Source organism: Rhinatrema bivittatum, unplaced genomic scaffold, assembly GCF_901001135.1.
Source record: "Rhinatrema bivittatum unplaced genomic scaffold, aRhiBiv1.1, whole genome shotgun sequence".
NCBI classification, from domain to species: Eukaryota; Metazoa; Chordata; class Amphibia; order Gymnophiona; family Rhinatrematidae; genus Rhinatrema; species Rhinatrema bivittatum.
In genome coordinates, this window is record NW_021821010.1 from 45,998 (window position 1) to 118,086 (window position 72,089).

Consider the following 72,089-nt stretch of genomic DNA (forward strand, 5'->3'; position numbering starts at 1 on the left):
GTCTCTCTCCACCTGGAGCCACCCTTCTGGGTGGTGTTCACGACTCCTGACCGGAGCCCATTCGTAACAGGCAGTTACTATCCTTAACAGAAGACATGGGGTAACCTGCACAGAGTGGCAGTTACTATCATTAACAAAAGGCATGGGGGTAACCTGGATTGAGTGGCAGTTCCAAGCATATGCAGCTTTTTGGGCAAACTAGATGGACTGTTTGGTCTTTATCTGCCATCAATTCTGTTACTATATTAAATTGTTTCTTTCCCTGTCGACTATGATGAATTAAATTTCAAAGAAGATAGCTCTTGGTCTCTTTCTTTTGACGGTTACAAAAAAAATGCAAATATCAAATATTTTCTTTGAAGCCAACAGAAATCATTCTCACTTAATTGTGAAGGTTATTTACATTTCCTCTAATGTAACAAGAGGGCTGTTTGGCTGGAAACCAGTGCTGTAGTATTTGATACACTACACTGACACCAAGTGGAAATTACTAGAATGCACAGTATTATAAGAAACTTTCCATGAAATACTATTTTAAATTCAAACTGACAAATAGTAGGCTTTTCCATCAGAGCTTGGGTGGATTGTTGCGGGAGCGCTAGGGAGCAGTCCCGATTCAGGAGAGAGAGTGTGCCCTTGGGCCATGGCACGGCCCCAGAGGGGAACTCCGAAGAAGCGCTGAGGCAGGCGAGACGTATTCAAACGCACCAGGGGAGACCCAGCAATGCAACGCTGGTCTCTGGGGTAGCTCTCCAGCTACTTGATAGCCCTTTTGGACCCCCCGCCTGGGAACAGCAGGTGCGACAGGACGGACAGAGGTCAAGGACGGGCGATGACTCTGGAACAAGGGCGAGACATAGCTCTTGGAGATTTGGACGAAATGAGGCACTAGAAGACTTAGACGAGATGAGGCACTAGGAGACTTGGATGAGACGAGGCACTTGGAGACTAGGATGAGAGGAGGCACTCAGAGTCTTAGACAAGATGAGGCACTTGGAGACTTGGATGAGATGAAGCATTAGGAGACTAGGACAAGACGAGGCACTAGGAGACAGGCACTGCCCCTCAGGGCACCCTACACAGCCCCCTATGGTTGGTCGCAGACCACCCTGTCCCACTGTGTGCCCTTCACAACCTGAAGAGGCTGGTTGTGGACCACACAGAGAGCAGGACAAGCGCAGGACTGAAGCTCAGGAATATGGGCAGAGCTTGAAGAAGGATCCAGCTGGAACAGGGCTCTAATGACCGGGAACAGGTCACCGGATCAGATACGGATTTACTCACAGGATGGTCACCTGGAGGCAGACTCCGGCAGGCGAGACTAGGCTGGGAACCCGGAGCCAGGACTAGAGGATCGAGAACAACTGGACACAGGAACTGAAGTACTGGAACAAATGGAGACGGGGACCAAGGACAGGCACATCTGGAGATGAGGACATCTGGAGACGAGGACATCTGGAGACGGAACCAGAGAACTGGAACGACAAGGCACAGGACGGACAAGGATGCAGGATCTGACGAGAGACCAGGAACCATGGACGAAGACAAGGGAGCTCCCACAAAGAACATGGACCTTGAAGGAGAGACGATGGACATCGGAGCCTCCTGGATGAAGAGCTGGAATGAAGCATCCAGGAGCAGGAAAGCTCCTTGCGAAGGCGACAAGGGACTGGCGAGGAGCCCTTTTATAGAGCTGAAGATGAGACACCGGGAGACGTCATCAGGCAGGGCCGCAGGGCTTTTCCCTCCATGGGCTCTTTAAATACTGAAGAGAGACGCGGCCGCGAGCCTAGGAAGAGTCCAGGACCGGGGACAGTGGCGGCGGCATCCATGCCATGAAGCAAGGCCAAGGGCGGCACTCCTGCCGCGAGATGAGGCTGGGATGTTGATGGCTTCCGGGCCGCAAGAGAGACAGCAAGGTCAGTGACCTCCAGGCCGCGAAGAAGAGAGCGTTGGCGGCGCTTTTGCCACACAGGAGAAGGCAGCCTCAGCTTCCCTGCCATGCTGGGAGAGGCTTAATCGGCGGCCTCCAGGCCGCAGGGGAGCAAAGTCAGCGGCAGTTCTGCCTGCCGCAAAGAGAGGACAGAGGCGGCGGTTGGGCCACGCAAGGCAGCGGCATTAGCGGCCTCCGGGCTGCGAGAGGATGGCAGTGGCCGCTGGTGGGCAGCGGCATTGGAGAGCAGGGCTGATGAAGGTGTGAGGCTGTCCATGGCTGGGGTCCGTGAGCAGCACCATAACATGGATAATGCTTGCCTGGAGCCAATGAAGGATTAGGGAATGAATACTAATGAAACATTTTAATTAAGTACAAAAGATAATGATGCATTCTTTTAAAGAACATAAGAAAATGCCATACTGAGTCAGACCAAGGATCCATCAAGCCCAGCATCCTGTTTCCAACAGTGGCCAATCCAGGCCATAAGAACCTGGCAAGTACCCAAACACTAAGTCTATTCCATGTTACCCTTGCTAATGGCAGTGGCTATTCTCTAAGTGAAAGAACAGAACAGAAACACACAGGGGCAGATGCAGTAATACGCACACTCACAATGGGTGCTAGTTGTGAGCACCCGTTGTTTTAACGTACACGGAGCCATAACCCCTGGACATCCAACTGCAGTATTTAAGAATATAAGAACATAAGAAGTTACCATCTAGGTCAGACTGAGGGTCCATCAGGCCCAGCATCCTGTTTCCAACAGTGGCCAATCCAGGCCATAAGAACCTGGTAATTACCCAAACACTAAGAAGATCCCATGCTACTGATGCTAGTAATAGCAGTGGCTATTCCCTAAGTCAGTTTGATTAATAGCAGTTTATGCACTTCTCCTCCAGGAACCTATCCAAACTTTTTTTAAACCCAACTACACTAACTGCCCTAATCCTCCGGAAACGAATTCCAGAGCTTAGTTGTGCATTGAGTAAAAAATAATGTTCTCTGATTTGTTTTAAATGTGCTACTTGCTAATTCATGGAGTGTCCCCTAGTCCTTCTATTATCTGAAAGAGTAAATAACGATTCACTTCTACTCGTTCAAGACCTCTCATGATTTTAGACACCTCTATCATATCCCCCCTCAGCCGTCTCTTCTCCAAGCTGAACAGCCCTAACCTCTTTAGTCTTTCCTCATAGGGGAGCTGTTCCATCCCCCCTTATCATTTTGGTCGCCTTTCTCTGTACTTTCTCCAGTGCAACTATATCTTTTTTGAGATACAGTTAAAAAGGGTGTGCTAAGGGGGAATTGTGTATCTGTAACACTCAATAGTTTATTGCTTCAGGCACCCAATTACAACGGATGCTCAATATGAGCATCCATTTTGATTCCGCTTCTTTTTTCGTTATTTTGCTGAGGTTGCTGAAGTGTATTATATTAGGCGTCCCTTGCTATGGACATCTAAATTGTGTGGTGTCATAAATAAAAGTGGGTTTCTTCTGATCAAGTCAAAATATACATTTATTTTTCTCCACTGCAAGCTGTAAATTAAAGTAGCACAACGATAATAAGGAGAAGAACACACTTGTCGTAACACAGAGGCCCATGGTTTTTCATTTCTCATGAGCCCTTGACTGTGAGTTGAGTTAAATTCCCCACATTAAAAGGTGTGCATTGGGTGCCCAGCATTTTCCTGCATTGGAGGTAAGACCTTGTGAGGGAGTCCATAAGAAACTACCTCAAACCACCTTAAAGGTCCAGTCACAGATAGCTGGCCCGGTCCTCCTTAATGTTCAACACTGCAAGGGATTTTGGTCTCAGGGAGTTCCCTTTAGCGAGGGGTTAATTTGGCATGGTGGAGAGAGCTTGGGAAGGCCCTGGGAAGCAGAGAGAGAGAGAGAGAGAGCTACCGACAGCAAGGATCTCCCCTAACTAAAGGTTTGTGCATACCTGAAATAAGGTGAGTTATATTGTTTTATTGTAACTTCTGACGTGAAAGCAGGATGCCAATTTGTTTGAGTTAAATCCGCTGTAAATAAAGTGCACCCAAGTCACAGCCAGAGTCTACTTGTGGTTTCCTCTGGCTGTTATCAAGCCATTCACTGCTCGAACTACTACATATGGTGTCATTCATGGTATTTTTTTTCCCTCTAAGCCTGGCACAGAGGAAAACCCAAAGCCTCCAGAGGGAAGGAAGAAATGTCTTGCGTGTGCCCTACCTAAAGAAGTAGGTTTGAGAGAGAAAAAGGCACTGCTAGAGGGGCAAAGAACAAGATTTTAAACTACAGGCAGAGGCCATCAACCAAACCCCCCCCCCCCCCCCCTCTCCATACAGGGTTTTCTTTCTTGGGCTTCTTAGTTACTCCCCATCCTGTGCAACAATCGACAGGGGCTATCCCCACCTGTATAGTCAGGGGTCAAGGAGTAAGGGTCGGCTAGGCCAGCAGGTTTTTTTTCTTTTGTTCATGCTCTCCTATCCCTAGAGATATAGAATTGGAAGGCAGCTCAGTAACAGGTCGATCCAGTAAGGCCGCGGTAGAAACAGTGCGGTAGTGTCAGGCGCACCCTTCCTCCCCGCACGCACAGTTCTCTTCACTAACTCCCCGATACTCTCCTCTAATCGCATGCAAATGCATGCCGCGGCTTTAAAGCGGTAGGGAAGGGTTATGCCCGCGTAACCCATTTTACTGTATAGGCGCTTAATACAGCGCCTATACATTAACCTGGGTGCGCTGGTACCTGTCATTTCAAATGACATTTGAAATGACAGGCACCAGGAAGTGTAAAAATCAAAATTTTTAAATACCTGTCGGAGGGCCGCGTGGGTCCAGGCGGCCGGAGGGATCCGGGGGGCCGGTGGTCAAGTGTTAAATCTAGGCCGCGGGCGGGTGGGCGCCTGTTCTGGGCGGCGGGTGGACGCGCGTTAGTTTCAGACGGCCGCGTGGGTACAGGCGGCCGGCAGCGGCGGGAGCCGGGTGGTCGCGTGTTAAATCTAGGCCGCGGGCGGGTGGGCGCCTGTTCCAGGCAGCGGCGGCGGGGGGACACGCGTTAGTTCGAGACGGCCGGCGGGCGGCCGCGTGTTAAATCTAGGCCGGGTCCGCACAGGCGCGCATTCATTCATCCAGGCGGAGGAGCCGGTGGCGAAAGCAGCCGGCTCCTCCGCCTGGATGAATGAATTCATTCACTGCCGGTGGGGGCTGCCTCTCTGGCAGCCCCCACCGGCAGTGAATGAATGAATGCGCGCCTGTGCGACCCCTGCGATTTGGCGCTCAAGGCAGTCACATGCCGTGACGTCACGCCGTGAGCGCCGAATCGCAGGGGTCGCACAGGCGCGCATTCATTCACTGCCGGTGGGGGCTGCCGGGCAGCCCCACCGGCAGTGAATGAATGCGCGCCTGTGCGGACCCGGCCTAGATTTAACACGCGACCACCCGCCGCCCGCCGGCCGTCTCGAACTAACGCGTGTCCCCCCGCCGCCGCTGCCTGGAACAGGCGCCCACCCGCCCGCGGCCTAGATTTAACACGCGACCACCCGCCGCCCGCCGGCCGTCTCGAACTAACGCGTGTCCCCCCGCCGCCGCTGCCTGGAACAGGCGCCCACCCGCCCGCGGCCTAGATTTAACACGCGACCACCCGGCTCCCGCCGCCGCCGGCCGCCTGGAACCATGCGGCCCTCCGACAGGTATTTAAAAATTTTTATTTTTTCTTCTGACAGGTTTTATGTGTCCCACATCATTACATTTTCTCGATCATCTCTGTATCGCTTTTTTTTTAAATTGTGTTTTATTGTTTTTGAGTATCTTAAGCGGTGTCGATGGATTTGTTACTAGACTCACAGTCCTAACTCCTACTAGGGGGAGGCGGTAAACTAACACGTTACGGCCGCGGCAAACAGTGCGTTACTAATGAGAGAACCTGAGTGCCCGTTACGGTATCGGAGGGGAATAGCTAATTCCTTCATTATACAGCTAATTCGTTCATTTACATGCTGGGTGCGGGAAGGGTTACGCGTCTGTTTTAAGAAGCGCTACGGACGCGCAAAACTGGAGACTGTATCGCTGGTTTGCCTTACGCGTCCGAATTGTGCGCAGCGAGCTCGTTACAGACGAGAAATCTTCAACTGAACTTTACTGGATCGACCTGAAAGTAAGAAAGATGGAGCAAGTGATGCAGATCTTTACCACGAGCCAGGAACAGTTGCAAAATGCCCTGCAAACCCAGATTGACAAGTAGCAGGCTCAAGTGCAAATGGTACAGCAGAACACAGCATTTTTCCAGATAGCAGAGTGTGTGCAAAAATAATGGCTGGAAGATGAAGTAACGTAATGAAAACTTTGATAACAGATGACCAAGCAGAATTCATTCTAGGAAGGCACTAGTCTGTTCTGAAGGAAGGCTCCCACACTGGTTTTTGTCATGGTCTGGGAGCAAAGAAGGTTAATGATTTGACCTCAGCAAGACCTACATTTGAAATAAAGGCATTCACACAGCTGCCACACAAAGGACTACCATTTATTAACAAGTGTTCTTAGTGAAATCAAGGTGTTTTGTCAGAACTCATTACTGGAGGCAATGAGCGCAGCTACTTCCATAGAAAAGGGATTCAGATACAATTTAGTAGTAAGATGTGCACAGTAACGTTTCTGAGGCTTTGATCAACAATCTCAGAGGCCGAAGCAATAATAAATGGATGTCTATTTTTTAACGTACACACATTCACCTCTCTTTGGTGCCTGATGCAATACGTAAATCAAGTGTTCCTAGCACGTCCTTGGCATCGGGTGGCCAGGAGACATGGCTGTGTGTGGGTGGCCAAATCGGATGCTCAATTTACGAGTGCCCATTTTAGCCCATGGCAGTGAATTTACCGGCACAATATACATGGCCTGGCGCGTGTATATTGTGTGTGTTTATTGTCCGCCCGGAATTTTCATGTTTTTCCATCAAGCCTTTTTATTTTTTCAGGATGCTGCTTTCTGTGGTTCCTCCTAATTGTATTACGACGATGCTAGGTAGGAAGAACCACAGAAAAGCAGTATTTTTTTTCGTTTTTAAGTAGAACCCCTTGACGCGCACCAAGACTTTTCGCCTGCTCCGGGGCAGGTGTAAAATTCGATGAGTTAAAAAGGCGCGCCTGGGGCGTACGGCAATTTTTTTGCATCGAGGGGTAATAGCCAATAGCCTCATCTACAAGCCATTTACATGTTATGAGCGCTGTTCGCTACGCCTCTGTTTGGACGCGCGTTTTGGAGGCGCTGATCTCCTTATTGCATTGGGGGTCATGGACGCATTTCCAAAACACACGTCCAACTGCTCGTTAACCTGTGCACTAGGCTGGGCGCATTTTATTGCATCGGAGCCTCAGTGCAGGGAAATACAGGTTAAGAAATAAAATGAAATCTGTATAAGGAGATGCCTTTTTATTAGACTAGCAATACGTTTCTTGATAGAATGTCGGGAGCTAGCACTTTCTTCATCAGGTCAGAAGAGAACAGGCAAAAGACAACATTGACAGAAAATAGAAGTGAATTATAAGAGGCAGACCAATAATAGTAAGAAAGGGGAAATGGTGGCGGGGGACAGGTGTTTAATGGGTGATCAGAAGGTGGCAGGCAGTAGAATTTTATGCCTCGTGTGATAAGAAACCTAGGTCTTTTCTGAATGATTTCTTGTCAGTTTCAAAGTGTCTGATCAATTTAACTTCGAGTCTTTCCCTTCCTGAGCCATAAAAAGGATACTGCCTATTAATTTCTGATCACCCAACAACCTGCCCTCCACACCGCCTCCCATTTCACCTTCATACTATCATTGGCATGCCTTTGATTAGGGACGTGCAAGTTTCATATTTTAAAAATGGAATGCAAGATAAACCAAGGAAATTTTGTTGGTTTCACTTTTGTTTCATTTTGAAAAAAAAAAATCTCAAATGCTGACCTGAGGCTTCCCCCGGGCCAGCCCGAGGCTTTCCTGTGGTCTCCCTCAGCCCAACCAAAATCTTCTCCGGGGTCAGCCCAAGACTTTCTTGGTACTTGCCCCAAAACTGGCTGGTGGCCCGGGACCTCCAAGCCCCCACCTCACCCAAAAGGTACTGGGGGCCAGGAACAACCTTGGCCCCCACTTACCACATCTGAGGGGGCCTGAGGAGCAGGAGTGACCCCCACTCACCTCATGCCCCAGGGTTGTCCACTTTCAAATAGTGCTGAGTGCTGAGAGTGGCGCCAGAATATCTTCAGAATGGTGCCAGGGCCAGCCAACACCATTTTCATGGGTGGTCGATTATTTGTACACTATCGGGACACAGAACACAAAGGGCCGGATTTTAAAAGGGTTACGCGCATAAGGTACGCGCGTAACCCTTTTAAAACGCCCCTGCACGCGCCGGAAGCCTATTTTGCATATGCTTCCGGTGCATGCAAAGCCCCGGGATGCGTGTAAGTCCCGGGGCTTTCCTGGGGGGGGGCTGTGTTGGGGGGCATGTCGCGATCCGCGCGTCATCGGGGGGCGTGTCGGGGGGGTGTGACGCGGCCGGCGCGTCATCCAGGGGCGGCGCCGCAGGTGTGGTTTCAGCCCGGGGGCGTTCCGGGGGCATGGCCGCAGCCTCCGGACCAGCCCCCGGACCGGAAAATGGCACGCGGCAGCCGGCCCGGCACGCGCAAAGTTACGCCTGCCTCGAGCAGGCGTAACTTTCGTGACAGAGGTGGGGGGGGGGGGGGTTTAGATAAGGCCGGGTGGTGAGACTAGGTAGGGGAAGGGAGGGGAAGGCGGAGGGAACGGGCAGCGCGCGCAGGGCTCGGTGTGCGCAAGTTGCACAAATGTGCACCCCCTTGCGCGCGCCGACCCCGGATTTTATAAGATACGCGTGGCTACGTGCGTATCTTATAAAATCCGGCGTACTTTTGTTCGCGCCTGGTGTTTTAAAATGTACCCCAAAGTCTATAAGAAAGTCATGCATTTGATGCTATTCTGTTTGCACTGGAAACTATCCTTCTCTTGCCTCCTCTTTAGATGCCAGGCAGATGAACCTTTGCCAGGCAGAGGGGCAAATTTATACTACTGTATCATCCTGTTTCTGGGCATGGGATGCAGGCAGTTGTTTAGATTTTGCGTGGTAGTTTTGGGGTCTGGAGAGGTTCATCCTACTGAAATGACTTCCTCTGATCCTGAATGGTAGTCATTCAGGATCCAAGCATGCTGGCATGTGATTTAAACTCCCTTCCCAGCAATATCACAATCCAGAATCATGAATGTTCATCTCAGTGCTTTTTTAAATCACATCATGGCGATTCCTCACTGAATAAACCTACCTGTATGATACTAATGTCAAGTTCAACTGGCAACCTGTATGATACTAATGTCAAGTTCAACTGCCATAATAATTTGAAAATGGCACCAGTTTCTGGATGGCCAGCACCATTAGAAAATGATGCCAGCCAGCACTTAGAACGTGACCTTTTGATGTCACAACGGCGCTGTTCTCAGGGCCGACCAGGAACATTTGAAAGCAGATGACACAAGGGCATCCCTCCTACCCCAGGCAAGTGGGCGTCGTCCCCCTGTATTTTTTGGGGGTAGGTGAAAGGGGTGGGGGTGGGGAAGGGCTTGTTTCATTTTATTTATTTATTTAATTTCTGCAAAGAACGGAAACAAAATCAACATTAAATAAAACAATATCCAAAAAATGAAAATAAGAAAAAAAACCCATTAAATGAAATCCTCCCCAAAAATGAAAATAATAATAATAAAAAAAAAAGAAATGAAATTTGGACGCTGCACAAATTACTTTTATGATTCACTGATATCGTCTGTCATGTCTTCTTTTGCTCATTCTATTCCAACTTGAGGAAGGAAGTAATAGCTCCTGAAATAAATCAAGAAATGTATTAAGTTAATAGGTGCCAGCAACATCTCCCTCAGACTTCACAGGTAGGGACCTTAGTTTCCGGTTTTTATTTTGCCTGGGAATGTCAATGTTACAACAAAAACTCTGTAGAAAAATGATTTTTCTACTAATTTTTCTCCTGTGTGTTATAACTAAATCATTTTTCTACAGTTTTTTTTTTGTTGTAACACTGAAATTCCAAGGCAAAATAAAAACTGAAAAAGAAGGTCCCTATTCATAGGACAACCTTGTTTTTTCAGTGATCCTCCCTTATTATTCCGTGCTACTGAACTATGCAGATACTCAGAACTGCTGAACCACAAAATGGCAGCTGCAAAATACCATTTCCGAGTATTTCCATGTGATCAGGGGTCCACATGCCCTGTTTCTTCTGCCTTTTAAACATTACATTGTCTCAGACATTCAGAAGTAGTCAGGGACGATGGAAACGGAATAACTTAGCCGAAGACAAGTTTCCCGGCGCCGTCTCAGCCCGCAGGTACCTGTCGGGTCAGGCGAAGCGAAGGTGCATGCAGCGCAAGATCTGTAGGCTCCGCCTTCCCCTTTCAGGTCCCGCCTCCCCATCTCAGGCTCCGCCCCTCACAGGCTGCGCTCCCACAGGTGGGCGGGGTAATATCTGGAGTGGTCCGCCCATTTTACCTCCAGCGTGCGCTGCCTTTTCAGCTGCCGGCCTTCCTCGGTCCGATCACTTCCTGGATCTCGTTTTGGTGCCTGGTCTCGGTTAGAAAACGAAAAGTAAGTACAACCGATAATACTTAAACAACCAAATCAACCCAAAATAACTCTCCCCCTAGAGCTTCATCCAGGTCCGCGGCGAGCCTAGCGGGGCCGGTTTCCGGATCGGAGCGAAGGAGCCGGAGAGCCCGGCTCCTTCGCTCCGTGCTTCTCCTTTCCACGGATGGGGCTGCGGGCTGCTCCCTCCGTCTCCGATCGCGGGGACAGGGGCTGGTGCACGCTTTGTCCCGTCCTGGCGGGGCGGGACTCGCTATAGAAGAGAGATTCGGTGCTTTTCCGTAAATAAAAAAAAAAAAATATCCTTCGTGGCCACCTTTCCGTGCCCAGGGCAGCGCACATCACTTTACTGTACCTGGACGCCGTCAGCATGGTTGACGTGGGCACAAAAAAATGTGCCCTACAGGGCTCACTCTCACTTTTTTTTTCCCCGACGTGTTGATTCTTAATACAAAAGCAAAATTGCATGAAGATGCGCTTATGGAGCTTATGGCCAGGTGTTTTTGGCCCATTTTATGTCTGGGAAGAAAGCCTAGCACATCCGGCTTAAAGTGATGAAAGTGTGTCTGAAGTTTCCAGAGGTGCAGCAGTCTCTCCATTCTGACCTCATGCTGCCTCGAGTTATTTGCCGCTTTCAGTTAAGTTCAGGCACGAGCTGTCGTGCAGCAATAAGTGCGATGACTCAAGAGGCTTGTCATGCCCCACATGTACTGGCTGCTCACCACAGTTTCCTCCCTTTCCTGAACTTGCAAACCGCTCTGAGACGAAATTTAATTTAGTGCTAAAATGACCTATTACTTAACTGCACATTTTACAGACAAAAGAGAGGCAGAGTCCCATAGCATGCACACTGAGCCTCTTCACACCACTGCAAACTCTTATGCCTTCCTACACTCTCGGGCTGATCCAGTAAATCTGCACGGAAAACAGGCGCTCAGTGTTGAGTGCCTGCTTTCCTATTGCGCGCCCAGGCGCCTCTCCTGGGCGCACGATCGAATATTCAAATGTTAATTGAACGTCCCTTTTCCTAACCTGACTGCCAGCAGTTTATTTTTATTTATTTAGTTTTTAAAAACGTTTTTGTACTTTTTGTATTTTCTGCTTTTCTGTACACTTTTTGGGCTGCTCGGAAATTGCTTGCTCTGGGCAGGCGTTAATTTCTGAGGGTAAAAATGTGCATGCCTGGTGCACATTTTTTTTTAAATGAATCTGGGGAGAATAATATTTTAAAGGTGCAAAGACAAGTCAAATGGTAAGCATTTGCTATATCAGCATTTCCCAAATCTCATAATGCCTCTGTATCGTACCATGGTGAGAACCCTCCTTGAATACTGTGTACAGTTCTGGTCGCCGCATCTCAAAAAAGATATAGTTGCGATGGAGAAGGTACAGAGAAGGGCAACCAAAATGATAAAGGGGATGGAACAGCTCCCCTATGAGGAAATGTTGAAGAGGTTAGGACTTTTCAGCTTGGAGAAGAGACAGTTGAGGGGGGATATGATAGAGGTGTTTAAAATCATGAGAGGTCTAGAACGGATAAATGTGAATCGGTTATTTACTCTTTTGGATAATAGACTAGGGGGCACTCCATGAAGTTAGCATGTGGCACATTTAAAACTAATCGGAGAAAGTTCTTTTTTACTCAACGCACAATTTAAACTCTGGAATTTGTTGCCAGAGGATGTGGTTAGTGCAGTTAGTATAGCTGTGTTTAAAAAAGGATTGGATAAGTTCTTGGAGGAGAAGTCCATTATCGGCTATTAATCAAGTTTACTTAGGGAATAGCCACTGCTATTAATTGCATCAGTAGCATGGGATCTTCTTGGTGTTTGGGTAATTGCCAGGTTCTTGTGGCCTGGTTTGGCCTCTGTTGGAAACAAGATGCTGGGCTTGATGGACCCTTGGTCTGACCCAGCATGGCATGTTCTTATGTCAAGTCCAAGGCACACCTAACATTAACAAAAATGTTGTGTGGCACATCAGCCTCCACCAGGCTAGCAGTGGAGAGGACTCATACAGCCAAAAGAAGAGCTAGGGCAGCTCTGAAAGCCCCCCCCCCCCCCCCCCCCCGGCTCTCTTCCAAATTTACAAACCAAGGGAAAGAGGGGGCAGACACCCATGAACCTATCACGGTGGTCCAGTTCCCGCTATATACAGTACAAATGCAGGAGAAGGGAGAAGCCAGTATGACACTGGGCGACAGGACTGAGACAAGGGCAGATCTTGGCACCCCCTTCAGACTGATATTTAGTGCCCCTTACAGATTGGCGCTCCGAGCAGTTGCCTGGCTGGCCCGCCCTTTAATCCAGCCCTGGTGGGCAGCCAGCCCAGGCTGATGCAGTAAGAGGTGTTCAGGTGAAAGCACGGTTTCACCCACCCTAGTATGCTCATTTTGTGAGTGTAAGCCTTGCAGCCGCTGCAGGAAGGTGTTTTTCACTCGCAAACTGTGCATTCAGAAATGTGAGCCCTGCTTAGTGCTCTCCCACGGCAATCCCATGCAAACGAGGGCATTTTGCATTAGTCCACGATGTAGGTACTGGCGCATGAATAACTTTGCTAAGGGTAGAAAAAGGGCTGATTTAGGGCAGGGCCAACATTTTACATGCATAAATCCCAATTTTAAAACCGGTGAACTGTTACCTGTGCATTTTTACTTCAGAATAAAACTCTTCTATAGCCAATAACTGACTGGATGAGGGGTCTGGGTAAACTGGGGTGAGTGCAGGCTGAAGGTCTTGCTGCCCTAGAGAGAGCCCAGCAGTTTGCCCGGTCTAACTGGTAAAATTGTTAATTTTCCTTCACTCACATGTGTTATAAAATGTGCTCACTTGTGCGTGTAAATGGCAGCAAATCCTAAGGAAAACAGCGCGAGTAACGTTTCCTTGTGTAACTGCTTAAAATTAGGAGCACACGTATGCTCGCTAGACGTGTATTATATAATATGTGCGCACTTGCGCGGACAACATTAAAATCCCAGTGCGTGGGCGCTTGCGCTCACATATGCACGTAGATAGGCACGCGTGCGTTCGCTTTAAAGTTACTATCCCTTGCTAAGAAAAAGCAGAAGCCTTTCTTAACAGTGAGTTGGGAACTGCGCCCCGCAGCAGTGTTGGCTTGAGTTGAGGAAGTGCACTAATGAATTGAAATGAAATCAGCATTGAGAAACTTAACTTTAGTTTTTCCCTGGCTCCTTTCATTTTAAGTTGGACTCCTGTTTACGGCCTGGGTTGCAGGCGGGGTCATCCTGGACGGGAGGCTACAGCCAGTGGTGGGTAAGGGAGAAACGCACAAGGTATCCCGTGGCTGCTTTTCTCCTCTCTTGAGTGAAAGTATGAATTCGGTCTGTGCTGAGTGCACATTTTTAACTTTTGTATCCACGTATTTTAACTCTGATGTATTAGCTTACTGCATTGGGAGTTAAAAAAAAAAAAAAAAAAGAAAGTGAACCCGTGCGTTAAGAAACTGTGCGCTGAATTTTAGCTCCCAGTTTTAAAGCACAGGTTGCTGCCTCCACTGGGCTGCTGCATGTGGCTACCAGAGCTCCTCCACTCTTCCTACTTCCAGCACTCAGAATGAGTCTCATCCGGTGCTCAGTGCACCCTCTCCCAGTGTCACTTAGCCCGGGGATAAGACAGAGGCTGGAAGGACTCAGAGGGGGAAGGTGAGGAGGTGCTGTGTGCATGGTTTGCGCTGCACCAACCGGGGCCCAGATACCCGTGGCCCTGCATGCTGTCCAATAATTACACCTCAGGGCTCCTGCTGTAGCCAGGAAGAGCAGGCAGGCATGATTACGCCTGTTCTCAGAAAAGAGCTGCTGCATGTTTTAAGAGCCACCGCTGGTGTCTCTTGTTGCTGAGAGCTGAGCCCAGGAGCTGGTCTGGATCTGCATATCGAGCAGTGGCAGTGTTTCCGTGGCACAGCCGATCACACGAGTTGGGAAACACGGTTATATTCAGCAGGAGGGTGGGGAGATATTTTTTTTTCCCCCTCAAAACTAAAAGAACAGAGATACAGCATCAGTTGTAAATTATGAATCACAGGAGACTAAAATTCATCGGCATTCGCAGTGCTAAATTGTGGTGCTGTAATTAGAGAGGGAAAAGTTCAAGATCTAAGATTGTCATACCAGTCCTTGAATGGATACAAAAATATTCCCCCAAAGGTTTATGTCCCTTCCCTTCCCCAAACGTTCATTTATCTTCTGATTTACAATGCATGAATTGCATTCATAAGTCCTCTGAGGAGAAGAAAGTAGGAGTCTGTTCCCGTTCTCTGAGAGGTGCCTCCACAGAAAGGGTTTCTAGCTTTTTTTTTTTTTTATGATAACATTGGTGACGCACACAGATACGGCTGAACTGTCTGAATTCTTTTGATTGTATATAGGGCTGATAGCGATTACAGCACTTTGAGTCCAATTTTACCAAGTTTTGTTTTTTTTTTTATCTCTATAGACACACAATGGGGAAAAAATCCTTTCTACATCAGGCCTTTTATAAGAAATCAAAGCATAAAGTCTATAGGAAAGTCACACATTTGTGCAGTGAATGTGCCAGTCTGCTGGCACAGGAAACCATCCCGCTCCTGTCTTCTCTTGAGATACCAGGCAGATGGGGTAAACGTATCCCACTGTATCATCCTGTATCATCCTGTTTCTGGGCATGGGATGCTGGCAGTTGGTTAGATTTTTGCGTGGTCGTTCCGGGGTCTGGAGAGCAGTTCGTACTACTGATGTGGCTTCCTCTGACTGAATGGCAGTCATTCAGGATCCAAGCAGGCTGGCATGTGATTGAAACTCTCCCCCAGCATATATTACAGTCCAGAATCACGAACGTTCGTTCATTTCTGTGCTTTCCAAGGCATCTGTTCTGGATTTTTTTTTTTTTTTTTTATCACATCATGTCGGTTCCTCACTGAATAAACCTACCTGTATGATACTGTTGTCAGGTTCAATATGTTTGACTCTGCTCATTGTGGATTGTAGGTGGAGCATCCAGCGTTCCCCCGCCTGCAGCAATAACTTCAGTTTCCCCGGAATCAAAATAGCAGCTGCCAGTAGGGCTACAGGGTCTTACTCTTGCAGACCACTCCAGGGGGTTTGTTAATCACTGGTAGATAAAATACAATTTAGCAGTGCTTCTCTTTTTCTATAGAGGTGCTTTTGTTTGCAAACATGCTGAGAAATGGCCAGAAGCATCAGTCTAACCAACTCTGCCGCCCATGTACTGTATGCAGCATATCCCAAGAGAAGAAAGCAACATGAAAATCATTTTCTCGGTGATTTGGGGGGGGGGGGGGGGTCTGGCTTCTGGATCTTATTCACTTTGCTGTCCTCTGACACCCACCCCCTGCAGTGGAGCCTATCAAGTAGCCACTTTGTTTATTTAGGAAACACTGTATTACTCACTAGATACAAAAGTGATCTCTAATTGAGATAAAACATATAATGTAAGCAGTTACATGATGCAGTAAAATTCAGTAATGATAAACTAAAAAACAGAAATTAAAAATATAGCTGAAAAACAGACATCAAATGAAAGCTTGCACAAAGAGAATTGCCTTTACTGCTTTCCTAAAATCCAAATAATTCAAAATAGTATGGACATCAGGAAGCAATTGATTTCCATTAAAAAAAAAAAAAAGGGCATACACTGCCTTATCGAAATGTTTCCTCTTCAAGGGGCTTTTCAGCAAAGCAGAATCCAGCTAGCTGTCTGGAAGGGAACGTAACTTGGCTTGATGCTTGCCAAACCCTGAGTCATGACAAATAGTTTCAAATGCAGTGTGTTAAACATTTCATTTAGGGGTGTATCCTGTCCTCTGGGAACCTTATCAAGTCAGCAAGGTTGAGATGGCTGTGCAGAGCAAACACTTTCGCAGATGCTGCTAATTCCTGGAGGAGGGCTGGGTACAGGGACGGTAACTTTCAAACCGGTGTGCGGGCGCTGGCTCGCACCCAGGCACGCAGCTATTTTATAACTTGCACGTACATATGCGCGTACGTTATAAAATAGCCTGGCTGTGTGCACACGTGCGTCGCATTTTAAGTGGGAGTACGCGCATGCGCGGAAATGCCGCTGCTTCCACATAAATCGGGGATTTTAAAAGGGGGCGTGCGCCAATGATATTCCCAGTTTTACCAGTTTGTCCCCCAATTAAGAGAGAGGTCCTTCAAACTCCGTAGTTTAATATCCTTCATCCCTCCCCACCCTTAAAATCCCACAGATCTGCCTATTTTTCTTTATTTTTTAATTAATTCACATCATCCATAGCAGAAGTTAAATTACGCAGCAGGGGGCCCCTTGCGCGCGCTGGATCACGTATTTATTTGCACATCTGTGGTCATGCCCTGCCCAGACCATTCCCACATCCTGCCCCCTTTTGAAAACTTTCTAGATGTGTGTGTGCTGCGGGAGATAGGCGCGTATTTCGTCGGCTTTTAAAATCCGCTCGGCGCACGTGACCCCGTCTTATTCAGGCATCGCCTGATTAATGCATATGTCAGGCCTTTAAAATTCACCTTCTAGACTTCATGTTAAAAAATAAAATATCCTGTACTTGGTTGCTCTTTGCTGAAAATCTCAGTGATGAGCTCAGTGGGTCGCCAACATGTTCTTTTTAACTGCACTGTATTCAGTTCTGAAGCTCACACCTTTTTGTAAGGACGCTGCGGGAATGGAAGCAGTTCGGAGAAGGACTACGAAAATGACACAGGAAGTGCAACAGAGAGCCTGCAAAGAAAGGCTTGATACCAAAATGTACTGACTGGAGAAAAGAAGGGGAATGTGATAGAAACATTCTCATATTTAGCAGGAAGATGCAAAAGAAATTCAGGGAAAAGGAGTTAGGGGTAGGATGTAAAGTTGGCGGTGGAAGGCTTGGGAAAATAGGAGGAAAGGCTTCTATACTGAGGATGTTAGATGTGAGGAGGAAGCAGGAATTACACAATAAGCAGCCAAATGTCCAATCTGTATTAGTTTATTGTGTAGAGACAAATATGTGCAAATGAGCCCGACTCTAGCTGAGTTACGCCCTCCTTCAATAGGGCTGCATCAGGGGTATTTGCAAACAAATTGAAAACATTGAGCAATGTTTTCAATTTGTTTCCGAAAGAGACCAAACTGATTGCACACAATTCAGGATTTGAAGTATTAAGTTCGGTATCGTTCACAGTTTATGTACATAAATTGATGAAGATATAGAATCCATATATGCAAATACCCCTGATGCAGCCCTATTGAAGGACGGCGTAACTCAGCTAGAGTCGGGCTCATTTGCACATATTTGTCTCTACACAATAAACTAATACAGATTGGACATTTGGCTGCTTATTGTGTATTCCTTCTCCCACGGCTTTATTAAGCAGCCTTCTTTGCTGTTTTGTTAGATGTGAGGAGGAGCCTACATCAGAGGGTGGGGAAATCAAGACCCCTCTACAAAACCTGAGCACAGCTGGGTCAGACCCAGGGGCAGTGGTAAGAAGAGTGGGAGGGAGGGGTTGGATGCTGATTTTTTTTTTAAGTATGGAAAGTTATATGCTCCTCTCCCTGGGACCAAAGAAGAGAGATGGCAGCACTAAATTCAGTAAGCAATATCCTGTAGGTGGTCAGGCTTGTACAACTGGCCGTTGGGACATATCCTTCGCATGGTGGGAGATGATAAGGAAGGGTGAAGACCAGAGCTAGCAGTGTAAGCAGCTCAGCTTGTACAGCTGACAGCTGGGTGATTATGCTTAGCTAGAGAAGTGCAGGCAGGAACAACTGCTCGACTAGTCGGGCCAATGGGTCCTCACCTGCTGTGCAGGTTTTGACCATTCAGATCCCCTCCTGTCCTCGCTACGCCGCGTCCCCTGGATTAGGCTCAGAGCCATGACTGAGCTGGGCAGCGTAGATGGAAAAAGTCGGGGCTTTGGTGCTGTGTAATCGAGAGCATAAAGATTTTCTTTGCTGTCTACAAATTAGGATTTTATTATTCATGCGCCTGTAGAAATGTGGATAACACAGACTTTTCCCATATTTTCACTACTTAATAGTTAAGTGAACTCTTGTAGGAAAGAGTTGGGTGCCCTTTCATGAAACTATGTGGATGAATAGGAGACAGGAAATCTGAATTCCCCGCCCCCCCCACAAGCCATTTTCTCAGTTCCCAATTTATAAAATGAAAAACCGCATTTTTTTTTCTTTTTGTAAAGCAGAACCAGCTTAGAAAAAAAAGGACCCTTGCAGTTCTCCTTCCTTGCTTTAGTGATGGTTGTAGTCCAGTTTTCTACACATAGGGGATCTTGCTGCATTAAGAGAGGAAAGCATTGCTTACACAAGGGTTTCGAGCTCAGAAAAGTTTTGATGTGCTCTACAAGTTAAGCAAACAGTCAGTGATGGCAATGAATGGGTTGTCATTCCTTTGCGAGCTCAATGAATCACAGACCCATGTTCTTATTTTATTTTGTTTTCCTGTGAAGCTGCATTAATCACCCACAAAAAGTGAAATAGAATGACATCACTGGCAAAGAATTATATTTCGAAGTATGAGGCAGTGTCGAGGAGTAAGAAAATTTAAAAGTCTTACAATATTAAAAAAGCCAGTATAAAACTCTTAAAACTTGCCCTGTGAGAAAGCTCTAATATAATCTTTTGCTGTGCTGTATTTTGTAGTATGGTTTGTATTGCTTATTTGTGATTTATGAATGTTCTTATGTAATCTGCACTGAACAATTAATTGGAAATCTGCTGAATTTAAAATCTGTAAATAAATAAAGCGGTTTCTGGAAGTAGGAAAGCCTGAACGTGGTGGAGGTGCCCAGTCATGGAGCACACTTATGTGTGCTTTTATTTTCTTAATGTGTTTACTTACACAAAACACAGCCAGCAGTTTTCTGGTAATCAACAGGCCCGATGTCCTGAAGCAGCTTCTCGCTGACGTGGCCATTCACGACGTTCATTCATTTCCTGAGACTTTTTTCAGTTGTTCCATACATTGTTCTTTCAGGTGCTGTAATGTGTTGCTTAAAGTAATATTATGCTGACACTGTAACATTTTATTTGCAGTTATGAAAGATTTTGATTATAAGCTCTTATAAATCTGAATTTTAGGCCTCAAAAAATGAATGTTGACCATGAAGTTAATCTCTTAGTTGAGGAGATTCGTCGGCTTGGCACAAGAGGTAAGTGGCCTATTGCAGGCACTCTGAATTAAGGGGTAACACTAACAGCTCTGTTTGCTGTGCTTTGCATTATTATGCATTATCAATATAGAATGCTTGGCTTCTTATTCTGATTGATGGATGCTGAACATTCTGTGTACTTTTATAGTCCTTTATATCTTGCTAGTGAGGATCTATGAGCTAAAAGAATGTTCATCATGTGAGGTCCAAAAGAGTTTTTAAAGCAGAATTTTCAAGGGGCAATCGCACAGCTGATGATGTGGCAGTTTGCTTTTCCGCAGTTCTGTACAGTGGCTGTGCGGTGGTGCCGTGGTTCAGCTCTGGAGCTCAGCTTCTTCTGTTCGGACAGGCAGGGGTTGAAGATGCTGCAGAGGCAGTGTTCACAGCTCCTAAGGGGTAGGAAGAGGCAGTCCCAACCGTCCTTCATCAGCGGCACATTCTGGTCATGTGCAGGGTGTGTACCAGGTGCATTCTTCTGCTTGAGTTGGGCCGCGGCACTAATGAGATGAGAGGCTTTTCTCAGACCCCCTCGCTCACTGACAACCTGCCGCCACTGTGCTCTTCTGGCAGCTAACCCCCTCATTTATCAAAATGCGTTGAGGTCTTATCGCATGCGAAAAGCCCCGTTAACGCATGCGAAAATGCCTTTAACACATGTGATAGCGCCATATCGTATGGTGCGATGCAAATCCGAAAAAGAGGAGGAGTTAGGGCTGGGCGAAGCCCTATTGCACGGATTTTAGCTACAATGTTTTCAGGAGTGTTAAGCTGTGCCATAGCTTGCGGTACGGCTGATCACCTGTTGCGATCTGTTTCGCAGATGTCGGTTTTGGTAGTTTGAACTTCCCAGAGCATCTACCTAGCTATCAGTGATCTCAGGGGGGGGGGGGAGGGGGAGAGAGAGTGCCTAGCCTTAATGCCATCACCCTAGATATGTATTTATATCTCTATGGGAGGCCTACCTAGTAACTTGAGGTGAGGTTTAGGTATTAGTGTAGGGGGTTAGGGGCCACTTTGACATTCAAAGTGAGACGTACGACTAGAACAGTGCTCTCTTGTGAACATTTGATGACCCTCGGAGTGAGGAAACTTGCCCAAAGATGAGATTTGTGCAGTGTTCTCTCAACCTAGCTTGATGGACTCTCTACCTGGGTAACATCAATTTGCGGTAACTTAGCTCTTCACATAGGTATTAGTGCAAATTGCGATAAATTCCCTAATACCATAAAACACCCCCCCTTTTCCCATCGCATGCGATATTTACCACATTTTGATAAATCCAGGCCTAAGTTTTATTAAAATTTTTAATTGCTTTGTGGTGTTTGGTTGGTTATAGTTCTGCTTAGTTCAATGTAAACCGAGTTGATTTGATTTGTATCAAGAAAGTCGGTATATAAAAGCCTTAAATAAATAAAATAAAAATAAGCGATTTTACATAATAGTTACAAGTAACAAAATAACAGATTACATATATAAAACAATCTAAAATCACAAACAAACATTCTTAATCAGCCTAAAATAAGACAAATTACTTGCCAAATCAAGAAGGCCTGTAGGACTGTTGACTTGACCCTAATTATTCCTCGCAGCTATGTAACATGAAAGGAACCTGATTGCGCCAGAGTCGCTATTGAATATATACGGGCACCTCTTAATTAATTGCTTGCTTCAGCAGGAATGTCTTTAAAGTTATATTAAATTTCTTGGGACATTCTTCAAGTCTTAGAGATGCGGATATAGAATTACATAAATTAGGTGTAGCTACGGAAAAGACAGTCTAGTGTAGATGATAGTCTGGCTGTTTAAATTGAGGGAACCTTGAGCAGGCCTCTTTCTTGAGATCTGAGACTCCTTGTTGGTTGATAAATACGAAGCAATGAATTAGCCCAAGGAAAAGAAGAGCTACTTAATAGTTTGAGTCATAAATAATAATATTTTTGAGTGAGTTCTGTAACGCGAAGCCACTGGAATTGTATTAAAGTAAGGGTAATATGATCATAGCATTTAACTCCACTAATTAGACATGTAGTTGAATTGAGAAGAAGCTGACATAGCTGCAGAGTTGATTCAAGGAGTCCAAGGTATATGGCATCGCAAAAATCGATAGTGGGAAGTTGATGCCTGAACCACCAACTTAAAATCACTTGGTTCACGCAGATTTTTTAGGCCAGGAAGTAACCTCAGTTTGAAAAAAACATTAATTACAGACTTTAACATGTTCATGGAATGATAAATTTGAATCCAACCATACACCAAGGCTTTTAACATGAGGTGCCATAGTAAACTGAATATTATTCAAGACTAGACTAGCGGGAATAATGACACTGTTAGAACGTGTAATAACCAAAAAGTCCATCTACAAAAGCTCCCATTGGTATAGGGAGGAGCTGGGCCCAGTCTAGCTCCCATCTCCTGCTGCTGGCCCAAACTACAGATCCATCTTTAGGCATGTATGGTGTGACACCCTTGGAGCCCCTGTAGATGTGGGGCTTGTGCAGTCACACCTTTCATACCTGCCTAAAGACTGTTGCCACCTGGCTCCAGATACACCTGACAGAGTTGATCTAGTCTTGGATGTACCTCATTGCAAGTAGAAACTTGTAATTTGATTTCATATAATACCGATCGTTACAATATCAAAGTGGGTTGCAATTCAATCAAATACAGTTCATAGAACAATCATAATTAATACATAATAAATAATCCTGCCAAGTAGTAAAAACTGTCGTAACAGACTAAAACCTTACAAGTAAATTTTCAAAGGGCTACAGGCCTAAATTTCGGGGTTTATGCGCCTGGCTGGGCCTTGCGTGCATTGCACACATTTTACAACAGGCCCGGCCATGCACGTAATCCCCGGTATGCGACGAAGTGCCAGGCAGGATGGGGAGTAGGCTAGGACAGACCCATTAGCTGCTGTTCCGGGGAAGCGGACGCTGGCAGCTGGCCAGCGCGCAGAGTCTACTGCTGCTCCTTTGGAGCAGCAAGGTAAAAAAACTCCACAAAATTATTATAGCTAGGAAAGGGTTAGGGGTTGGGGAAGAGAAGGGAAAAGGGTAGAAAGATTAGGTAGGGGTATAGGGAAGTTCCCTCCCAGTCTGCTCCTTAATTGGAGCAGACTGGGAGGGAACCGGGGAAGCCCTACTCGCGTCACCATGCGTTGTCTTTTTAAAATTTCCCCACCCCTGCGCATGGAGGACTCCGCACGTGCGCTCACGGATGTTAAAATCCGCCGCGCACATGGATATCGTATTTTATAACGCGCGCATGTGGATGCATGCACGTTTTTGTTTTTTTTTAATGTTCATAATTCCACTAATTAAAATTTAAAACAACCATGATTTTAATTTCTTTCTGAACTGAAGATATTTTAATTCATCGTGGAGTTCCTGAGGAGAGAATTCCAAATCTTTGGAGCACAGCAGCTAAATGCTGGCCAATGAGTAGATTGAAGCCGTGCCGCAGTAATTGAGGGGATTTCAAACAAACCGGGTCATTCATCAGAATGCGCTATGGCATTAACACTTCTTTCCTGGCGTTAGGCTGTGCGATATGCCCGCAATGGCCATAACGCAATTTGTGATAAATTTTTGGAATTGCATTTTGGCCATTTCTGAGCTTGGGGAGGAGAAAGAGAGGGAGAAGAGTGGAGTAGAGAGAGAGAGAGTGAGCCTCTGGGGAGGGCCTCACTGTGTGCACCTATTTATATTTCTGTAGGAGGGCCATCTAATTAGGTCAAAGTGAGGTGTTAGAGGTGGTTTAGGAGCCAGTTTCACATGTAGAGTGAGACATACAAACAGCCAGTACACCTTGGTGAAGATTTGACATCATTTGAAGTGAGGAAAGTCTCACAAAGATGAAATTTTGTACTATGTTATCTCACCCTAGCTTGATGGTACCCTGTTATAGAGTCTCTCTCTCGAATGAATTTTTTTGCAGACAATTATTAAGATTAGTAAGAGAGTTTGCCCAATCATCTCCCACATGCATTAGTGCTGATTGTCATCTCTGTAATATTTCTAGGCTGCCTATGCTGAAGCTCTAGGCAGCGAACAACATCACATACATTATAGATAAATAACCAGGGGTGGATTGCAGGAAACTAAAATCACCACACCTGTGCAGACAAAAACTGAGCTGGAAACCGCAACAAGCCAGGCACTATATATGAAAAGCAAAAACATTACCATTCCTCCTAAAACATTAAACAATAAAACTAAGAAATATAAAATACAATATTAATCCCATACTAAAATAATGAACACACATTTCAAAACAGCTGACAAACAGAAGATCCAGTAATTAAAAACTTTTTTTCTAAATTTATTTATTTATTTAAATTCTTTTAATATACCGATGCTCAAGACAAGGTCTTATCGTACCGGTTTACAGTGTAACTGGGGGGAAACAGTTAACAATGAAAGCAAAAAAGTTACATTATAACAGGGAAAGTGGAACTAGGCTGTTAGAAAAAGAAGGATAGGTTAAACAATTTCTAACTGGAGAGAGGGGCAAATAAGCAGGAGAGAGTGCCTACAAGGTAGGAATTATATACAAATTTACATTGTGTATACGATTAAGCAATTTTTTAATTATTATTATTATTTTATTTTTATCAGAGTGCAATAAGGCGAAAAGCAGTTCCTTTGAGTTGCGGAACTCAAAATTTAGTGTTTTGAAATATTTTTTTGGTGTTTGGAAGACACATCAAATAACATCCAGTAATAAAAAATAAGGATAAATAAATCTTGTGCTTTCCATAGTTGGGAATGTTTGTTTGATTTCCAGTCATCCTAAGATTGTCATACATTAGCGAGAGAGAGTGGATGCAAAAACTCTCTATCCTCCCTGCCACCCGCGCACACGCTAACAGAAGCAATCGCCTTTTCTCACACACACATATACAGAAGCACCCTCCCTTTCTCACATACACCCTCCCCCTCTCACATACGCACCACACACACCGGACCCCAGCTGAGCAGCTCATCTTCAGCCCCGCCGGCCTGGTCCTCCGACTGCGGCCAGCGGCTCCAATCTTCGGTTTCATCTGTCTGGTCTCTGGCAGTGGCCAGTGGCTCCAGTCTTTGGCCCCACCGGCCTGGTCTCCGGCAGTGGCAGCCAGCGGTTCAGTCTGTTATGGACTGATGTTGGTCATAGTGGCTCCACAGGCAAGGGGCCGGTGCAACAAAGAGCCCCAATACCTAACTAAAAAAACCCAATACAAAGCCAGTTCTGTAGATCAAATAATACAGACAATCATAAACTGCCACTGCAAAAATGCCTGCATAACCAAATGAGGTTTTAGCATGACCGTAAAGCTTCTAGTGCAAGTCGTGAGACGCAACTCTTGAGGAAGAGGCTTCCATAACATTGGAGCTGCCATGGAATGTGCGGTTTCCCTTGTCTCTGCAAACTGGGCATAAGGAGTAGTAGGAGCTTCTAAAGGCAATCTCAAATTTCTCAAGTTTTAGCTGCAAGGGGTGCCAAATAAAGATTAAATAAGCTTGAGGAAAGGATTGATCCCTGAGGTACCTCATAAGATAGCAGATGATCTTTAGAACTTTGCCCCGCCCAATAGATCCAGTTCCCTATTGCATTCCGTAAGAAAAGTAAGACTGCAAGTCCCTGCAAGCAATGGGGGGTTAACCCAGGACGCGATCAACCCTGTTGGGCGAATCTGAAGATGGCCCTGGTGTACACACACCAGATCCCAGGAGCAGTCGCAGTTGGTGGCCTCTGGCCTCTGGCAAGGACTGTCTCTGTATTGGCCAGACTGCATTGGAAGGGATTGAAAACAGAGGAATAAACTTCAGGTAGTTGCAAATAAAGGCTTGTGACACTGTCTCTCCTGAGAGGCTTCTAAGAAAACTAAAAAGTCATGGGATAGGAAGTGATGTCCTTTTGTGGATTACACACTGGTTAAAAGACAGGAAACAGAGGGTAGGATTAAAATGGTCAATTTTCTCAGTGGAAAAGGGTAAACAGTGGAGTGCCTCAGGGATCTGTACTTGGACCGGTGCTTTTCAATATATTTATAAATGATCTGGAAAGGAATACGACGAGTGAGGTTATCAAATTTGCGGATGATACAAAATTATTCAGAGGAGTTAAATCACAAGCGGATTGTGATACATTACAGGAGGACCTTGCAAGACTGGAAGATTGGGCATCCAAATGGCAGATGAAATTTAATGTGGACAAGTGCATGGTGTTGCATATAGGGAAAAATAACTCTTGTTGTAGTTAGGTTCCATATTAGGAGCTACCATCCAGGAAAAAGATCTAGGCGTTTGAAATCATCGGCTCAGTGTGCTGCAGCAGTCAAAAAAGCAAACAGAATGTCAGGAATTATTAGGAAGGGAATGGTTAATAAAATGGAAAATGTCATAATGCCTCTGTATCGCTCCATGGTGAGACTGCACCTTGAATTCTGTGTACAATTCTGGTTGCCGCATCTCAAAAAAGATATAGTTGTGATGGAGAAGGTACAGAGAAGGGCAACCAAAATGATAAAGGGGATGGACCAGCTCCCCTATGAGGAAAGGCTGAATTAATGTTCTTAATGACATTAATTCTTACCCAAGTTTTAATATAAAACAAGAGGTTAGAGATCTGGGATGCATCCTAGACACTGAATTAAATATGAAATCCTTTATTAAGACTACCGTAAAGGATGGCTTTTACAAATTACAAATTTTGAAAAAACTAAAGCCATATTTACATGCGAATGATTTTCACACAGTGCTACAGGCACTGTTATTGCCTAAATTGGATTACTGTAACACTGTTGTTGGGTCTCCCATCAGTAACGATTCGACCTTTACAGTTGTTACAGAACGCGGCAGCACGGTTACTTACCAACAAAAGAAAGTACGACCATATTACACCAGTTCTGATGGAATTACATTGGTTACCAGTCCAATCTCGCATCTTATATAAAAGCTTGACATTAATTCAAAAATCTATATATGGTAATAATTGTGAATGGCTGAATGCATCATTGCATATACATACCCCACAAAGAAATTTAAGGTCGTCAGGAAAGGCCGTACTATCAGTCCCATCGCCTAAATTAGCACATCTTACGTCAGTCAGAGAAAGAGCCCTTTCTCTGGCGGGACCAGGCCATTGGAACGCCCTCCCACTAGATATAAGGCAGGAATCAAATGTTGGCACTTTTAAAAAAGCTCTGAAGACCTGGTTGTTTGAACAGGCTTATACACAAGCAGGTTAAACGTACAATCTTATCTTTCCTTTTAACTTCTTCTGAATTTTAATTAGTTGTAGATATTAGAATTTTTTTTTTTCTGTAAAATGTTTATTAATCTTGAAATTTGAAATGGATATTTAATTTTATGGATTTGAATTGTATTTTAATAATGTTTTATTTTATTTACTTACAACTTGTATTTTATAAGGTTTATTTTAATAACGTGTTACATTGTATAGAACAGTGGTTCTCAACCTTTTTTCGGCCGGGACACACCTGACAGATGGTTCTCACATGCATGACACACTGAACATGTGACCATCACGGGACAAAATGTAAATATACATTCTGCATCCTCAGGAACCACGTCGACCCCCAAAAATGGGTACAGAGCAGAACTAGGGCATTACCCGTACAGCTCACCATACAAAAAAAAGATATTCTGGATCTGATGACATCTCAGTAAAAGCAAAGCAAACTCTCTTTACTGGCAAGCACAATACCCCTCCTTATGAAAAGACAGTAATTAACCAGGCCCTAAACACTAATACACCTCCTATTGGGAAAACAGAGCAAGCCAAGCTGCTATAGATACCCACTTAGAAATAATTGTAAAACTATACTAATAAATGTTACAAAACAGCTGATGAACAGAATAATATCCAACAATTAAAAACTCATAAAAATTATTAAAAATTGTCTAAATATCAAAATATTTCAAAACAGCAGACACATCACATAACACCCAATAATTAAAATGGCAATCAATCAAGAAAAATAAACTTAAAAAGCTGCCTTTACTTACCCTCTCCAGCAACTCTCCTACTCCTTTCCCTTGCAGACCAATAGCACTCACCAGAAGCAGCAGTGGCTGCTAAAGCTATGTCCTCACAGTCCTCTTCCTTAGGGCCCACAACCAGTCTCTGTTTCATACAGACCAGTAACTTCCCTAACTAGTATCTCTTCCTCACACACACACCAGTCACCTCCCTGACCAGTCTCTGTCTCTCACACACACACACCAGTCACCTCCCTGACCAGTCTCTCTCAATCACACACATGCTGTCACTTACATACAAGCTCACACATACTCTGTCACTTACAACCACACACACTGCCACTTATACACCCATTGTACCACACACACAAGCTCTCACTCATGCACCCAAGCACCCATTCTACCACATACACACTGCCACTCATGCACCCATTGTACCGCACACACACAAGCTCTCACTCATGCACCCAGGCACCCATTCTACCACACACACACACTACCACTCATGCAACCAGGCATGCATTCTAACACACACACACACAAAGCTGCCACTCACCACCCAGGCATGCATTCCAACACACACACACACAAAGCTGCCACTCACGCACCCAGGCATGCATTCCAACACACACACACACAAAGCTGCCACTCACCACCCAGGCACCCATTCTACCACAGGCACACAAGCTCTCACTCATGCAATCAGGCATGCATTCTAACACACAAAGCTGCCACTCACGCACCCAGGCATGCATTCTAACACACACACACACAAAGCTCCCACTCATGCACCCATTCTACCACAGGCACACAAGCTCTCACTCATGCACCCAGGCACCCATTCTACCACAGGCACACAAGCTCTCACTCATGCACCCAGGCACCCATTCTACCACAGGCACACAAGCTCTCACTCATGCACCCAGGCACCCATTCTAACACACACACACACACACAAGCTCTTACTCATGCACCCAGGCACCCATTCTACCACACACACACAAGCTCTCACTCATGCACCCATTCTACAACAGGCACACAAGCTGTCACTCATGCACCCAGGCACCCATTCTACCACACACACGCACACAAGCTCTCACTCATGCACCCAGGCACCCATTCTACCACAAGCTCACATGGAGCCTCTTCTCATTGGCCTCCACTTCTCAGCCACCTCTGGCCTGACCTCCCGCGGTACGCAACGTCTCTCCAGCCACCTCCCGCAGTGTGCAGGGTCTCTCTGCTCTTCAGCCGCCGGCAGCAGCGCACAGCGTCTCTTCGTTCTTCGGCCCCGCCGCCGGCAACGTGCAGGTCTCTGCGCTGTTCAGCCACCGGCAGCGGCGCGCAGCATCTCTTTGTTCTTCGGCCCCGCCGCTGGTGACGCACAGGTCTCTCTGCTCTTCAGCTGCCGGCGGCGCGCAGGTCTTTTCGTTCTTCGGCCCCGCTGGCGTTGGAGCGCAGCGTCTCTTCGTTCTTCGGCCCCGCTGACGTCGGCGCGCAGCGTCTCTTCGTTCTTCGGCCCCGCTGGCATTGGCGCGCAGCGTCTCTTCGTTCTTCGGCCCCGCTGACGTCGGCGCGCAGGTCTTTTCGTTCTTCGGCCCCGCTGACGTTGGCGCGCAGGTCTCTTCGTTCTTCGGCCCCGCTGGCGTTGGCGCGCAGCGTCTCTTCGTTCTTCGGCCCCGCTGACGTCGGCGCGCAGGTCTTTTCGTTCTTCGGCCCCGCTGGCGTTGGCGTGCAGCGTCTCTTCATTCTTCGGCCCCGCTCCTAGGGAGAAGGGAAGCACAAGCGGGGCAGTGGAACACCGGGAGCCGCGACACACCTGCCAGAGCTTGGCGACACACCGGTTGAGAACCACTGGTATAGAAGGTGACAATTATGGCATCAACCGTTTTTATGGGATAGTTTTAAGTCTGTATGATTTTTGGTTTTTAAGAAGTATGTAAACCGGCTTGATGTAATTTACGAAAGTTCGGTATACAAAAAGGTTAAATAAATAAATAAGTTGGGGTTGTTCAGCTTGGAGACGAGACGGCTGAGGGGGGATATGATAGAGGTCTTTAAGATCATGAAAGGTCTTGAACGAGTAGATGTGAATCAGTTATTTACCCTTTCAGGTAATAGAAGGACCGGGGGCATTCCTTGAAGTTAGCAAGTAGCACATTTAAGACTAATTGGAGAAAATTCTTTTTCACTCAACGCACAATTAAGCTCTGGAATTTGTTGCCAGAGGATGTGGTTAGTGCAGTTAGTGTAGCTGGGTTAAAAAAAAGGTTTGGATACGTTCTTGTAGGAGGAGTCCATTAGCTGCTATTAATTAAGTTGACTTAGAAAATAGCCACTGCTATTACTAGCAATGGTAACATGGAATAGACTTAGTTTTTGGGTACTTGCCAGGTTCTTATGGCCTGGTTTGGCCTCTGTTGGAAACAGGATGCTGGGCTTGATGGACCCTTGGTCTGACCCAGCATGGCAGTTTCTTATGTTCTTAACTGGTGTTGGGCTACACACCTAAAAGAGCTGAGGAAAGCTTCCAAGACTAATAATAAATAAATGAAATTTCAGTAAGCAATGATGTCATCAATATGGGACAGTTTGCTCCTTTTTAAGAGGACACTTTTCAGAAGTATTTAAAATCGCTTGGCTGAAAATTGCCACCCTCAAGGAAGTCTAGTGCACGTACATGTAGCTGTGAAGAAGAGAGGCATTTCTTTAGGCATATTTAGGTAGGGAGAGGAACCCAGTACGTGTACATTCAGTTTCCAAAAGTATGCATTCTAGTTCTTCCCCCCCCCCCCCCCTTCTCCCTGCCATCACCACCGTCCTCTGCGAATTTTCAAAGGGAGACCAGGTGAGTAGTTTCTCCTTGCCAGATAGTGTAAGGTACGTGTGTTAAAGGCACCTGCAGGGTTTGCGTCTGCTCAGGCTGCTTGAAAATTGGGCCCTAAAAGACTTCACTTATTTGGGAAAAATGAAAATGGGATTTTCTAATTGTCTATCAGGGTGTACAGCTATAAATACATGGTGGGGGAGAGAGATTTAAATTAAAATAATTTGTTTAGTTCAAGTTTAATTTAGAATTCCATGTTTAAATAGTAACAGTGACTTCCTGGGCTAGGTATTCTTGGCAAAAGTGTGCATTTTTTTAGCATGCAGGTTAATCATTAGATTTATTCCTGAAGTAGTCACCTAATGTTAGAAATTGTGCATGTGTGTTATGAAAATCCCAGAAACCCTTCTAAAATAAGTACATAGGCCCCTGCATGGTTATTAAGTTAAAAGTTGTTACCTCCCCATCCTCCGAATAACAAAAATAAAATGAAGCCTTGCTGCCATTCCCCAGTCTTTCCTTCCAAGTGCCTGATTGGATAAAAAGAGAGCCTCCATCTGATTCCCCCCATCTGATTGGAAAAGGAAGTTTCTCAACCCCTGATTCCCAGTTCCACCTTCCAGAACCCCCTAAGAGTTCCCAGTGCCGGCAGGAAGGCAGAGTCTGATCTTCTACTGCCTTGTTATCCTGCATTGCTCTGGCGCCTCCTACCGCTATCTTGAACTTTGAATTGCTGTTGGGCAGCACCAGAGCAACGCTGGATGCCAGATCAGTAGGTGGTAAGGCTGCGTTCTCCTGCCTGATCAGCATTAGGATTTTTCAGGGGGGGTCTAGGGAGAGGAGATCAAAGGGTGGGGTGTTCGATTTTTATTGATTTGGGTGGGAGGGTCAGAGACATGTTTTATTGAATAAGGTGGGTTCTTTTATGCATGTAGATGAGGAGATGGCCTTTTTCTCCTCTGTCACTGTGCCAGCAGTTTACTACAGTTTAAAGTGCATGCATGCTACTGCTCTGAGGTATTTTGTACATAGCGTGTAAATGACTAATGAGGTCATTAGCATGCATTGTACCTGTTTAGCATATCCTGGTACCTTAACATTTAAGGCTCCAGCATATTAGTTTTTTAGCCTCAGTTCTATACAAATAGAGGCTAATGAGATTGTGTGCAATGTCTGTGTGAGTTGCAGTTTCTGTGTCTCTCTTTCATAACTTTGAAAGAGTTGGACCAAGCTCTAACAAAGGGGCCAGTGCAATAAAATGCCCAGCCAAGCGCACAGGTTTACATGCAGATGGACGCATGTTTTGGCCGCACTAGAGTAGCACCCAATCCAATAAGGAGAATAGTGCGTCCAAAACACGCACCCAAATGTATATCCGATAGCGCCCATCGCATGCAAATTCCACATAGATGAGGCTATTAGCTATTACTCCCGATGCAGGAAATCGCTGGGCACCCAATGCACACACTTTTTAACACAGCAGATTTAACTCCAGTCCCTGAGGTAACATAAAGTCAATCCGCGAGTCAAGGGCTCAGGAGAAATCTAAAAATACAGTCTTCTGTGGTTCTTCCCAATTAGTATCGTTGTGACCCTTACATTTACTGCTTGTGGTGTTGAAAAATAAATGTATATTGGCTTAATTAAAAAAAAGATTCTTCTGGACACACAATTTAGAAGCCCATAGCAAGGGGTGCTTAGCTATGGGAGTCTTCAGCAGCCTCAACAAGCAGACCAAACCCAATGGTCTTGCAGGATAAAAGACAGATGCTTGTATTGAGTGCCTGTTGTAATTGTGGGCGCCCGATGCATTTGAGCGCTAGCGACGCACGATTCTCCCCTGTATGTCCTTTTTCACGCAGTCGCTCATTTAAATACTGCAGCGAGCGCCCAGGGGATGTGGCTGCGTGCGCATTAGGAAAACGGGCAATCAAGGCCAGCGCCCGTTTTCAACGCGTGTCTTGTTGCATCGGCCCCGCAGTGTGTGTGGAGGTAGATCCTTGAGGGGACATCAGACTTTTTCAGTTTTTAAAGTTGGTCAGTGATTTGGAGGGAGAAAAATTGGACTTCTGAATTTGGATAGCCTTTGTATAATGTCTTATTTTATGTTGTCTGGTTCTATGCAGGTTTTTTTGATTTAATTTTTTTTTTTGGCTAGAATCTGTTTGATTTTATTTATTTATACAATTTTTATATACCATTGCACAGAACGAGTTCTATCTCTACGGTTTACAAAATACATCTAAAATCTGAACAGTAAAAGGAAGTAAAAGTACATCATAAAATATTCAAAAATAAATTACAATAATTCACTTAGAAGCTAATAAATAGAGACTAAAAATTAGCATTATAATTAAGTAAAAAGCAGAATAAAGATAGAATGTATAAAAGGCCTGGCTTATATCTCAAGTGACCGTCTCAAATGCCTGTTTAAAAAGCCACGTTTTTAGATCTTTCCTGAATTGTAAACCGCTGTGGGTGCTTCTTGAAGTGAGAAGGTGGTCTAGAAATATTTTATAAACAAATACATAAGAAATGTATAGAGAGGTTGCACACTGTACTGGTTCTCCAAGTCAGGAGCCTTTGTACCTAGCGCCTTAACTTTAATGCAGTTTTACTACATCAGTCCCATAATTACTAAAAGCACTAAAGTATCATACAGCTGCAGGAAGTAAAACTTAGCAGTGAAAGGGCATCCTGGGGTCCAGTGGCCTTTTGGACAGAACCCGTGCGCAGCGAGTTGTCAGAGGAAAGAGGGTCTAGCTTATTTTGCAGTAGGAATGATTTGACATCCGTTGTAACAACGGTATATAAACCTCTTTTTAAATAAAATAGTAGGGGAAATCATACAGTCCCCAGGGAAACTGTGGTAGCAAATAATACAAGGTTATATCCAAAGGGAGGTCACAGGCTGCTTGAGAGAGAAGTCCTGATTTAATGGGGACAAAGCTTAGCAGAGACGGTCTGTAAAGGAAACTACCTGACTTCAGTTACCAAACTAGATAACTTCCCAAGGATTAGCATATTACAAGGCAGATCTTCCGCTCTCTCCTTCCCCTTAGGGATCACTTTATGCCCCTTGCTGTCTAATTGAGGCTTCTGCTATAGTATCCACAACCAAAAGTTTATCCTCCCCCCTCTGTAACTTAAAGGCTAATTCCATGTTTGAAAGTGGAGGTTTCTTCCATTTGTCGAGCACCCTGCTACACTCTGTCCCCTTTCAGAAAAGTACTTTGGGAGCATGCTTCCCCCCCCCCCCCCCCCCCCCCCCCCCTCACAGGCTCCATGGGGTTTGGGCTGCTTTTAGAGGAAACAACTTGTATGCACCATTTTCTATTGCATTTAAGACCGCAGTCCAGACCCCGTACCTTGGTGACAACTTGCCTTTGCTGGCCCAAGTGCTAGAGTGACGTCTCCTCCAAGATTTCCAGCAGAGATAACCCTTGTGGCAAGAGTTGCCTTCCCTTCCTTTCTATCGAACATATTTCCTCTGCAGCATGCTTGACCACATCTCCCCTTCAGACAGGAAACTGGGTCCTGAAATGGGCTGGCCCTGCCCCTAGCGGCATTAAAATGTCTGTTTCAAGCTAGTGTAACCTGCTGCTATATTTGTCTTGCAGAATCAGCAGGTTTTCTCTAAGGGGGTAGGCTTTGAGTGTTCCTTCCTTCTCGGTCCCTCCACCCTCCGAAATAACACCACAGGATTCACTCCAATTGAGTCCAACCATCTTATTTATTTTCTTGCGCACACATGATACAGCAGACAAGGAGGTAGTTTCAGTTCAATAAACCAAGTCTCCATGGTATGCAAATTGATCTCATGCATATTCATTGTGGATATCCTGAAAACCCGACTGGCTGTGGGGTCCCCAGGACAGGTTTTGGAAACCCTCCTCTGCAGGGAGCTGGGACCTGTAGAGCTGCTTGCTGGAGAAGATCTTGCCTGCATGATGTCCAAGGAGTGACGCAACTAAAACTTAGATAAAGCAACACAAAAAACATTAACAGTTCCGCAAGGGGAGCTTGAGTGCCATTTCAGCTAGTAACCAGGGCTTAAACTACTTTTTAGTGGTTTACATTTGTGGATCCCCTGAGTACTGGCTACACTTGGATACAAAAAAAAGTTGGACATCCAAAATTCATTGCTGTCCTCCTAATCAAGCATAATCACCATAAAAGTTATGAGAAAATATAAAACCTTTCTGGGCAGAAATCTATCAATATGCACCGAAATGTCACATATCAAATGTAGCATTATTTTTGCAAGTCCGTTCCGGACTGTTCATTTTTTTCCCCGTGTCCCCTCCCTGGTTCTGGCAGAGCTCGCCTGTAGTGCTGAGTTCTATGGAACTCGTAAGCCTTTTAAACTGTGATTCTTCCTTTAGGTTTCCCTTGGTGATTGTGCCTGACGCAGAGATTTGGCAGTTAAGTTTCTGCTGTTTGCTATTTTAGATCTTCCTTCTCAGAGTCTGGTCTTCCTGCAGAGGAATCGTGTCTGTCACGTCCCTGCTGCCTGGCTCGGCTGAGCCAGGCGCCAAGTGCAGCATGAACACTGCGATCTGGAAATCCACCTCGTTCAGCGAAAAACTGCAAGTGAAGAGGAATTATTCATTATTTTATTGTGAAACCATTTTGGGTAATTGGGAAAAACTGAACATTACTTGATGATTTCTGGTGGAAATGTCTGATTTATAAGTAGGAAGAAGCAGCAGTTGAGACTTGCAGCCGTACAGGTGAATTACAAAAAACATGGTTCCCTCTATATCAATTGATCCAAAACATGTAACTTAGGTTTCCTTTTCTATTTTTTTTTAAATTGGTTTGGGGGCTGGCTGTACTGGCCTCTAAATATGTAAGTGGTGTATATGAACATATATATCTCCCTGATGTTTGATATTTCATTGTTTGAGTTCTTGTATTTATTATAATTACAGGAACATATATTTGAACTAAAATCCACCCCCCTAGAGTCCAGTATGAACAGCTGACAAATGGGCTTGAAGCAGGAGCAGTGACTGTGATATAATGTACAAACCTTTTATTCTCCTCTCTGAAAAGTGTAAAAATGTAGGAAATAAATTTATATTAGGACAAGGGAGGAAGGGCTGAAAGAGGCAATAGGGCCAAACACGCAAGTTGAGTCTGGCTAGTGCAGCTGCTTCGAGAGGGTGAGCCTGGTGAGGTTACAGAGGTAGTTCAGACCTCACCAACTCCATCTGCTCTCCCCAATAATGCATCCTGCTAACATGTACAGCTGCTCACCTGAAAAAGAGGCAACAGGCTTTAAATGCAGTTAATTTTCTCTTATCTGGAATTTGCTTTCAGGTACCCCGCACCCATCTGCCCTGTAACACTCCCTCTCTTCACCCCGGGAGAGCAATGATAGGTCTGCCCCGGGGTAGGCAATGTAAATTCTTTTGGCCCATGCCAAGCCCTTAATCCCTGAAAGCTATTTTTCTCCCTTTGGGGTGGTTTCGTGCTGCCTTTTATCGTTATGAACTTTCAGGGAGCATTTCAACCTCATTGATTGTTGGTGAGGCTGAAGTGTCTTTTTCTAAGGAAGTGGATATCTTCCCAAAGGGGCATCAGCTGAGGAGTGAGGGGTGAGTTGAGAGTTATGCTGTTGTATCTAAGGATATAAATATAGTCTAAAAAGTTAACCATTTGAACCATAAATACTGTCTGGGAGTGAAGGGGGGAGAGAGAACGGCAGTGAGTTTGTGATACAGCTGCCTTCTTTTTGAGTGCTGGAGAAGAAGACGATTGGGCTAGGAAGCAGTGGCTGATGAAAATCACAATGAAAAGGTCATCGGAATTGGTGAAAGCAGTACAAGAGCAGGAATTCTGCCCAGATTCTATTAACTATAACCAGGCTCTCCTTCTCCTTTGGGGCTTGCCAACCAACAGAGCAATTTTGCCATTTTCTGGGAAGCCAGCAATTGCAAAACATTCTCTGGCAACAGATGGCTGTGAGATCATAAGATAGGGTTGCAACCGGTGATCCATATTCAGTGATCCAAAGCATGTTTGACAGTCTTTTCTCTTGAAAAGTGATTTCTAAGCTCTTTTGGTAGACAACAAAGTGACTTCCATATGTAGTATTTCATGGAAGGATGCTCTGAGCCAGTTATGGAGACAGGCACATCATTTCTGTCATCTTTGGCAAGCAGCAGACCGCCTTTGACGTCATATTATTGAAAATACAGATTGAAGGAGCCAGCCTTACGCAGAGATGGTTATTCTCTCCTTCATGAGATGCGCCTGCACACTTTCCTGGCTGGCCAATAGCGGCCCAGTCTGCCCCGATATGGGGAACTGCACAACACGCCAGGAAAATGGAGCCTGCAAGTAATCTATGGGTCCCAGGCTCACTCCGGCAAATATCAAACGTTTAAATGGCTGAATAGTAAAACTTTACCCACTGTTTGATTGTATAAATGGTTACTATTTTACATCTTTAATTGTGTCCAGTAGCCAAAGCAAGGAGGTATGAAATAGCCCATTATTCGTACAAAAGTTAGAAAAGAGAACACAAGATCATTCATGGTTTATGCCCTGGAAAATGTTCCTTGTAACGGACGGTATTACTTGACGAAGTTTGTCAGTCTGTAAAATATTTCTCCTCTCTTTAGCAGGACCCATCTTCGGTACCTGTAACGAATAAGAGCCTATGTAATAAAGGTTAGCATTTATGTTAAGGGCCTTTTCAGAGTGCTAAAAGTAGTGTGCAGTGCATGATTGGGGGCAATTTTCCCACTGCCTGCATTGCTGCAATGTGCCTGGCTACTTCTCATCTGTGATCTTTGCACCAGTGTTCACAGGAAACGCATGCACATACTTTTACTTTGAAATTTGCCTAAGGAAAAATTATCTGCAACTCCTTTTTTTTTTCCATGGATACTATATCTGCCCAAAACTATGCATGCAGTTTTCTTTCCTGACCTAACCCTGCCTCAGGAATGCTTCCACTAAAATGTGGGTAAAAAGTTAGTGCCATAAGGAACTATGTACATTCTTGTACTCGCATACAGAGTGGGCAGTTTTCAGATAGGTGATAGATGCAGATAAATGTTTATTTACCCATGGAAATCCCCTTGCAGATTGGCCTTCAAAGGTCCAACAAACAAGCCAAATTGGATTCTGATACTGTTGGTGGAGACATGCAAAACCTAGTGACTATCTGCATGCAAATGAGCGTCCTAGCCAAATGAAGTGTCAACAGGCATAGTGTAGATAGGGTGGTGTTTCTTTCCCCTTAGACCTCATCTAACACTTCCTTCTTGTCGCCCTCTCTCATTCACTTGCTCCCCTCTCCCATGCACCTTACATACCACAAGTTCCAATCCTCCAAAAATAGAATTCCACCATCTTTTTTGGGGTCAGCATTATAAATTGTACTGAAGAAAGAAGATGGTGCTTCCATTTACATTGGTGTGGTCTGCAGGCCTCCAATTCAGACAGAAGAGCTGGACAGAGATCTGGACAAACCATCTATAAGGTGGGAAAGAGGGGAGAAGTGTTGCTTATTGAGGATTTTAATCTGCCTGATGTGGATTGGAGGATCCCTTCTGCAGAATCTACAGGAAGTAGAGAGATAGTGGATGCCTTTCAAGGGGCTCTGCTCAAACAAATAGTAATGGAGCCCACAAGGGAGGGTGTGATAAGCAACCAAGTCCTCACAAATGGGGATAATGTCCGCATAGGGGTCAACTGAGCACCAGTGATTATCAGAAGCTATGGTATGATATCGCAAATAAGAGACAGAGAAGTCACACGAAGACCCGAGTTTTTTGAATTTCAAAAATACAGACCTCATTGTTAAAATGAGAATGTTCCTGAAGGAAGAACAGGAAGACTGTGAGAAAATGGGTGAGGTGGAACAACAGTGGGCCAAATTATAAGGAGCTGTTGCAAAGGCATCAAATCTATATGTGGGTGAAAAAATAAAGGCAAAAAGAACAGCATTCAAGAAGTATAAAGGATCTAAAAAGCAGGAACACAGGGAAGAATACCTGATGAAGCTGAGGGAGTCGAAGAAAGAAATCAGGAAAGCAAAAGGTCAAGTGAAAGAAAGGATTGCCAAATAGGTAAAGCAAGGTGACAGAGAAAGAAGGGAGGCCCGAAGTGGTATAGTGAAATTGAAGGATGACAAAGAGCAATGTGTGGACAGAGAGGAAGAAATGGCAGAAATATTAAACAAATTCTTCAGTTCGGTGTTCACTAAAGAAGATTCTGGAGAAGGACTGTTGCTGGTTGAGACGACTGTGTATGGGGGTAGGGGAAACGAAATTCTGTTTACAGAAGAGAATGTATGGAAAGAGCTAGGAAAATAAAGTGGACAAGGCCATGGAGCTGGATGAGGTACATCCCAGGATAATAAGGGTGCCCAGAGATGTGCTGGTGGGTCTGCCGAAAGATCTGATCAATAGATCCCTGGAAAAGGGATTGGTGCCACATGATTGGAGAAGAACTGTAGCGGTAGCAGAGAGGAGGCTGGAAACTACAGGCCAGTTAGCTTCACCTCGGTAGTGAAAAAATTAATGGAGACGCTGCTGAAGGAAAGGATAGTGAACTATCTGCAAACTGGTGGGTTTCTTGACCTAAAGCAGTATGGATTCACCAGGGGAAGGTCATGTCAGACAAATCTAATTTACTTTTTTGATTGGGTGATTAGAAATTTGGATCAAGGAAGAGCGCTTGATGTGATTTACTTGGATTTCAGCAAAGCTTTTGATACAGTCCTGCATAGGAGGTTTGTGAATAAAATGAGAAGCTTGGGACTTGGCACCAAAGTGATGGAGTGGGCTACAAACCGGTTGACTGACAAGAGACCGCATCAGAAAAGTACCATTTCTTTAGCAGGACCTGTCCAATGGAACATGCTCCCACCAGACATCCGCCTTGAGATCTGCTTTGCTTCCTTCAAAAAGAAAATTAAAACCTGGCTCTTTAGCCAAGCTTTTCCAGAACTTTGATTATTTTTACCTCCAGCTATCAAGATTTTCTCACCATCGCAATCCCTTTTGCAGATCACATTTATCTTAGACAATTACGCCTTATTTTATGATTTGATTTCTCAGAGACTTTGCAAGTTTATCAGTGTTATTATTCGAATCTGTTTTCCATGTTTTCCAAGTTCTATAACCTTGTTATATGTACCGCCTCTTGGCATAATTTTTATGTTTCAATGTAAACCGATGTGATCTGTATTTTAATACAGGAACACCGGTATATAAAAATCTAAAAATAAATAAATAAATAAATGTAATGGTAAATGGAACATACTCTAAAAAGAGAACTATGTTGAGTGGGAGTGCAACAGGGATCTGTTTTGGAACCGGTTCAATTCAATATCTTTGTGACCTGCAACAGAGTAGTCACACCTGAAGGAGCAGAGAGAATGAAAAGTGACTTAAGAAAGCTTGAAGAGTGGTCGAAAACTTGGCAGCTGGGATTCAGTGCCAAGAAGTGCAGAATCATGCATCTGAGGTGTGTTAATCTAAAAGTGCTGTATGTGATGGGGGATGAAAGACTAATGTGCACGGACTGGGAGAAGGACCTTAGGGTGATAGTGTCTGGTGATCTGAAGGTGGTGAAGCAATGTGACAAGATGATAGCTAAAGCCAGAAGAATGCTAGGCTATATAGAGGAATAACCAGTAAGAAAAAGGAGGTGATAATGCCCTTGTAAAGATCCTTGGTGAAGTCTCACCTGGAGTACTATATTCATAACTGGAGCCCATATCTCAAAAAGGATAGAGGCAGGACAGAGGCAGTCCAGAGAAGGGCAACCAAAATGGTGTGGAGTCTGTATCGGAATACTTATGAGGAGAAGCTGAATGATCTGGAGGAGAGGAGGTGCAGGGGAGATGTGATACAGATCTTCAGATACCTGAAAGGTTTTAATTTTTTTTTTTTTTTTTTATATACAGACATTCATGTGCACATATGAAATCGGTTTACAATCTGTAGACAAATGTTAATTAAAAAACATTTGCAATCCAAAGTTTAAAAGAAAATTATAGATACATAGTTTCATAATATTATTAAAACTTCTAAATAAAACAATCTACAATTAAAATTTTAAGATTAATAAAAACAGATAAAGTAGTAAAAAAAATAAAAGTCAAGGTAGGTTATTGGAAGGCTAGATGAAACAGCATGCATGATCCTCAAACCTTTTGTATTGGAAAGCAAACAGAACTAGGGGTCATGATATGAAATTCCAGTGGGGGACAACTCAGAATTAACATTAGGAAATATTTCTTCACGGAGATGGTGCTGGATGCCTGGAATGCACTTCTGAAAGAAAGACGTGGTGAAGGCGAAAACATTAAACAAATTCAGAAAGGCATGGGGTAGACCAATTGAGCAGCGGATCCAAGATGACCACGCACTGTTTGGCGTCAAAGCTCCCTTCCTCGCCTTGCTTTTTCCCCCTGAAAACATATATATATATATATATATATATATATATATATTTATTTTTTTTTTTTACTTCATGAGGAAGGGGAAGGCCCGCACTTACCCGAGCACATTGGGAGAACAAGCCTCTAGCAGGCTGATGGATCGCCATTTACTCTGACCAACAGACTCTTATGTTGGCTCCAGAACGAGGTCGTTGGGCAGTGAGCAGTTCGAAAGTTCACCAACTCCCGCCCCTGACTTGGAAGCTTCGCTCACTCTGGAGCTGCATCAAGCTCCTCAACAGCCATATCTGAGCTCTTGTGTTATTGAGCTTTCTTCAGCGCAGCAGGGGGACATCTTACAGTGCCCCACAGAATTGCCAGCTCAGTGGGAATTAGCACTGCCTACTGAGAGAAATTATCTGCACCTGGTGTTAGTGGTGGTGAATCGGGCCTTCCAGCTGAGACAACCTCTCTCCCTTCTTTGAGATCAGTGGAACATGCTTCATTGGAGACTTTACAGTCCTTCATCTTGATTAAACCACCTCAGGTAACTCTGGATCTTATTTGAGAGGCATTGACCAAGCATTCTTTGTTGGGTCAATTTGTGGACCAATACCAAGGTCTGAATCCGGCGGTTCATCAGATACAGGAACAGGCTTTTACTATTTCTCAAAAAGTTCAGTTGTTGGAATCAGGAATTACCTCACTTCAAGAATCCACAAGATCTTTTGCTAATGGTCATCATCTTGTTAACATTCGGGCCGATACAGTAAGGAGCGGTAGGAAGAGCTGCGTTAGTGCCGGGCACACCCGTGGTTGCCGCACGCACAGTCCGGCTCACCTACTGCTCTATACTGTATTTAAATAGCTTGCAAATGCAAGCTGCGTCCAAGAAGTGTCTGTGAAGCGTAAGGCCCGTGCAACCCATTTTACTGTATAGAGTGCTGTATAGAGTCATTTCAAATGTCATTTCAAATGACATTTGAAATGACAGGTACCAGGAAGTGGACGGTTCTCCTACGCTCGGGATTGCCAGTCCTCTCTCCCCTCCTCCCGAAGCAAGGCTGCTTTACGCGCCTTGCTTCGGGAGGAGGGGAGAGAGGACTGGCAATCCCGAGCGTAGGAGAACCGTCCACTTTGTTGCTACTTTTGTTTTTCGCTTTTTTTCCCGCTTTCGTTGCTTCGGGAGAAAGGGAGAGGACTGGGGCTGCCCCGGAGACCAGCACCCATGGACGCGGCCAGGGCAGTTGAGCGGGGGCTGGGGGAAAGTTGCCGCCTACCCTTATCCCTGCCTCTAACGCAGGGGTAAGGGTAGGCGGTAAGTTAGCAGGTTAAACGCGCGGCAAAACGGCAGGGTAAAATAGCGATAGTCGGGGCACGGGTTACTGGATGCTAGGGAATAGCTAATTCGATCCTTTACATCTCATATACATGCCACGGGCGGAAAGGGTTACCTGGGGATTTAAGGACGCGGTAAGGATGGGTTAAAGGGGATAGTGTATCGCGGGTTGGACTAACGCGGCCGAAAAGCGAGTAGAAAGCGGGTTAGAAGCAGGGTAGCTGCAGCCGCACTTTACTGTATTGACCTGATTGTCGGAAGAAGGAATATTGAGTTAATTAATTTTCCTAGAAAAAAAATTTTTCCTGTTGAAATGTGAAAATATTTTCTTGAATTATTGAAAATTCCTGAAAATTTAATACCTCCAATCTCTAAAGCTTATTATCTGCCATCAAAAAAATATTTTGCAAGATTTGAATTTTCCTCAAGTTTCGTTGGATGTGAATAATTTGACTGCAGAATTGGAAAAAATGTATGGATGACTCCGTTTTTGCCTGCAACCTTGGTAGTGACTTTGGCTTTAGACTCTGACCAGGATTATATTTTAAAGCTTTTTTTTTTCCGAAATAGGGATTCCCTATTTCAAGTCTTAAAGGTTCACATCTACCCTGATGTCACCAAAGCTACCTAGTCTAAAAGGAAGCGGTTTTTGTTACTTCATTCTGGTGCAATTGGGTGCCTTGTTTTGGCTTAATTTTCCCTGTAAATGTGTGATTAAATTTCAGGGGATGAAATATGTTTTCTTTGACCCCTCTCAATTATTTGCTTTTTTTTTTTTATCTGAGAAACCACAACATAGAGAAGGGTTTTCGAAACCCTTATTCTCGGTGCTGCCCCTTCTCCTAATGAGTTTTAGATGCTTTAAGTCTACCGGTGCTCGGCCATTCTTTTCTCTTCTTATTTAAACTATTGTTTATAATTCCTTTGATCTACAGTTTTTGCCCCCTCTAATTTGGGGGTCTGATAAAGCATATGTATATTGTTTCTGTATCCTTCTTCTTTTTTTTCCCTTGTATACATATTTGCACACACATGCTGTTTCCTAACAAGTACTGTAATGTACTTGGGTTATTGTAAAATTGATATAAATAACATTTTTTAAAAAGGCATGGGATAAACACTGAGGAATGAAGAAAAGGGTGCATGGAGGTAGCCTGCAAGGAGCAGCAGCTGCTGCAGCTAACAGAAGGCGTGGGGATTATACTCCTTAGCCAATTAACCTTGACGCAACTGCAACATCACTCTCCACTTCAATGGAGGGGGAAGGGGAATTGGATTTAGATGATTAGCCAATGCTGCTGACTTTTATGGGTCCAGGGTACTGATACACAAACATTTAGTTAAAAAATGCAGGACTGCTTCTATAGTCAAATCCTCCCCCCCCCCCCCCCAAAAAAAAAGCACATTCAAACGGCACTGACTGAATTATCAAGAAGGCTGCTCACCCTGTAAAAATGTTGCTAGCAGTCATTTTGTTATGGGTTTGACAGTTGAAGGTTTTGAATGATAATATTACTACCTTTAACATAAGACTTGGGGGTAACCTGCACAGAGCGGCAGTTATTACCATAAGAAACTTGCTGAGTCGACTGGATGGACCAGACGGTCCTTTTCTGCCGTTATTACTAGGTAGCTATGAGTTTTACTGCGTGCAAGAGAGAGAGAGCTCCCAGAGGACAGCAGTGCCGTTTGTCAGTAATTACACACAGTACCAAAAAAAAAAAAAAAAATCACTGGTTATAAGTTCGTCTTTCTAATCTTTATTACTTATGAATTCTAATGTCCATGCACATTAACCCAGTCTCATACTGCAGTGCTGTGCACATTGACAAAGAAAGGCAACTGAAAGGGAAAAGACTTGGACAAGTCTACACTGGATCAAAGCATCTCACCGGTGTCAATTCAAGGTTTATTGCTGCCATCACGGGGGGGGGGGGGGGGGGGGGAGGAGGAGGACCCTTTCAGATATAAACATCTCTGAGTTTCAAAAATTCTAAATTTTCCTGAGCAGTATGAAAAAAACAAAACACTTTTCCTCCACATCCAAATACTTACCTGTTTCTTCAAGTGCAGTATATGTTGCCCAAAATCAATAATATCCTAAATGCAGAACTTATTTTCAACAATGCAGAACTGGGCCTTATTTTGCTAACGCTGCTTCAGGGCAAACATGTACAAACCCAGAGCTCACATGGTCCACAAAGCAGGGACTCTCTTCCGTAACTGTAACAGCACTGCCTGCACCCTTGTAGCGCTATAGAAATGTTTTAGGAGCAGTAGCACGGCTGCTTCATGAAATTTTTATAAATCCCCAGTTTAAACAGGTCTTTTGTGTGCTTCTAGCACTGCCCCAAGCAAGCTATTTCTGTGAAAAGATGAACTGGCTGAATTAAATGTATTTAATTCCTATGTTTAGTGCTCAGTCTCATTTTAAGGAATACACAGTAATCAGCAAGCTGCATAATTTGATGCGGGTGACATAAAAACACTGGGGCTGATATTCAAAGTTAGCTGGATATAGCTGGCCGGCTAATCTAACGGGGGATATTAACCCGGCTCTCTTAAAGTTAGCCGGTTATGTCTAACTGGCTAACTTCAGGACAGCCCTATGGGCCAACTAGAGCTAGTCGCATAGGCTAAGTGCTAACTCCGAATATTGGAGTTAACCACATAACTTACGCGGCTAACTATGCTCCGCCCAGAAACACCACCCACCCTCTCCCAGAACACCACCGCCTTATGCGCCTAAATTCTAGGCTCACATCTCATTGTGTGCCTAGAATATAGGCACATATGACGATGAATATCACCGGGTATCCATTTAGAGGGATAACTTTTTGGCTTCAGTGCTTTGGTACACAAGGACTGATTCATTCTATTTTCCTGGCTGCATCTTAGTGTGTGATTTATTTTTTTTTCTCCTGAAAATGACTGATTTGTGGTGAATATTGCTGAGATGTACCTCCAGAAAATAGGATGGATGAACTCTTTTTTTGATCCTTTTCAGTAAGTGTTGTGTTTAGTATAGAAGGGTTATGTAGTTCTGGTGAAGGTTATCTGCCAAAAACGCTTGCTGACTCGAATTATTTATTTTTTGCTGCAGCGGAAGACGGAAAGCTGAGTGTGAAGTTTGGCGTGCTCTTTGCTGATGACAAATGTGCCAATCTCTTCGAGGCTCTGGTCGGAACTCTCAAAGCCGCGAAACGAAGGAAGGTGGTCACCTACCAAGGAGAACTGCTCTTGCAGGGCGTCCATGACAATGTCGACATTGTACTGCTGCAGGATTAATCATACTTGTGGTTGAAATAATGTTTTCGGGTGGACTGTAAAGAAAGCAAAATGCAGCTGTAGTCCTTCATGTGCTTTTCTATGTCTTTATATATGAAAAGAGACTTGTCACTGTGTATTTTTCTAAAATCTTTTTTTTTTTTTTTTTTGTATTGATTCTGTGAAAAGTCAAAGACTGGAGTCGTATCTTTTTCTCAGGTCATAGTTTTGAAAAGTATAGGAGTTTTATATTTTTGGTGCAGGGATGTGGGGAAGGGAGGAATATGGACATGACTTTTTGTTTTAAATTAAATTGATCTCGTTTAATTGTAAGGAAAATAAAGAGAACTTACCAGAGCCGATAAATTTAAAAATCTTCTGCATATATATATATATATATGTAATAATAAAACCATGCAATTTTCATAACCATTGTGTCTTGTTTTTGCTTTCCAGCAATGCCCTTGCTGAGGAAGCGACACTGTTGTAAGCACAGGGCTTTTATATAAATGTAGTAGGACTGGAGTTGCGGAAGCTGGAAAATATTCAGTACATTCAAAATGGTCTATTAGCTCATTTCTGGAAGCGTTTCCCTGAAAATGCCTGTGTTTGAGGGTCAGACTCACTCTGTCCTGCTACCTGGTGGAGGGTGGGAGATGTGTGTATGTGTTTTTTTGTAGATCTTCCCTTGTTTGTCTTTTCTGCTTCAAGGAGGATGGACAACTTAGAGCTTGACCATTAGTGTGAAGTTTCCAAGACAGAAAACCGCAGCAAAAAATAAATTGAGCAGGTTCCAGGGCAGAGGAGAAAATGCATAAACTCACGCTAAAGCGAGCATTTAGTTTTATTTCACCTGTACTTTTTCAGCAGCCCTGAATCGAGTAAAAAACATTTTCTGTTGTGCAGTGAAAATCAGCGATTTGGCGCAGGGCCCTGCAAAGCTGTGCGAGCAGCCTTGGACTTTAGAAGGGGGCTGGAGGACAGAATAGCCTGGACTCCTGCCTTTCTCCACAGAAAACGCTTTATTTATAGTGAAACAAACAATAAGAGAAACGGCCAGTTTACCTCACCAGCTGAAATCCAACATTCACTCTGTCTTTCTCCAACCCCAGGGCCTACCTTTTCCCTCGAGGGCTTGCTGTCTTAATCCCCTGCACCGGGAAACACCCTGAGACCAGAATTCCCCTCTGTGCTGAGCCTTAATTTGGACCAGGCTAAATATATCGTCCTGGTCTTTTATTCGTATTCACTTCTTTACAGGCTCTTATAATGCAATGCAAGAATAGTTCCATGACCTGAAGGCAATGGTGGTTGCTTGTCACATGACCATTACCATATCAATTTGACCTCACATTACAGACAAAGAGCTTACCCCGGGATTCATCATTTTGCTATAAATATAGCGGAATGATGAGCCGTGGCTAGAAAAGGGGCAATAGCATCCGGCCCCATCACGGCGGTGCATTTTCGCCCGTTGTGGTTGCAGCCGCACTGCACACTATCGCCCCCGGTGAGCCAATGAAATAGCTGTAGCTATTTCCGGCACTACTGCGGGCAATAATGTGCGATACATTATCGCCTGCAGCGCTACAGCCTCCTACTTTGCCTAAACCCTGCCCAAACTCCTCCCCTTTCCCTAATTTGCATTTTGAAATTGCGATGTTGTAGTTATTGAGATTTGATGAATGATCCTGCTAGTCAGAACATCATTAAAAGGTGGATGTCCTTTTACTTGATCATAACTTCTAGAAAGCTTCTGCAGCTGAGTAGAAGAAAACTTAGTTCAACTAGTTTAATCTCTAAAAATGGCAAACCATTTTTGGGGTATGGCACCTGCCACCCCTTACTAATGCCCTATGCTAGTCACTGAAGTGTGGACACCCACTTTTGGCTTGTGTTCTGTGTGGGCTGTGATGTCAACACAGACAGACCCTCACCAAATACAGAATAAAGAGACCATGTAATAAATGAAAACGTTTAAAAAAAACCCTGAATTGGAAACAGCAACATGCCAGACTCTGTATGCAGTGCAACAATGAAAAAAAAAAAAGAAACATTTATTCCTCATAAAACATCAAATAACAAAATCAATAAATATAAAACAACCATACTAATAAACAGAATACATATTTCAAAACAGTTGATGAATAGAATAACATCCAATAATTATAAACTCCTATTACAATTTTTAAAATTTACACTCAAAATATAATTCAAAACAGCAGACATCAAAATACTCTCAATAATTAAAAACTAACATGGATAAAAAGAATCCTCCACTCTCTATACCTGGGAACTTTTGATTTCCAAGCACGCATAAACTTTATCCTCTCTGTTTCTCATATACACACAAAGGTACATTATCTCTTGCACACACAAACACAGGTTCTGTCTCACATACTCATTGGTTCTCTCTTCTACACAAACACAGGCTCCCTCACATCATTAACTCTCCCTCTAACATAAAAAGATATGCTTTCACACTCGCCACTCCTCTCTCACAAGTACACACACACACACGCTCTCTCTTATAAACACACATATACTCACTGGCTCTCCCTTATACACACACTCATCGGCTCTCTCTTCCTTACACACACTCACTGGCTCTCTTTCTCTCTCTGATGCGCACACACACACATACACTCAATGGTTGGCTCTCATTCCCTTACACAAACACTCACTGGCTCTGTCTCCCTTACACACACACACACACACACACAGGGCCAGATTTTCCAACCTACGCACAGGGGTAGATGTGTGCGCGCAACCCAGCGCGCACACATCTACCCCTGTGCGGCCCCCGAAATGGGAGTGGCCTCGGAGGGAACTTTCCTTTCGTCCCCCGCACCTTCCCCTCCCTTCCCCTATCTAACCCACCCCCCAGTCCTATCTAAATCCCCCCCATTTTGTTTTATTATTTACGCCTGCCTCTGGGCAGGTGTAGGTTGCGTGTGCCGGCCAAGTGCCAGCACGTGATCCCCGGGCTCAGCAGCAGTGGCAAGGCCTCTGGCCATGCCCACGCCTCTCCCCGCCCATTTTTTCAAGCCCCGGGACATACGTGCGTCCCGGGGCTTGCGCGCGTCGCCGAGACTATGCAAAATAGGCTCGGCGCATGTAGGAGGGGTTTTAAAGGGTTACGCGCGTATCCCTTTTAAAATCCGCCCCACAATGTGTCTCTCTCCCTTACACACATAACGTAAGTTGGAAAATGACCCTATTTGAAACACATTAAAAATAATAGACGTGTTTTTTCTGATCACTTATGTTTTCTTTAAAATGCTGCACATCTTACAATCTCTGTCAGAGGTATGTAAACTTATGAGCACAACTGTAATTGATCATCTTGAAGATCACTCCATTGTTGATGCTTACCAGTTTGGTTTCAGGAAAGTAGAGAATGCTGAAACACTCTTAATTTCTAGCCTTGATGTAATATTCAGAGGTTTTGATTTAGGGAAGCGCTTTCTGCTTACACTCCTAGATCTTTCCACAGCATTACCCAGGTAGAGGGACCATCAAGCTAGGTTGAGAGAACATTGTACAAATCTCATCGTTGGGTGAGTTTCCACACTCCAAAAGACATCAAGTCTTCAGAAGAGTGCACTGTTCTCTTCATACGTCTCACTCTGCATGTCAAAGTGGCCCCTAACCCCTACACTACTACCTAAACCTCAGCTCGAGTTACTAGGTGGGCCTCCTATAGTAGCATAGATAGCTAACTACTACAAGGACCTTATAGATAGTCTCAGTCTCTCTCTCTCTCTCTCTTCTAAACCCCCCCCCCCCAGTGGTTGCAGGTAGGAAATGCAATAATTGTGGTATTACCACAAAGTGTGAAAAGTTAATGCACTTTGCGGTAATACCTATGTGAAGTGCTAAGGTAACGCACATTGCGATAAATAGGCTATTAGCATAAAACATGTCCCTTTTCCTATCACATGTGATATTTTGATGAATCTAGCCCTAAGCTATTATGCATCACCGAATAGCACAATCATTAAACAAACCATAGCAACAAGGTAAATAATAAAATAGTCCTGTTCAAAAGTTTGCATACCCTTAGTTCTTAATATTGTGTTTTGCCCCCTTTTGCATCAGTGACGGCTTGCAGTCTTTTGTGATAGTTGTGAATGAGGCCCTTTATTTTCTCATGTGGTAAAGCTGCCCATTCCTCTTGGCAAAAAGGCTCCAGATCGTGTAAATTCTTTGGCTGTCTAGCATAAACTACAAGTCTGAGTTCTCCCCAAAGTGGCTCAATGATGCTGAGGTCAGGAGATTGTGATGGCCACTCCAGAGCCTTCACTTTCTTCTGCGGCAGCCACTGAGGGGTCGACTTGACCTTATGTTTCAGGTCATTGTCATTTTGGAAAGTCTAAGTGTGCCCCATGCGCAGCTTCCTGGCTGATGAATTCAAATTCTCCAATAAGATGATGCATTCATCCTGCTGTCAATTTTGACTAAATTCCCTGTGCCGCTGTAGCTCACACACCTCCAAAACAGCAGAGATCCTTGGTGTACTTCTCTTCATGGTCCTTGTTGACTCCTCTCCAAATACAGTGTTTATGATTATGACTATAAAGTTCAATTTTGGTCTCATCACTCCAAATTATTTTGTTCCAGAAGCTTTTAGGCTTTTCTACCGTAGGTGCTGATGGCGTATTGTAAGCGGGCTGTTTTGTGGTGCTAGTGCAGCAATGGCTTTTCTCTGGCAACTCTACCATACAGCCCATTTTTGTTCATGTATCTCTTTATTATACATACTGAAACACCCACACCAAGGATTGCAATCCTTGAAAACATTCTACCCAAGAAAAGGTATAAGGATCAATGACAAAACCAGAAGGCATCTGTGCTGTGCCCACTGAGCTACTTTTCCCCCACTGCTGAGCCAGTTAAGGAAGTTCCAAGGTCAGGTGCCCTTCCTGACATATCTTTCCCCAGGTCGTCAACTGGCTGGGAAGAACCAGGCTTAGTAATGTCAGAGGAAGATAATTCTCCCTGAGCCTCTGAGCAGCGCTGACACAAGTTAGAGGGAATGCCAGGTTGAGATGCCCGAATATGACAGGTAGCACAGAGGGAAAGGCACTTAGGTTTCTTAGCCACAGGTACCCTCAGTCTGTCAGTATGTTTAACAGGTGACTGAAGGTGTGCGTCCAGCTGAATTCACACTGTAAAATATGAGTCCAAAATTTAGGCATATAAAATTTAGGAGCACAAAATTTAAGGATCCCAAGGCTAGGCATTGCAAAACTAGGCGCACTTCTGCCCTTTCAAACTTAAACGCACAACCAATGCAGCCCAAATTGTGCACACAGGCAAGCACGCACCTAACACAGAAGCCGCTGTCACCTGTACGCCCAACTAAGCATCCGAAAACTAGGCGCACAACTTGGACACACAGCCAGACGCACTTGCACGCACCTATGGTCCAGAAGAGGGCAGCCTAACATGCAGGAAACAGCGCTCGAAAACACCACTGCGGCCTATCACACGGCACACAGAGAAAACTCTAATAGGGGGGCTTAGCCCACCTGGGCTGTTCAACCCACCTGGCTACCCAAGTCCCTTAACCACCCTTGGGAGCAGGAACGATTGTCGAAATGGCGCACCAAGCACGGAGACTGGAGAAAAGGGAAGCCTTGCAAACAACCTTTCCACGCTGTCTCTTTCTTTATCTTTTCTTTTTTTAAAATCTTCCCTGAGCTCAGCCTTTCTTGGCTGAGTACAGAGACGGTCTCCGGCTACGGGGGAAGAGGTCATATGCCGTCATCGCCGCGCTCAGCTTCCTGCACCCACTGCTTTTCAGCTGTTTTAACAGCTAAATCCACACCGGCTGAGAAAACAAGCTACTGGACTATGGCACTCATCTGAGGGACCACGGAAATCACCTCAGGAATTCTCAACTGGGAGAGGGACCATTTGGGATCATCGCAGGAAAGAAGGGCAAATTAAATCTCCTTTTATTTCTCCTTCTAAAATTTGAAGCAATCCCCAGTAGGGAGATGCACGTCCACCATCTGCTGGAGATGGAGATTACTGGCAGGCTGATGTCATTGCAGGAGTATATATACTGTAATGTCATCTTTGCTCCATCTCCATCTGCTGATAGAGGTGCACAACCCACTGGTTCTGAAACCATCTGTCTGGGCGCTAGGAAATCAGATGATAATTGGAAAAATATTGAAGGATCCAGGAAGAGTTTTTCAATATCAGGCACACAGAAGCCTGCTTGAGAGGTGGTGGTAATGTGTCTTCAGTGAGGGAAAGATTCCCAATACCAGCAGTATGGGAGGCGTTCAATTCTCTGAAGACTTTTAGGAGGGCGGTGGAACATGGATTTAGTGTGGAAGAGGACCGGTTCATATTTGTTATTGTTTGAGCTATTTCCTCAGATGAGGTTAGGGAAAAATTGTTTAACAAGCTGCACTGCAGGAGGAATACTTGGCAGGCAAGATCAGCATGTGTCAAAATATACAAAATACCTTTTGCCACCTTGACATACTTTAGACTTTACTTGTTCCTGAAGCGGCAACATTTACAGTACATCAGCACAGGGTAGCAAGACCAGGGACACTGGACATGAGATGGAAGTTATCTCTCCTAGCTGCTGGCACTAACATTTAAAAAGAAGATTGAGCAGCTTGTAAACTAGTATGGAGAAAAGCCGATAGTCCCGCAGAAAGACATGGCTCAGAGGGAGGTATCTTCCAAAGATAATGTTGATTCTAAAGAAACGCTGGAGATGTTAAGTAACTTGAGATTTTTATTTAAAGAAAGACAAAGACAACAAGGGAGGGGAGGAACAAATTATTTTGTTCCCCGGAGTATCAGGCTTACAGCGATCGTGTGAATACCTTGATACTCGGTCGTCCAGCAATATACCCACACCTTATATATTCCTTATACTGACCAATCAGAGTACATTCAGAGTGTTATTTCTAGATAAGTATGGTCCATTTCATTTGAGAATGTATTAGACCAATCAGCTAATGGGTCTGGGGTGTTGGCTGGCTGCATTCCAGCACATAGGCAGGGTCCTCTGTAGTCTTAATCTAAAACTAGTATTCAGGTATACAGCACAAAGAGGTGTCAGAAAGACAGTGCATAATATAACATACATACCCCCTCTTGAAGGGTTACATCTAGGAACCCTTCACATGGATGGGGCCGTGGGTGCCTGTCTTAGGTTGTCCCTTACATCCTATGCTAGTCTTAGGAGAAGGAATCTTACCCATCTTTGGCTAAGCCCACTATTGTTCCCTACCCATTTAATTCATGGGGAAGCTCATGTATGTCCATCATTAAATGCTGACGGATAGTAGTTACTTGATCTTGCACTGCAGATGAAGAGTTGACCATAATTTTCACTTCAGGCATCCTGGGTATGGCTGCAGTGATGGAAGATCCAAATCGTCGAAAACAGAGGCATATGCATGGTAGGCAAAGGCATATCAAAAGTACAATACATAGGAACATCATGAGAAAGCAGATAAAAACTTTCAAACCAGCTCCTAGTTTTGAAAACCAGGGATCAAATCCATTGAAGATACCATCAAACCAAGATGAATCCCATACTCCACCTTGATAGTCAGCAACATTAAGCTTAGCAAGATTAACAATCTTTTCCATGGTGTTCTTAACTATGTAAGATCGATTCACTATAAGTGTACAACATTCAGAGCTGTTCAAAACAGTACAGAGACCTCCTTGAGCTGCGAGAATGTAATCTAAGCCCTGTCTGTTATATTGCACCATTAAGGTTACCTCATTCAATTGTTCTTGTAAGGCATTGATAGCACTATTAAGTTCTATTCAATTACATGTAATAATGATTGTAGTCGGCGAATGGCCATGCCAAGTTCTGCTGTGGCAGCTACTGGACCAAAAGGTAACCAGGCAGTAGATGACAAGGCATCTAAACGAGTTTTGGTCAAAGGGTAAGTACTATTAATGTACTTAATGTACTTAATTAATGCTGAAGTGCTTCATCTTCGGGCACAACTGGAGAGGCTAGGCTGAGGCTTCTCCTAAAGCAGTGGTGTATTGGGGCATCATCATCATAGTCATCATCATAATGAACATGATTAGGGGGATAAAGAGATATCACCCTTGTAAGAGGAATAACCGTAACAAGTGCACAGAACGAGAAGTGTTGGGGAAGGTGAGTATATATTTTACCATGGCACCACCAGTATTGACCCATATAAGTAGAAGCTCCTGGGGCAAAACTTGTAATCAATCCATACAAAGTGTATCGTGAAGGGAGTTTGAAACTTAGTTATATCTGTGTAAGTACAGTGTTTTCCATTTCCACATCCAGAAAAGAGACTAAGTGGTAATTTGTCAAGTAAACTACGAAGGGGGAGTGTCTGTTTACTCAAAGTTTTAGATTGGAATGGGGCAAATGATACATGGAAGGCTGATGTAGTCGTAACATATGAAAAATACCCTATTGTGTTTGATTGGCTTCCAAAATTGTACCGAGCATACTCCATATCTGCATCAATACGCCACTGGTGTGTAAGAATATAATATGTAAAGTTACAGGGAATGTTATTGAGAGAGTCATAACTTGCACTCGTGTTCATTATGCACAAGTATGATTTACTTGGGGCGTTACCTGTTAGTGGGGGAAATCGTACTCCAGGGTAATGTGCACTCCAAGTTTCATTAGTAGAAAGTTGGGCATAGTCAGGACTAAATAAGTCTGTTCTGTCAACACCAACTATAATGCCGTCTGCCTGTCCTAAGGCAAAACGATGCGGCACACATACTAAACATACATCAGTATCATCAATAGGCTGTACCACTCTAAGAACACCGGCCACCCATGAATTTTCTTTTAGGGCAGACACAGGGTAAGAGAAAACATGGAAGAAACAGAGAGAGACTACAAGAAGAAAAAGAATAAGAGAACGCATGTGCGTGGTGATCACCATTATAAAGAGAAACAACAAATTAAAGGAGAGAGACAATAGAAATAGAAAAGAGAGAGGTATAAGAGAGGCAAAAATATTATTTAAAAAATAACTGCAACCTTTTCCTATTCTACTCTACCTTATATATCTACCATTATATATGTGTGAAGACAGAGACAAAGACAACAAGGGAGGGGAGGAACAAATTATTTTGTTCCCTGGAGTATCAGGCTTACAGCAATCGTGTGAATACCTTGATACTCGGTCGTCCAGCAATATACCCACACTTTATATATTCCTTATACTGACCATTCACTACCTGCAACAGGGAAGTTAGAGTATCCCAGTAGAGAGGTTGTGGTTAAGGTAAAAGTAGCCCTGATGGATGTAGATAAAGAGCACATGGATAAGAATGACTCCACACTGCCTGTATCTTCTGCTAATAAACAGATTGTGACTGCAGATAGAAAGGCTGAGCTCACGGAGAGGATGGTGAATGGAACACCCTTCCGGAAGTGGTGAAGACCAAAACTGTGAAGGATTTCAAAGAGGCGTGGGATAAACACTGTGGATCCATAAAGTCTAGAGGATATGAATAAAGTGAAGAGGCATGGGGCGGCTTGCGGGAATGACGGCTACTACCTGGAGATTAATATCCTAATTAAATAAACATACACACGGTTAATGCACTCCAACATTGCTCTATGCTTCAACAGGAAGAGGAAATGGAAAAAAAAGGATTTGCATCCACAAAAAAGCAGGGGAGTAGCTTGCTTGTTACGGCAGTTACTACCCCAAACCAAATTAGCCTGATATTTCACTTTCAATAATATCCAGCATAGTTCTCTGCTTCAACGGCAGGGGGAATGATGAAAAGATGATTTTTGTTTGGACAACAATCAACAAGGACTGAGTTGCACAGGCTGGATAAACATGCATGGGAGTAGCTTGCCATGCTGGTGGTTACTACCCCTAAACAATTAGCTAAATACTTCACTTAGATGCAGCTCCAGCACTGCTAACTACATCGATGGCGGGGATGGAAGGGATAGCGGGGTGGAAGGGAAATAGAACAAAAAGTCACTTACAAGGAACAAGAGAAAAAGATAAGTATGGGGGGGAAAAAATTAAAAAAAAAAAAGTGAACGCTTGCTGGGCAGACTGGATGGACCGTTTGGTCTTCTTCTGCCGTCATTTCTATGTTTCTATGTTTCATACTTAAATATTTGTATGCAAATGCCATAAGTGAATAGTAAGATTGTCTGTCTGCCCTGGTGCTTGTTCCTGCGTTTCTCGTCTCGTCCTCGGATCAGACTCTATTTTCGCTCAGCTCAGCCAGCTGTCTAGCCTTTATTATCACCTTGGGATCACCACAGGAAAGTCCTGCCAACTGCCAGAACCTGAGGGCTCAACCCGAGGAGGATGTGATTGGCTAGTCAGAAGGCCTATTCCCATGATGCATCAGCCACCGTCTGTTAAGGCTTATCTTATGCTTGCACAAATAGGCAGTGCAAACTTAACAGGGGCACAAGGGCTCACTACTCCCCGGTGTGACACTCATTGCCTAGTTGAGAGAGGATGGCAGCACTGCTATGACACTCAGCGACTGCTTCCTGGCATTCCTCCAGTTGGTCCCGCGAAGTCCGGCTTGCCTTGTTCCCTGTCTTTCACACAAATCATATTTGGGTCAATATTCAGCAAGCCAGCCAGTGGCAAATTTGGGTAAAGTTACCCAGATAACTTTAACAAATACTAAGCTAAAATAACCCAGATAAAGTTAATCAGGTAATTTTAGCTGATCTGTGGCTTACTAAATATCTTCTTCTCCACCCCCCCTCCCCACCCCCACCCCATCTGATGTTATAGTTGGCTGGTTAGCACTGAAAATCGGTGCTAACCAACTAAATAAAAACCCTAGAGCATAAAGGCTGCAGCCCACTACCCTCCCAACCCCTGGTCCCCTTCTACACAAAGAATGTGTGCGCTTCCACCCTCTAACCCCTCCTCCTGAGCTCCTCCACCCCCACCCCCTCCCCTTCCCATCCCCACCCTCACCCTCTCTCCGGACGGTCTGGGCTCAGCCGCCAGGTATTAGCATCAATTTCCAGGGACCATTCTATGACCACCCTAGCGGCAGTGGCACAGGCCTTGTGTCCCATTACCCTACTTGGGGCAATTGTGCCCAGCAAATTGGTTAGGAAGATACTTACGGGAAAATGCATAGATATATTCTCCTAACAAAGGAATTTCAGGATACAGATGAAGGGAAAGAGGAGGAAAAGAAAGGGAAAAAGAACAAGAGGAAGAAATATGAGAAGTTTGGATCAATCAACAATTGGATTCATGCTTTCTTGGCTATGACAGGGATACTTGGAGGAAGGAAGCCAGAATTGTACCATTGCCTACTCAAATATATAGACCTGATAATCAGAGCATACAGAACCCATGGCAGTTGGGCTTGGCTGAACTATGATGAGCATTTTGAAAACGGCTGGCCAAAAGATAGATCAGATGCATGGGAATCTAGAAATATAGATATATGGGTAAATGAAATGACAACTGCTTGCTCTGCTTCCTTTTGGGGAGGCACAATGGCTGTAAGCCAGGACTAGAAGTCAGTAGGAAAAGAGGTGCCAGTGGCTGTAAACCTGATGTGCAACGTAGACCCGGGCCATTCATATACAGGCATTTCAATGGTAACCAGTGCAGAAGGTCCCCATGTAAATTCCGGGACGTATGGATGTTCCCGGACTACGTATGTACCGGGAGTTATGGGGACCACCCAATTTTCAGCAACGTGGCTCCTCTTTTTTGGAGATAGGGGACTGGACAGCAATGGCCCAAGTCAGTGGACAGCTGACCAAAACAATGACCCTGGTCAGGCTAGATAGGATAATTGGTTGGCTGAGTCTCTATCTAGACAAAAACAGTGGTGCAGTTTCTCTTTGAAGATTTTAACAATGGATTTAGGTTTTCTTGTAAAGGTGAGGTGTTATTGAGTAAAAAAAGGGTAAAAAATGCAAAATCTGCCTACTTACATACAGGCATTGTCTGCAAAAGTCTCATCAGCCTGGGACAGGTGGCAGGTCCACTTTAGGAGGCTCCATATCCCAATCTGGTAATCTCCCCCTTGGGGGTGGTCCCAAAGAAGCAATCTGGAAAATTCCAGCTGATCTACAATCTTTCTTACCCCTTAGAGCAGAGTGTTAACCGGTACCTTCACCCAGAGGTTTGCAAGATATAATATGCATCCTTTGATCAGGCTATATCAATGCTCCAGAAGAATGGTGTAGGGCCCACATGGCAAAGGGAGATACTGAGTTTGGCTTTTCACCTCTTCCCCATTCATCCGGATTCCTTTCATCTACTATGATTTAGATGGGAACCCTCCTATTATTTTGACAAGTGCATACTGATGAGCTGCTCCATATCCTGCACCTATTTTGAATCTTTCAACACCTTGTTCAGTGGATGACTAAGCCGGTGTCAGGTCACAAGAGCCTCATCCATAACCTGTATGATTTCTTTTTTATAGGCTCCCAGGACTCAGGGGTCTGCGAGGAGCTTCTCTGTCAGGATTTCTAGACTCGGGGTACATCACCCCAGAAGCAGTACAGAACTGCAAGGCTGGATGCTGGGCAGGACTAGGGCCAGTCTTCCGCCTAGCCAGCCCCCTTCCCCGCAGGTTGAGCCTTTGGGTTCTGGGGGCAGGGAAGGTTTTTGCTGTGGCAGTATAACATGGTGAGTCTGGAGCAAGTCTTGGACAGGCTGGATAGTCTGGAGCAAGGCTTGGACAGGCTTAATCTAAAGAATAGATACTAGAACCAGGACTAGGCAGAACAAGACAAAGCAGACAAGGACAGGATTGGACAAGGACTAGACAAGACAACACAGAACAAAGAACACAAAGGCCCAAAGCCAGCGATAAAGAAGGCTTGTACACCGATAGGCATAAGGCCCGAAGGCCAGAGGGTAAGGCAAGGCCTAGGGAAGGCCACAGAGCAAGACAAAAAGTGAGAGTAGGCCTGAAGGCCACAGGGTAAGGCAAAGCCTAGTGTAGGCTGTAAGGCAAGGAGCAAGAAGGCCCAGAGGTGGCAAGGTAAGGAGCAGCAGGTCAAAGAACCAAGGGTGATTCCATGAGAAGGCAAGGGTAAAGTGGCAAGACTGGGTTATATAGGGCTGGAGCTTGGGTCTGCTGCAGGCAGTGAGGAGGATCCTAGCAAAGCTGGAGGCCAAGCTTGTTGAGGATTCCTGGTGGTGCAGAGGATGCAAGATAGGTTGACTCAGGAGGCCATTGAGGAGATCGCTTGGATAGCTCTGAACAGAGCTCACTGGAGGCTTCTGCAGGTGGAGAGGCATTATTTATTTATTTATTTATTTTAGCACTGACCCGCAAACGAGCTTTTTCTGTTGCCGGTCCACTATTGTGGAACGCTTTGCCTGAACATATCCGCCTGACAGCTAGCCGCATAGAATTTAAAAAACTGTTAAAAACTCATCTCTTCACTCAAGCATACAATATATACTAGGTTTATTACACTACATGATCCTGAAAAGTTATCTGATTATTTTATGAATTTTAATATGTTTTGTATATGATTTTATGAACTGTCTTTGTAACTGTACAATATTGTTTGTGTATGTACTAACATGTAAACCGCCTAGACGGATAGTCCCCTACCCTTTGTGCGGTATATAAGAACTGTAAATAAAATAAATAAAAAAAAATAAAATATACCAATAGCCGTATGCACATCGTACCGGTTTACAAGGAACAGGAGGAAGGCCAGAAACAAGGCACGACTGTTACATAGAACACATAAGAATAACATTTGAATGCATTTAGAGGTACATAGGAAGATAATTGACAACGAATGAGCAAAACATTGATAAACTAAAAAGAAAAAAAAATGTAGTTAACTTGGTCTTGTAGTATAAGAGATAAGATAAGATTTCAATTATGGGAGACAGATTCTATAAGAATCATATAGACCTAAGGATGGGAAGAGGAAAGGTATTTAGAGAGGGTAGTACGAGAAGTAGGGGGAGAGGAAGAGGGTGAGGGAAAATAAACTTCTGTACAGGCTGGGGCGGACTACTGGGCTTAGTTAAGTCTTAGGGAGGTTTGGAGGCATCATAGTAGAATTAGGGTATGATGAGGCTGCCCAGCAGGACAAAATCGTAACATTCTTTTAGCTTTTCTGCAGGATCACTTGAGACCTAGGCATTCCATTAGCAGAAGATAAGACAGAGGGACCTGAGCTAGTTATGACCTTTTTGGATATTGAGCTGGATTTGAATCTGCTGATCTCTTGATTCCCGCAGGAGACTATAAAGAAACTGAGGGATGAACGCAGCAGAACAATGCAAGCTTAAAAGATGACTTTGCACCAGGTGAAGGCCCTTATAAATCAGCTGAACTTTGCCTGCAGGGTCAAACCCATGGGTAGGATCTTCATTAGGAGATTAGATAGCTTAACCAGGGGCATATGCCAGGCATTTCATCCAAATAACTAGATATATGAAGTTGGATTTAAATGTATGGTCACGATTTCAGGAGGATTTTAATGGTGTCTATGTCTGGCAAGCACCCACTGCCCAGGGCTAATGATGCCCCTGCACAGTCTTTTATTTGGCTACTGTGGAATGGGGTTCATAGCGGCCTACTAGGCCTCTTCTTCAACCGCCATGGGATGGGATCCATGGAGTTCTGTTTGGGTCTCTTCTTCGGTTGCTATGGGATGGGATCCATGAAGGTCCTAGCGGGCCTCTTCTTCGGTTGCCGCAGAATGGGATCTGCAGCGGCCTCGCCAAGCCTCTCCTTCTCTTCTTTGCAGCCCAACAGCCGCTGAAAGAGACTTGGGACACTGAGGAGGAGACTCAGAGCATGGGCTCCGTGTGCCTATGGCTAATGGTACCACTGGGCTTTGCCATCTTTATCTGCCATCATATTTCTGTTTCCTATGTTCAGAGTTAGCAGCTATATTATCAGCATTAATATGATATTAGATAACCAAAGCTGGGGGCACAATGCTGGGACTAAACAGAATTGCTATGATAGCAATTTACAACTGAATAATTTAGCATTAGTATCCACAGTGGTTTATGATGCAATTATATTTGTCTAGCCCCTGAAGAGCAGAAGGACCAACAATTATGGTTGCTGACCAAGGATGCTTCCTGCTCCTTGTCATGATGTAGTATGGAAGAAAGGTTCAAATTGTAGGGTTTTTCGGCTGGTATTTGTTCATCCTTCTCCTAGGCTGATCTGCTATCAATTTGCTTTGCTCATCTTGGCTTGGATTTTTGCCCTGTATGCAAGCAACCTGTCTAATGTTTACCCGGAGAGCACTTCCATTTCACTGTGTGACTTTGAATAAATTAACAAGCAGATCAAAGCATTCATTTATTATTATTCTTTATCTCAAGGGTGGACACAGGGAGATATCTAATGTTATGTAGTGAAAAGCTGCACACATTTATGAACAAATGGAGGAGGCAGATATCTGGATATTTGATGATCTTCATTCTCCGTCCCTTGGTGAGCCATGTTGACAGTGACAGAAGCCTCAGAACCACATTCTAAAAGTAAATTTCTTTTACTCTTCACATTTACTCTATACTAAAAAAAAAAATAATCCAGTTGTGTGAACGAGTCCCATGTGGACTCTCAGATCTCAGAAATTTAATTATTCAGCAGTGCTATTGGTAGTAATTATATTTCCTCATTAATACCAGGAGTTACCACATTCTCATTAAAGATTCTTTGCATGTATGTTTTCAAGGACTTCTTTAAAAACTTTTTGTTAGTTTCACTGTTTGAGCAAATGGAATGATTAGAATTTGTTTTACTCTTGGGTATAACTGTGAGACTTCATTAAATAATAATCTTTGTTTAATCCGTAGATGTTTTGACATGATTTAATAGAAACTACTAGTGATTTGTGATAAATTTGGTGTGATAACTCACTTTTTTCACAGAAAAAAAAAGAAAGGAAAATACTGCTTACTTCTGGACACATGCAAATCTAAGACATTTGCATTTTGTTATTCTTGACAAAAGGCAACTGGCTAAGGTCATAGGGGTAGATTTTAAAAGCCCTGCGCGCGTAAATCCTGCCGGACTAAAGCGAGCAGGGCACTCGCGCGCCGGCGCGCCTATTTTACATAGGCCGCCGGCGCGCACAAAGCCTCGGGACGCGCGTAAGTCCCGGGGCTTTGCTTGGGGGGCGTGTGGGGGGCGACGTGGCATTCGGGGCGTGTCCAGGGCGTGACGGCGGTCCAGGGGTGGGGGCCAAGTGCTCCGGCACATTGGCCTGTGCCAGGGCAGGGAGCCGGCGATGCGCGCAAGTTACGCTTGACAAAATAAGGTAAGGGAGGGGGATTTAGTTAGGGCTGGGGGTGGGTTAGATAGGGGAAGGGAGGGAAAGGTGGGGGGGGGGACGACAAAAAAAAAGTTCCCTCTGAGGACGCTCCGATTTCGGAGCGGCCTTGGAGGGAACGGAGGTAGGCTGCGCGGCTCAGCACGCGCAGGCTGCCGATTTTGCGCAGCCTTGCGCTCGCCGACCCTGGATTTTAAAAGATACGCGCGGCTACGCGCGTATCTTTTAAAATCCGGCATACTTTTGTTCGCGCCGGTTGCGCGTACTTTTTTAAAATCTTCCCCATGGGGTTTAGAAGGATCAATAGTTATTGACCATAGACTTGTGGAAAATCAGGAGGAAGTGACGTCACCGAGACCGATGGCTGCCTAAGAGTGGAGCTTCTCTCACCACCAACTTAAATCTACTATTATCTGAGACATTGGGACATCAAGATAACAAGGCACGTGCCTTAAAGAAACAACTGTTGTTGCGATGATAGCCAAAGGGAAAACAATAGATTTTTGCCAGTTTTCATATGCAAAAATGGGTGAGGTGGTTGAGGGAGATGGAGATGCGAGAGAGGAACTGGAAGGCCTAGGCACCGAACACTGCAGTAATGGCGCAACTACTTGCGCATCACAGGATCTACCATCTCGGGATGAATTCCAGACAAGGTTCTGCAATTTACGGCAAAACATAAGGGAATTTAAAAAAGAAATACAGGACTTACTTTCTGAGATATGGGAAGAAATTACAGGCCTGGGGAGATGAGTGGATGAACTCAACAACTGAGCGAATGCCCGTGGTGAATCCCTAGAGCATACCCAAGAGATGTGCACGGTGTTGCAAACAGAGTCAAGTGTGCTGAAAGAAAAAATAGTGGACATGGAAAACAGAGCTAGGAGGTGCAATCTTAGATTTCGAGGGTTTAATGAGACGCCTGACAACGCAGATACCAGGGCTGCAATATGGTGCTTCTGTAGATTTCTGCTTGCTAATGAGGAAGACCCAGATAGCAACATCAAAGCTGAAATTAAACTCGATAGAAGCATATTGGACCTTGGGCCAAAAACAGGTAACAGACCAAGGGATATCATTATGTGTTTTCATGACTACTCTGTAAAAGATAAGGGTTGCCATGGCAGCAAGAAAGCATCAGACATGGGTCTGGGAAGGCCAAATATTGCAATTTATGCTGATCCTTCGCAAACGACATTGCAGAATTGACAGGAGCTCAGGGAAACAACTTCTTTTTTGAGAAAGGAAAAATATTAAATACAGATGGATGTATCCATTTGGGCTGTCTTTATGAGCGACTGCATCATTACCAGGATTCGTACAGCATTGGAGGCTTATGCCATGTTAAAAGTACAAGGATGCATCAGAGCCCTGACTACTTCCAGGGAACTCAGGTCAAAGGCTCTCAGAGAGGAATATTCAAAATGGCAGAGTGTGGGCAAACGAAACAACCGTCTTAGAAGACATTCTGGAGGCTCTACATCCTCAAAGGATTGCTCATGAAGTGTCTATATCATAAGGGATACTTGTTTTCTTTATCGAAGTTTACACCCTTCACAAAGATTTCATAGCTGTTTGATCCTATCAAAGTGGGTACGCTATTTATATGACATTGTGAGTTATCAAATGATAAGGGGAATGGAACAACTCCCCTATGAGGAAAGACTAAAGAGGTTAGGACTTTTCAGCTTGGAGAAGAGACGACTGAGGAGGGATATGCTAGAGGTGTTTAAAATCATGAGAGGTCTAGAACGGGTAGATGTGAATCGGTTATTTACTCTTTCAGATAGTAGAAAGACTAGGGGGCACTCCATGAAGCTAGCATGTGGCATATTTAAAACTAATCGGAGAAAGTTCTTTTTTTACTCAACGCACAATTAGACTCTGGAATTTGTTGCCGGAGGATGTGATTAGTGCAGGTAATATAGCTGTGTTTAAAAAAGGATTGGATAAGTTCTTGGAGGAGAAGTCCATTACCTGCTATTAAGTTCACTTAGAGAATAGCCACTGCCATTAGCAATGGTAACATGGAATAGACTTAGTTTTTGGGTACTTGCCAGGTTCTTATGGCCTGGATTGGCCACTGTTGGAAACAGGATGCTGGGCTTGATGGACCCTTGGTCTGACCCAGTATGGCATCTTCTTATATTCTTATGTTCTTATCAGCTTTGTTATTAGGAAGGAATATTAATGACTTATCCAGAGAATTTGCAGGTGGGGATATAGTGCGCTTTGTGGGACATCTTTTAAATGTCGGAAACCACTACTACTAAGGGTCTGTTAGGATTTGTGGACCCTTGGCCCAAGGTGGGATTGACGCTACCTGAGGGGTTGGGCCCTGCAGATCCCCACCGTCGGGAGGCGAGGCTGGCCAGGAACAGAGGCAAAGAGGAACTTCGTCAGTACCGGCCCTCGGGTGCCGGGGCCGGCTGGGTCTTAGGCGCACCTCTGTGTGGCTGGTCCCAGAGAGAATATGTGGCTGGAGAGTGTCAGCAAGGTTAGGTATAGACCAAGACCGAGGTACTCTCCGAGGGAGAGGGAGAGAAGGCCTCAAGGGGTGAAAGGCCACTGCAGTTCCGAAGACAATAGAGCAGGACCATGTGGGAGTGACCCTGAGGAGAGGAAGTGCAGAAGCAGGGCTAGAGTGGGGGATCCGCTGTAGCAGGTACGAGTAGAGTAGTAGCGCAGAGGGACTGTCTGAGAAACGGCAGCGCAAACAGGACCTTGCAATGTAGAAGCGCTGAGAGGTGCCCCGAGGAGCGGGGATACAGGGACACAGTCCAGTAATGTCGCAGCGCTGAGCCAGGTCTTGAAGAGTGAAAGCACTGAAGCAGGATCTTCGATGTAGAAGTGCTGAGGCTGATCCTGCGAAGCAGGAGGCACCACGGCGGGGTCCCAAATGTAGAGGCGCTTGAGCCAGGCCCCAAGGAACGGGAAGCGCAGAAACAGGGTCCCATGTGTGGAAGCGCTGAGCCAGGCCCTGAGGAGCGGGAAGTGCGGAGACAGGGTCCCAGGTGTGGAAGCGCTGAGCCAGGCCCCAAGGAGCGGGAAGCGCTGAGACAGGATACCGACGTGAAGCACAGGGATCCGTAGAGCAGGAACAACAGATCCAGAGTACTGGAGCAAGCACCAGAAAGGAACCAGGGAACCCGTTGCCAAGTCGGGTAGTAAAGGCTGGAGATAGTCCTTAAGTATCCCGGGCCCGTGATGTCATCAGCCGGGGACGAGCCTGAAGTTCCCGCCATTGGCCCTTTAAAGGGAGGACAGATGGCATGCGCCTAGGGAGGCCCAGGGTTGGAATGCTGGTCGGCGGCATCCCAGCCGCCACGTGGAGCACAGGGAGCCAGGAGGAACGCAGCGGCTGGCCACAGCCGCGAGTGTACCAGGAGTAGAGAGCCAAGCATGACATGACGTGAGTTGAGCTGGCCACTGGCGGCTGCGGCCAGCAGCCATAACAGTGTCCTAGTAACTATTACAGATTACATTTTTTTAAGGTATGAATAACTACATTCCATTTACTTTCAATAAATGTGAAGGGGCTGAACTCACCTTTTAGGAGACAGATGCTTTATAAGGAATTAGATAAACTTAAAAGACTCAATAGTTTTCCTGCAAGAAACACATCTAAAAAGTCGATTTGAATCTCTGATGCATTCTTCCAACTTTACTCAACAATTTTTTGCCCCCGTTTCTAAATTAGCCAAATATACAGGAGTGGGTATTCTGATCACTAAAGATGTTGTTTTTGAGTACAACAATTGTGTCAGAGATTCCCTTGGCCGTTATATATTGTTACAAATCAGTATAAGCAGAACAGCCTATTCCTTAGTTAATATTTACACACTGAACAAAGATCAGTGTGTAAATGTAACCTATAAGTTTGATAGGTTAAATCAGATTCTCTCCAAACACTGTGGGCCGGATTTTCAAAGTCCTATACGCGCAAAAAACGGCACTTACGCACTTAAGTTGCCGGGGTGCGCGCAAACCGAATTTTGCATAGCGGTATTTGTGCGTGTAAATGACCCAGTGCGCACAAACTCGCGCGAATAAAAAAGGGGCATTTCGGAGGCGTGTCGGGGGCGTGTCCATGACTTACGTGCGTATGACATACCCGCATATATTTACTACTGCCTGCCTGTGTGCGCAAGGAACTACTAAAGCGTCCTCAGTTGCTTGCGGTTTCTTGGCCTCATCGCTCAGGGGCCCGCGATTCTGGAGAAAGGCAGAAGGTGGAAGGAAGTGCTTGTGGGGCTTACTGGTGGTAACTGGCAAACAGCAAACTATTTCCCTAGGCATTGTTGATTTGTGTCTAATGGTAAGGGACTGCCTCAGGAGGTGATAAACAGAAGGAACAGCTATTCTCTTTGGCCATTCCTGTTTCTACACATGATTATAATAGCTGCATGGATCCTCCAATCTATACGGCTCAGAAGAGAAAGGGAGAGGAGAAGAAGAATGCTGAGACTGAGGACTTACCCTTTACATAGAGTTTACAGGACTTGCACACAATTTCTGGATCTGTCTGAGGAGCAAGTAACGGGCAGGTTCAGATTTAATAAGGAAAACATACAGTACCTCTGCCAAATGTTAGAGCCTGACCTGTAACCTATCACCCAATGGAGCCATGCCTTGCCAGTACACATCAAGGTGACTACCACCCTGGCCTTTTTTGCTACCGGCACCTTCCAAACACCGCTCGGAGTGACATCTGGAATCACTCAGTCTGCCACCTCAAGGTGTCTAGAGCAGGTCCAGAAAACACAACATTTTATCTCCTTCCCCTTCAGAAGACAGGATCAACAAAAAATAATGACACTTGCATGCTTCCCCTCAGTCTTGGGGGCTATTGATTGCACTCATGTGCCCCTAAGGGCACCAGGAGGAGATGAGGCCACCTACCACAACCGCAAGGGATTCCACTCTCTAAACATACAAAGTGGTCTGCAACGCCAAGGGCATCATCACCAATGTGGTGCCCCACTTTCCAGGATCCACTCGCAACGCCTACTTTCTATCACAATCCAGAATTCATGACCACTTCCAGCAAGGACACATCACTGGGGGATGGCTCCTAGGTAGTAAGCCAACCAACACTTCTAACATACAAAGTTCCCAGCTATCTTTTTGTCAGCCTTACATGTATGGTCCACAGCAGGGCTCCTGTTTACTTGGCCTGTGAGCTGTGCCATAATGAAACACCGAAGGAATATGTTACTCTGATTTTCTGTGTCTCCTCCTACAGGTGACAGAGGCTGTCCACTGAAAACCTGGCTCATGATCCCCAATGCCTCCCCAGCAGCCGCCGCTGAGGCTCGCTACAACAGGGCGCACCGTAAGACCAGGGCTGTCATAGAGAGAACATTTGGCTTACTGAAGTCATGCTTCCGCTGTCTAGAAAGATCTGGAGGATGCCTTCTTTACAGCCCCCCTAAAGTGTGTGAGATCTTTCTAGCCTGCTGTATGCTTCATAACCTTACACTCAACAGACACATGCCTTCTCCAGAGGAGGCCCCTGAAGAGAATGAGGAGGAGGAGGAAGAGCATCTGACTCAGGATGAATTGCAAGAAATCCATCGCTTGAGTCAAAGGCAGGCTATAAAACAAAGGAGCTCTCTCATAGAAAGCCATTTCATAAGGTGAAATTGGATTTATTTACAATAAAGTGCTTGTTGGTTGTTGTCTGAATGCAAATCCTCTTTTCCACATTTCTCCTTGCCTTTGAAACAGAGAGCAATGTTGGAGTTGCATTAACCGTGTGAAGGCTTATTGAGTAAGGGTAGTAATCACCAGGTAGTAGTCAACCGTTCCAGCAGCCACCCCCATGGCTCTACTGTTCATTCCCAGTCTCTAGCCTTTATGGATTCAGTGTTTATCCCATGCCCCTTTGAAATCCTTCACAGTTTTAGTCTTACACCACTTCCTCCAGAAGGGCATTCCAGGCATCCACCACCCTCTCCGTGAAGAAATACGTCTTGACATCGGTTCTGAGTCTTCCTCCCTAACGTTTAAATCGTGACCCTAGTTTAGTCGCGCATGCTGCGCACGACGGACACGCACAAATCATGGCCAATACATACTCGAATTTGCAAGTACGCGCACAGGTACGCAAACTATGCAAAATCCATGCCGCCCGCCATGTGAACAACTGCGCGTGCTGATATACAGGCACGCGTGCATCTTTGAAAATCTACGTGAGTAATCTCATTTTGGGAGGGGCTTTTAATCTAGCCAGAGTGCCATCACTGGATTCCTCTCAGGGACTCCTGACCCCCCCCCCCCAAGACTTGCCAAAAGTCCCTGTGGTCCAGCGGGGGTCCTAGAGCGATCTCCTGCACGCGGATCATCGGCTGCCAGTATTCAAATGGCGCCGAAAGCCTTTGCCCTTACTATGTCACAGGGGCTATCGGCACCATTTTGAATACCGGCAGCCGACAGCCCGAGTGTAGGAGATCGCTCCAGGAACCCTGCTGGACCACCAGGTACTTTTGGCAAGTCTTGGGGGGTCAGGAGGGTGGGGGCCTATTCGTTGGTGATCCGTTGTATTGTGGGGGTTCGCCATACGTTTCAGAACCCCCACGAATATAACGAATATGGCATATAGGTTGCGGATTCACAATACGTCAAAAACGAATGCACACCCCTAGTAATTAGCAGTCAGATATACCTGTGATACTTTAATGCAATACTTTAGCGTTATCATTGGCAGGACTCAAAATCTGGAACACGCTACCAACTATTCTGCGACTTGAGATCAATTTTAGAAAGTTTAAGCGTGATTTAAAAACTTGGCTTTTTAGCGAGGCATATACAGTTTGAGCTTAGTGTGCTTTTATGCTTCTGTTCTAAATTTTATGCCTTTTACTGTTTAAGCCAGTTTCTATTTGCTTCTAATAATAATTTTCTTTGCCTTTTATCTCTTTGTTTTATTAGTATACTGTTAGGCCTGAATTTTATGTTTTACTGTAGTTGTTATTTATATTACTATTATTCTATGAACTTTCCTATTTTATGATTAAGGTGTTTATTTTAAGAACTTTCTTAGGCCCCACTGATCAATTTTGTGGGTTTTCTTCTCATTTCGTCGCCCCTCCCTGAAACGCGACGAAATAGGAAATATCGTCTCTATTTCCTATTTTGTCACAAACGAATGCACATCCCTACTATTCATTTTGTATTTATTTATTTATTAGATTTTATAGACCGTCACTAAGACAAGCTATTGTAATGGTTCACAACATAATAAAAAATAAGAACAATCAATAATACAAAAACAAATACGGTCATAACATTCTTATACATAAACTGCACCTGAAAGCTGCAGTTAACTTTTGCTGAGAGTATCAGCAGGCTAGCACACCTGCCAAAGTCCCGACCCAGTTCCCACCCTCCCCAAGTGTGCACAAAGAGCTGAATGTGGTCTGATTCCCTGATTAGCTGAGTGCGCGCCCAAGTCACATCCAGTTTTGACTCATCATTGCCCCCATACATACAGTACATCCAGGAATGGAAATATTATATTGGTCAAAGCAAACAAAAATCGGAATAACCAAATGTAACCCCCTTTTGTGGGGTGCATTGAATTTAGGGAATCACAAAGTTCCCTAGACAGCTCTTCCAGGTCCTGGACCTCTCCTTTTCTTACACGTGCCTTACAAGAGCCTCTGGAGACTCAGAGGTTCATCTAGTGGTGGTGGTAGGGTTCTACCTCCTGGGTCTCTGGTGCAGCCATGGATACAGTCATCAAGCGTGACACTCACCCCACTCTTGTCACTGGTCAGTGATATTCTCAGATGGGAACTTTTTCCACTAGGGATGCAAATAGCAATAAACCACAGAATCAGAGAATGATGTTTAAATAAAGATTTACTTATTTTGAAAATTAAGATCCAGGCCAGTATGGAAAAATCATAATCAAAAAAGCAATAGTTTCTTTATCCATGGTAAACCCCCAAGTTGTTCTTCTTCCAACTGAACCGGTGTCCAATTAAAAAATGCCTTCCCTCTGGAGGAAAGGGGAATCCTCTGTAGCAAACAGCATAAGACAAGGGCTAAGATGACAAAAAAAATCTCTTGCTCAAAAACTCTTCAGAATGGGTAATTCCAACAATCTCTCACCAAAATCTCTTTAACAGCAATAAATCCCCAGGTCTTTTCCTCTGTTAGCTGGGTGCAAAGGTAGGAAAACCTTTGGGGGTTAGCCCTTCTCTCAGGAACTGGCCCAATATGTCAACAATCTTCCAACTCTCCCAAAACTCCTCTCTCCTTGGGTACCATCCACCAGGGAAGAAGAAAGACAGCTCTAGATTAATCCTTTTAGGGAGAGACAATGACCCTGATCACATGCTAAGGGATAAATTTATATCCCTGACCATGGCCCATAAGAAGGTGGAAATATAGCAGGGGGAGGACCTGAAAACAGGGCAAAAATAGAAGCGGATGCTACTCAAATTTCAGCACTGAAGTTTAGCTAGTCATCTTGGATACACTACTATTTGGAAATTAGATACAGACTTAATATACACAGAAATGTAAAATTAGACAGTGTTTAGCTACTGCTTGTAGCTTCATCACCCAACATCTAATATGTAGCTAATAGGGATATGCAGGGAAGATACATTTTGTGGGGTTTTTTGTCACCCCCCCCACCCCCAGCTATAGTTTCATTTATCATCTAATTTCTGTAGTTTGCAGAAATAAAATAAGCAGGAAACCCCCATCCCCCAAAAACAGAAAAAAACCCCCCAAGATCTCCCCAGGGCCTCCTGTGCCCTATATCTTTCACACCCCACAATTGCTGGGGCCAGGAACCTCCCTGACCCCACATATCCCATCTGTGGAAGGTCACCTCGACATCATCAGCCTGAGGCCTAGGCCTAGGACCAGGCCCTACGCTGGGGCCTGGCCTGGAGATCATGTCCTATAGCCAGGGCCTAGTCCTGGGCTTGGGCAAACATCAAAATGACAGCCTCTGCTCAGAAAGAAGGCTCCAGAGAGATGTCACTCCAGTGAGTCCTTCAAGTGGAGGGCAGCAGTTTGAAGAGGCTATGGTCCAAAGAAGATGTCTTGAGGCCTGTTCCCTGGCCTCCAAACTTGGGCCTGGTTCAGCATCAGGACCCAGCCTCCGGTCAGATCCTGGCATCGGGCCTGGGCCTAGACCAAAGCCTCGGTGTTAGGACATAGCCTCCAGGCCAAGCCCTATTGTTGGGCTGGGCCTAGTCTAGGCTGGCTGGCACCATTTTGGAAAATGGTGGCTGCCAGGTCCAGGAACATAGGGGTTGCTCCAGGCCCCCACTAGACCATCAGGACAGATTAAGTAAGTCTGAGGGGGGTTTGGAGGGTGGGCAATGTTTGTTGGAGGACTTGGCGTGCACTAATTGCAAATAGTGCGCACAAAAAACCAATAGAAAATAAATCACAAAATTTCATTTTTTTTCTCTATTGTTTAATTTTAAAAACATCATGACATTTCCTATTTCGTTTCAGATGAATGCACCTCCCTGATAGGCAAGTACTTTTCAGGGTAGAACTAGCATTCCGTGATCCAAGTCTTTTCTCTGTCTTCAGGTAGGCAGAGTGCTTGGTTTCTACTTCAGTAGGCACTGTTTTCTTGTGAGGAAAAAAAAAATCAGACTTCCCAAATTTATAATGCTCATCATGTTTGTAGACAGTTCATTTCAGGTCTCTGCCCAACTCTTCTCTTTCTCAAAGAGCCTGCTGGTTTCTTGCAATGCTCTGATTAGGAGTCAAAGTGTTTCAGCAAAAGTAGCCAGGGAGTTCTAGAGCCACACCCCCACTGGGACTCCCCCCAGGGGTCCATTAGCATACCAGACTGACCTCTGTGATGGATAGCAAATCACTGGAGCTGTTCTCATTATGAATATTTATCAGTCAAATGTGAAGGGTCTGATTATTCTGTCAAAATCATCCGGTGCAATCCTGTTAATTGCACCCACTGAATTTCTGAAAGAGTTTCCAATATACGTCCAAATCATGCATCCACTCAGTGTGGGTGCATCTGTGAACAATTTTTGTGTGAGCTGCTATGAAATGCCTTTGCAAAATTCAAGCAGATAATATACATTATCATCTTCCATTATCTTTGCAGAAATTATGTTTCACTGAGTGTTATTGAATCCCTGCAATTCTGTTGTGCTGCCTGCTGCAGTATGTGCTTTGTTATCTAACATACCAATCTTCAGGTACTTTGCCCATTACAAATAGGTCACCTTGCC

At 44.8% G+C, this 72,089-nt stretch overlaps 1 protein-coding gene across 1 annotated transcript; it reads left to right on the forward strand.

Moving 5' to 3' along the window:
• Positions 1 to 10,455: 10,455 nt before the first annotated feature.
• On the forward strand, positions 10,456 to 45,974 carry LOC115082367 (costars family protein ABRACL). The gene is made up of 3 exons (XM_029586599.1): positions 10,456 to 10,568; positions 19,652 to 19,722; positions 45,388 to 45,974. The coding sequence occupies exons 2-3, from the start codon at positions 19,662 to 19,664 to the stop codon at positions 45,570 to 45,572; spliced, it is 246 nt and encodes an 81-aa protein (XP_029442459.1). The 5' UTR covers positions 10,456 to 10,568; positions 19,652 to 19,661; the 3' UTR covers positions 45,573 to 45,974.
• The last annotated feature ends 26,115 nt before the right edge of the window (positions 45,975 to 72,089 follow it).

Bases quoted from the DNA above. Each gene is read 5' to 3' on its own strand.
- LOC115082367 (XM_029586599.1), top strand. From the start codon at position 19,662: ATGAATGTTGACCATGAAGTTAATCTCTTAGTTGAGGAGATTCGTCGG. The intron at 19,723-45,387 runs GTAAGTGGCCTA...TTTTTGCTGCAG, and splicing joins TCGTCGGCTTGGCACAAGAG to CGGAAGACGGAAAGCTGAGT.